Raw genomic sequence first — 71,536 nt, 5'->3', positions numbered from 1 at the left:
AACACAATAAACTGCCATCATAGCCACAAAAATGCAAGCACTGAAAAACCATTGAAACTCCTCTACACCACTAGCAGCGCTCACCTGTGTATCATCCTGTTGGTTCTCGGAGGGTTTCGATGTCAACACTGCAAACGTCACCTCTCCCACCATCTCCCCCTCTCTCTCTTTTCTCCTCTCTCTCTCTGTCGGCCTCCCTCCATCCTCTTTTTCCCTGTTTCTTTATCTTTTGTCTCTTTTCATTTTTTCTCAGGACGAGCGTGAACGTGCAGGACCCGTTCTCGGACGTGAGCGACCCGGCGGCGATGCACAAGCGCGGGCCGTCGCTGCCGCCTAGCGCCACGTACCAGCCGGGCCTGGGCATGCCCGACATGATGATGCGAATGCAGTACGAAGCCAAGGACCCCTTCGCCGGCATGCGCAAGAGTAAGTGGCACTTCCTGTCCACACTGAACTCAGAGCCGCCAGCCCCCTCACTGCCATCCCACATCCCCCCCCCCCGTCCCACTACTGTTACTGCTGTTTTGGAGATCTCTGGCCCGAAGCAATGAATGACTGTGGAGACATGTGAGTAAAACAGGGTCTCTGTGGTCGCCTTGGGCGTATAATCGATATGAGGAAATGCAATTGGAAACATTTCCACAGTTCTATTTAGTTGTTTTTACATTTCGCTCTCGATAATGATCTCTAATGGTTCTTTATTTTTTGGTGAAAAGAAAAAAGAAAGTGCCTTCTAAATATTGAAGCGCCAGACAAGGACCTTTCGGATAAGTGGTCGTCTGTGAATGAAGTAAAGACTGCATCTCCCTTTAGTTAATTGTGCCTTTCTGTAAAAAGCCACTTCAAATGAGCATTTATTTTCAAATAAATATTTGAAATATAGTCATAAAAAAACAAAGTGATTTGGTCTCATTAATTGTAGATATTAAATTCTTGCATTTCCACTCTGCGTTCTGTAAATTGCTTCATCAGAGTTTGCTGGGAATCCAGCCCTTTGGCAAGCATATTGAACGTTCAAAGTCATTATATAGAAATCGTCTTGCTAATGGACTCATTTCCTCGTGTTGACTGAATAGATGTGCAAAAAATGACAAATATAAAAACATAGTGACAAAATTCTAATTCCTGTCCATATTTATCCTGAGGCAATATCTAGGCCCGTTATAATCTTTTTAAGATGTCTTTATTTGATGTGAAATTATCTCAAGTGGTTATCGCTATTTCTTTGGATTGAAATGAAGCGCTTGACACTGTTTTCCTCAACTCCTTTATTCTTTCTCACCTCGACCAGAATCTTCACGAGCCTAGCTTCTTGTCGTAGAAGATTCACCTGCGGCCATTGTTCCTAGCGGTGGTGTGATTGACATGTCTAATCACGTTGTCATCTCAAATCAGAACAGATGTGCATGTTTTATTAAACATTTAATTTAATTTTCTCGCCCGACCTTAATCTGAAAAGCCAGCAGACTCTTTTATCTTCTTGTTGCATAGACATTGTCTCATCCTCACCTTTATATATTCTTTTCATCATATTCTTTCCTCAAACTTTCATCTTCTGTAACCCTGCTGAGTAGCACCTGTTTCAACCAAACTACCGCGGTTTACTTTTGAGAACAGACAGCCGAACCGCAGCGCTCACGAGAAATAAACAGACTGGAGTGTGAATGAGTAATGTGGCGGACGCTGGCTGCATGACAACAGTGGCCTCAGAACAATAGGCAGGAGCTTTATCAATAGCAATTATTTAAAGAAGACCACTGCCCCCTGGTGGTCATAATAATTGCAACACTTAAATTCTCATCAAATTCAAACTGAGCTACAATCGCCATGTTTCCCCAATGTTTATCAATTATCCACATTGGCAAATGTATATATATTAGTCTTATGTATCAATATTTTTATCTATATATATCTTGCTAATTTACTTTGTTATATGAGGCTATTTAACATTTAAAGGTTTCAGAGACAGAAAAATGCTTTTGAGACAGTGCCTTGGTATACATAGCATAATCCCTATACTGTCTAGAGGCAGGAGCAGGGATGTGGAAGCCAGTGGATCAGCAGTCTCCAGGGTAGAACAACCCATGTACCTACCATCACAGTGTGCCATGATGCTTACTGTGCGGATGATCCCACCTGTGTCTTCTAGTGGCGGGGGCTGACCCCTACATACCAAGCCAGATGTCCAGCGGGGGCATGCAGGACATGTACGGGCGCCCCCCCTCCGCCATGGGCATGGGCCAGCGCTCCCAGTACCCCTACGCACAGGGCTATGACAGAAGGTAGGTTCAAGTCCCACTCGTCCCAGACCCTCTTGGGATGTACAAAGTCCAATCAGGATTTCTTCAGCTGTTTGTGATCAGCTGCTGCTGACAATGGTTGCTCTGGACAATCTGTCAATGAATCCATTATTTACTGACAGCAGATATTGAAGTGATTATTTTGATTGATGGATGTTTTTTAGTGATTCGTCAGCAAAATACCGAGCTTGTGCTAGCTGTAGCTTTAGACTTTACCCACAAACTCAGTATAAAGATAACTCTCTTTTATTGGCTGCTCATCGGGCAAAAAATAGAGCAAATTAATCGGACACCACTTTGGTAATTTATTATGTGCTATTAAGCTATGTGATATCACACTGATTAATCCGCAATGAACACGATCGTTAGTTGCCGCCCTATAACCAACACATACTTTCACGTTTGACTCATGTAGGCCTGCTCCTTCAAGCTCAGATAGCTCAAAGCTGAGGACTAAAACGGGCGAACAGTCAGTTTATTTTCTGCATAGCCAGCCGCCTTGCAGCAGTCGATGCCTCGCCTTCCCCATGTAGATTAGAATAGAGCTTGATTAGCCCCAAGGGCAAACTCGCTACGCACATGCACGCACGGAGTCTTGCAAAAACAATAAAGGGTAATCAAAACCAAAAATCCATCAAAAACAGTTAACATACAAAACACAAAACAGGCGCTACAAAAACCTATTAGTGACACACAAAAGATAAACACCAACACTGTGCATAAATGACACCAAATCCCACAGTCCATGTCACGCTCTGATTGGCCATTCCTAATACCCGGTGTCCAGCCTGCGAGTGCTGGTGAGAAGGAAAGTTCTGGCTGTCCCCTAAAGAGGAACTGTGTATGTGTGTGTGATTGATTTGATCCAGACCCGACCATGTGATGGGCATGGACGGGGGAATGGGCCCTCCAGGGGGTCAGAACAACATGGTGGGCCCGGCTAACAACGATGGCAGCATCTACTCCCCCAACAGATACCCTTCACAGCAGAGGTTTGTGTGTGTGTGTGTGTGTGTGTGTGTGTGTGTGTGTGTGTGTGTGTGTGTGTGTGTGTGTGTGTGTGTGTGTGTGTGTGTGTGTGTGTGTGTGTGTGTGTGTGCATGTGTGCGCGTGCGTGCAAGCGTGGGCATGTGCGTACACGTGTGTGTACGCAGGTGCGGGAATAAACTGTGCTTAAATGTGTTCTTTTGAAAACAAAGACAGATGTCATTAATAGAAGGAATATTGTGTTTCCTGCTCAACATTGGTTGAATACATTTTGAATTTGGATGATTTTGTGCTCCCCCTCTCAGGCATGACGGCTATGGGCAGCAGTACCCGGGCATGCCCTATGGAATACACCCCTCTGGCATGTACCCACAGCAGCAGGTGAGAGACCCCAGCATGTTCGTGCGAGAGGTCAATTCCTTGTAATGTGATTTTAAAAATCCTATGATTGTAATGTCTCTCGATTATGCACTTAAAGATGCCATTAAAGGCCAAATTGGCTTTGGCTTAGTTCTCTAATTTCCACAGTCATATTTTTTCATCTATTCCACCAAGTACGCCAAGATATTGGAAAGTAATTTTGGTTAACAGCTATTACATCCAAATGAAATTAACATTCTTAATAATGTCGGGACATGACGTCAACATTAGGATGAGGTCGTTCACACTGGCAGGCTTCACCATTGAACATTTCCAACACATTATGTTGAATCAGTGTTACACGTCCTCCTCACTTTATCCCTTTCTCTTGGAACCATTTCGTGTTATGCAAGCAAAATACATTTTGAACGCCAGTTGGGATTACGTCTCTCACAGTGTGATTAATGTGTCATCCTGGCCCCAGCAGGGCTACAAGCGGCCCATGGAGGGCATGTACGGCCCCCCCAGCAAGAGGCACGAGGGGGACATGTACGCCATGCAGTACGCCAACCAGCAGCCCGACATCTACAACCACTACGCCGGTGGCTACTCGGGCCCCGAGCGCAGGCCCATCCAGGGCCAGTACCCCTACCCCTACCCCCGCGACCGCATGGGCCCCTCGGGGCCCGGGCCCCACGGCATGATGAGCGGGGGCCCCCCCGCCGGCAACCACCCCGCCGACGGCCCCAACATGTGGCCCTCCAGGACGGACATGGGCTACCCGTACGGCGGCCGGCACGCGGGCGCGTCCCCGCAGATGGCGGCCTACGGCGCCGTGGGGCGGGACGACCCGGAGCAGTGGCACCGGCAGTCCGCCTACATGCCGTCGTCGGGCCACATGCAGCAGCTCTCCTCGCGCCAGCCCCCCTCGCCGTACCCCAACTCCTCCTCCATGGCCAACCACCTGCCCAGGGCCCCCAGCCCGGGGGCCTTCCAGCGGTCCCTGGAGGCGCGGCTGTCGCCCAGCAAGGCGCCCTTCATGTCCGGCATGAAGATGCACAAGATGGGGATGGCGATGGGGCCCGGCATGCAGGGCGCGGGGCCCCTGGGGCAGTTCCCGCCCAACCTGCGGAGGGACCTGAACTACCCGCTGGGGTCGGTGGAGGCTACCATGCCGGTGCTGAAGCCCCGACGCAACGCCACCTCCAAAGACACCGGTGAGCCGGCGGCGCGACCCGCAGAGCCTTGGTTTCACTGTTTAGCGTTGTAGACAGGGCTGGAGCTACACTGACATAAGCGCTCACCTTGTCACATTAGCCCTTAATTAGCTGGTCATTTCTAGAAATGGTCCGCAATAGCCCCAATTATTTGCACAATATCCATAATTACGACAATTACTTTACCCAATTAGTGTCCTGCATTACAGCGCTGATTCCATTCTTATTCTCATCTCTCTCTCTCTCTCTCTCTCTCTCTCTCTCTCTCCCTCTCTCTCTCTCTCTCCTCAGGGACCCCTGAAGCCTGGCGCGTGATGATGTCGCTGAAGTCGGGTCTGCTGGCGGAGAGCACGTGGGCTCTGGACACGGTCAACATCCTGCTGTTTGACGACTCCACCGTGGCCTCCTTCAATCTGGCCCAGGTAGGCAGCGGGGGCTTCTTCCATCAACACCTTTGACAGATTTGTATTGCCTTGAGAACAGGGTTGAAAACGACCTGTTACATTTTATGTTGTTAGAGTTCTAGTGCTGAGCATAACCGGTTGTAAATTCTATTTTGATACATGAAATTGGGTGTTATTACATAGAAATAACCTATGCATAATATAATGCCAATAACAATTTGTGTATAGTTATTATATATTGTGATAAATAGATTAGTCATTTTGAGTACATAAGTATAGTAATTATGAATGAAATTCTGAATCTTCTTAATTTCTCATTTATTTTGTTTTCTCTCCAGTTGCCAGGTTTCCTGGAGCTCATCGTGGAACACTTCCGTCGGTGTCTTATCGAGATATTCGGCATTCTGGAGGAATACGAAGTCGGTACTGTGGCCCAAAAGAGCCTGCTGGAGCCCGTTCCAAACCAGGAAGCAGAGCCCAGCCCCGAACCAGAAGCAGAATGCAACAGCCAATCAGAAGCTGAGACCGCTACAGGGGCGGAGCCTATGGAGGAGCAAGCACCCGATAGGCCGGATGAGGATCTCCCTGTCGCCGTCGAGCCTCTGGCACCGGTGACTCCTGAAAAGCAGGAAGAAGTGGAGGAGGAGATCACGAAGGAGGAAGGGAAGGCAGAAGAGAAGGCAGAAGAAGTAGAGAAGGAGAAGGAGGAGGAGGAGAAGAGAGCCGGGGAGGCGAGTGAAAACAAGGCAGAGTGCAAACCGGAGACAGCCGAGCTGCCCGCCGCAGAGCAGGAGCCCAGGCCTAAACAGGCGAGCAAGTACGACAAGCTCCCGGTCAAGATCGTCCCCAAGGACGACCTGATGGTGGACCTGACGGAGACGCTGGGCCCCGTCACCTCCTTCACCAGCGGCCTGCTTCACTGGCAGGCCGGCGGCGGCGACTCCACCGCCCACATCCAGACGCACTTCGAGCCGCGCGGGGACCCCCCCTCCTCGGCCTCGAAGCCGGGGGCCGGCAAGCCCGACGGCGTCGGCGGCGAGACGGAGGAGGCGGGCGGCCCGGCGTCGAGGAAGCGCATCACGGCCACCATCGACGACGTCCTGTGCGCCCGGGTGGACGCCCTCTCCCACGCCCACCCCGCCCGCTCCCTGCCCTCCTACCCCTTCAGGGTGCACCCGGACGGGGAGCGCGACGGCATCACCCTGCTGGAGGACGAGCCGCGCTGCCTGGACGAGCCCTCGCTCTACACCACCTCGGCCTGGCAGGAGTCGCTGGCCAAGCGCTGCCTCTGCGTCTCCAACATCGTCCGCAGCCTCTCCTTCATCCCTGGCAACGACGGCGACATGTCCCGGCACCCGGCGCTGGTCCTGCTGCTGGGCCGGCTCCTCCTCCTCCACCACCAGCACCCCGAGCGGAAGCGGTCGCCCCCCGCCGCCGCCCACCCGCGGGAGGAGCCAAAGGAGCAGGGGCTGTCCTCGGGCCGGGAGGAGTGGTGGTGGGAGTGCCTGAGCTCCCTGCGCGAGAACGCCATGGTGACGCTGGCCAACGTCTCGGGCCAGCTGGACCTCTCCGCGTACCCGGACACCGTCTGCCTGCCCGTGCTGGACGGCCTGCTGCACTGGATGGTGTGCCCGTCGGCCGAGGCCCGGGACCCCTTCCCCTCGGCCCCGCCGAGCTCGCCCCTCACCCCGCAGCGGCTGGCGCTGGAGTGCCTGTGCAAGCTGAGCATCCAGGACGGCAACGTGGACCTGCTGCTGGCCACGCCGCCCTTCAGCCGCCAGGAGAAGCTCTACTCCACGCTGGTGCGCTACGTGGGCCAGAGGAAGCACCAGGTGTACAGGGAGATGGCGGTGGCCGTCCTGTCCCACCTGGCCCAGGGGGACCCCACGGCCGCGCGGGTCATCGCCGTGCAGAAGGGCAGCGTGGGGAACCTGGTGGGCTTCCTGGAGGACGGCGTGAGCATGGCCCAGTACCAGCAGAACCCCCACAGCCTGCTGCACATGGGCCACGCGCCGCTGGAGCCGCCGAGCGTCAACATGATGTGCCGGGCTGCCAAGGGGCTGCTGGCCATGGCCAAGGTGGAGGAGAACAAGGGGGAGTTTGCGCTGTACGAGAGCCGGCTGCTGGACATCTCCATCTCCGCCGTGCTCAACTCCGGCGTGGTGGCCATCGTCTGCCAAGTACTCTTCCACTACGGGAAATTATGACAGGAGGAAAGACGGGACTAGCGACTAGCGAGTCGGGATGTACGACAGACGTTGTTCTTTGTGTGGTCTTTTTCTATTTGTATTTAAACCAAATGGGAGAAAATGTCTGTTTGTTTTTTTAATAAAGTATCCTCGTATAAAAAAAAAATCTCTATATATGTACATACTGTGGGCCCCCAGAAGATTTGTTTTTTTGGGAATTGAAAACTAATTTTAATACAAATATTTAATACCTGCTGTCGTTGGATGAATTATTATTTAAGGTTTTATGTTTTGTTTTTGTTTGTTTACTTTTCTCAGCCAAAGCTGCCACCATAGTATTGGTGCTGATTCGTGTGGTTCGTTCAAGTCTTTCGAGATGTTATTGGGTTTTATAAACGCTACGATACACATCACTTTTTGTTATGGAGAATATTTAAATCGTGACATTGTAGAGTAGTAGGACATTTCCACCACCTCTTCTTGGGAAAAAAAACACTGACTTTTTTCAACCGAATTCTTTATGTCTCCATCGCTGGAAGATAACATCGTGCAATAGGACTCGTGTTAAAGTGGTTGCTTTCGAAGTGCAACCGGGTGTGGAACTGTGGCGAATATACGCAGTGTGCGCTTTAGGCCATGAGGTGGCAGTGTAACACCAGCCATTCGACATCATGGACCGTATGAAAAAATGTCTAATTGCTCCGTCACAGCCTCATTCAGCTTTTTCACAAATGAACTTTGCGTTTCCTCAGCACCTGTGTTTGTCTGCATTATTTCTTCACTATGTATATAGACCGTTGTACATTGGTCACACATTGTTCCTTTCAATCTTACAATCAAGAAAAGCGAGAGATGGGACTTTCTGACTATTATAACAAAAAGCTTTTATTATTGGTAAGATTTGTTATTGTTATACATATTTTGTAATTGGGGTCAAATATTTGAACATGGCTGATAGTAGAAGATGTTTCAATGTAAAACACAAAAAACGTAACTCTGAATGCATTGTATTATAGCTGAGAAAACAATCGCTTTGGTAAAATTAAATGTGGAAGTGCCAGGTTTGAGTCTGGGGAGATCACTAATGGAGGTGAAACATGGGAAACCTCAACACATTACTGTCTCAATGATGTCCTCCATTCATGTCAGTGGGCATATTTTTTAACTTAGACAATGCTCAAAAAAGAAAACGTGAAAAATGCTCATTGTAAAAAACAAAAAAAGCCTTTTTTTCATATGACTAAGTGTCTCTCTTTTATTCAAGATACATATTTATACTCTGTGCTGCACATGTCACAAAATAAATGTACGATGACCATCGTTAAGCACTGGGGGACGTTGCATTGTGTCCAGACAATCCTAGGCCAATAAAACATAATTTACTGCTGGCTGACCTGGCTCTTATTTCACAGAACCATTTATAAGTGCCACCTCAGTAAGTCACAGACAAGGTTGAGGTTGTTTGGTTATGCACTCCATGTGACGTGAGGCGCCTTAGAGTCCAGAGTAAAGAATACGATTATGTGAATAATCTCTTTTGGTCTGTGTACAAAAGGAAAGGAAGAAAGTAATTAAAACAATTGTATTTAGAAATCTCCTATAGCCATAGCAACAACATGTTGTAAAGTATTCTACAATTGGGCAATCATATAGTAGTTTTATGTCTTAAATTATTTGTAGTGCTACCATTGACTATGGATACGCAGTTGTGTATATTGTATTGAACTGTTGATACGCCAGAGCGTATCAACAGCTTCACACACTGCCAATAGCCTCTCTATGTAGCTTACTGTATAGCTGTAGTACTGTAATGCCTGTCATCATTCACCACCTGTTTGCAACAAGCACACTTAAAATGGCTGCAATTCAAACAATGCTTTCATTCTTGCTAGAATAGACTCGCTTTAATTGTATTTCTATTTCTCCTCTAGGTAGAATGTGCTCTCTCTTTCCCTCTCCCCATTCCAATGCCAGGGAAGTTTTGGCAGAGGAACTTCAAATCCTATTCAAAGGCAGTAGTTAACAGTACCCTTACTGGCAGTATACATGGTCTCATGTTTGGGATAGAAAATATGATTGTCTATTCCCTCATTCCAAATCTTATTTTCGAATGTTACGATTAACACAACCCATATGTACATACATACCGATACCTACCACACACAGGCGGTGGAAGCTGGTCCTGCTATTATCAGTTCTATCATTGTGCTTTCGTCATACCGCGACTCAGAAAGCTTTGCATTGAAGTGAGGTCGGCATTCTCACTGAAGGCCTACATTGTAGGCAGGGGGCATCATGATGTCTCTAGCCCTATATGTGTCTGCATGCATGCTTTTGTATCCGTACATGCAAGTGTTTGCCTGCCTTTTGTTTCGTTTGCAAATATGCAGACAAAGCACACATTCATAGCCCAAACTCCCCGGATTCCTCCACGCATGTGGGTTGTTGTTATGTGAATGAGAAAAGCAGGCGTGTTGCTGTGCATGTTTTCTCCCGCTGCACGGCTGGAGGTTGCAGTCATCGTCTCCCACACTCCTGCGGCTCCCACGAGCTGAGTCATCGAGCCCTTTCAAAGGATGGATGTGGTGGCTCTATGGAACCTGGCGCCCTGATTGGCTACCTCTGGCCACCCCACTTTCCGCCTCTCACCGTGGCTACGTAGGTGGATGAATGAGTACTGGTTAATGGCAATCTCTGCCTGTGAACCTTTCTGTGATGCATGTGTGCCCTGTCTGTGGGAGTTGTGTATTTATGCTGGTTTGTGTGCGTGTGTGTGTGTGTGTGTGTGTGTGTGTGTGTGTGTGTGTGTGTGTGTGCGTGCGTGTGCGTGTGTTCGGGTTTGTGAAGCTGCTTTCATTTTTCAATGACACAATTAATGTCAGCCAGTGTATTCATTTCAGACAGAGTACACGCAGACACTTAATGGTTTTTCATTTGTGCTCCCTTGGGCTTGCCAACCACCTCAACAGCATCAGTTTTGCCAACATTGGTTTCAGCTAGATTGGGTCCACTTTGTTCCTGCGTTGTGCAGATGTAGTGTGCCCTTAGTTTCAGGCATTACATCTCATGCAGAACAATTACACACATGCAGGAATTTCTAGATCCACGTAGTCCTAGGCTACTTCGGTGTAAAAAGAGTAAAAAACACATGACCCATTGCCTGGGATTTGTGACATGTTGTGGGAATTTTTTAAGCCCCATTCGTTGAGAAGGGTTATAATGGCTTTAGGGACTTTAGAGTGTCATGGACCAAAAGGCATGTGAGTGTTTAAGATGTGCGCCTTTGCGTGTGTGTGTGTGTGTGTGTGTGTGTGTGTGTGTGTGTGTGTGTGTGTGTGTGTGTGTGTGTGTGTGTGTGTGTGTGTGTGTGAGAAGCAAAGATCAGATGTTCAACATTATAGGGAGCCCTGGCAACGGCACCATTGAATTTAGGGATCAAGATCATTATTAATTATACTAATTATCAGGGGTGTAGGCTTGTAGCCACATGGGGGCCATGGCCACCCCTGGTCAGAGGTTGGCCACCCCGCTGACCCCCCAGAGTCTGAAAAAAATAAATAAAAAAATCCTGAACGGAAACGTTCTAAAGAAAGCTGAAATATATGCACTATTAGTTTGATCTAACTTTGAAAAATATTTTCGAAAAATATTTTCAATATTGCCCTTAAAATAATCAAATGCCCTTCCCCCCCCGTTGACATTCAAGTGCCACCCCAAATATAAGACTGGCCCGAGCTGGCCACCACAGTAATAATGTCCTGGCTACGCCCCTGGTAATTATACACCCATTGAATGATGCATATTCAATGGTCCTTGTTCACTCGATTATACTGAAAAGACTGATATCCTTCGAAAGACGTTTCGCAATACATGTGATTACCGAATGGTTATATTAATTATTATTAATAATAATTAATGATAACCTCAAACATGCCATGCTCTTGCATTCCCCCCCCCCCCCTCCACACCCACCTCCGATCACAGTGACTTCACCCTTTGGAGAAAAAAACCGGGGGAGGAGCTGGCAAGGAGGGGTCTGCGTGTGTGCCGATGTTGCCGTTTGTTGTTTGCACGTTCTGCAAGCTGTACTGTAAACGATTCGAACAATGTGATCGGAGGGCCTTCGTTTTTTAGGCTTCCTTTGGAAATGCTTTGACTTATCCGAGGAGATTGGTTGGAAATGTGGGGGGATGAAGACATTTCTACGTTTGTGATTGGGAAACACTTGTACACACATAGCTCCCGTTCCTTCGTATTGTGAGCTCCAGTACCTCGGCGACTACACGCCGGGATGGTCGAGCTCATCTAAGGAAGAGTCTGGGGTTTTTGGGTCGAACAAGCAACTATTTCTAAACAGTTTTCTCTTTCACTTCCCTGGAAATGGTGTTGTTCTTCATCTACTCCGTAACACGGAACAAACCTGGATAACGAAAGGAGTACATACGTGACAACATCGCTGCGTGACGACTACTTTGCTCTCGGTAAGGTCGGCGATTCAAGCGGGCGTACCGCCGCCGCGAGTCAGGAGCCGAGGCGGGATGTCGAAGGCGCGATGTGACACGCTGGCCTGTAGAGCTATGTGATTGACCCCACAGTTGAAGGCTTAAGAGCGTAATTTGCCATTTAATGTAGGTATTTCAGTGTGAATAGTACATTGAGCGAAACGCTGACAGTGTGTACGGCGGCTAGCCTTCCTCATGGACTCGAACAAGTGGTCCGCCGTGCTATTGCTAACTTAATTTAATGTGCCACTACTAGCCGTAGAATGACACCATAGCTAGTCTAGCGACACCCTTATCACGGGCATTAGCAAACAGACAAGCCTGTCATAACTAGCACAACATGTCACATTTGGGTACTTTCTTATAACTTTTGTCAAGTTAGCAAGGAGAAGCAAAACTTTCTTTTATAGTAGTTTGAACATCTGGCGAAGACTGCTTCCTTGTTAAGACAGGTCTCTTCTAACGCGGAGACGTCATAGTCGAAGTTGGATTTAGATGGAGAAAAACATATCGAGGTTGAACTAAACTACACCGAGCACATAAGTTGCACTATTCGGTATACATGTCTCAGGTGTCCATTGTTTGTTTCCCCCTCTTGATAGAGATACAACTGCTGCTGGACCCATTCCGCTCTGGGGGCTCGTGTTTGTTTTAATGCATCTCGGGCTTCCCGAGTCCATGCGAGACTGCGAGTACAGCCAGATAAACACTCGCACCTCCACCCCGATGGAGATCCCTTACAAGAAGAAGACCCCAAAGAAGAGGAAATGGGAGTCCTTTCCCGGGCGGAATAAATTTTATTGCAATGGGAGGATTATGATGGCCAGGCAGACGGGCGTTTTTTACCTCACCCTGGTCCTCATCCTGGTCACATGTGGACTCTTCTTCACGTTTGAGTGAGTATACTGTGCATGATATGTCTCGTTCCATTTTCCTTGACTTGTGTGTTTTGCTTTCTACTTTCCCGAATTGTATACGTTCTCTACATTCCATCCCCTTTGTGCCGAGGCTTATAGTCTATGCATCTCTAGCCTCCTCCACACATTGCCAGTATTTCACAACATTTGGTCAGATGGTAACTCAGAAGCTTCAGTGCTCTGAGAAAGTGATGACGTATAGCTGTACACTGTAGCTGTAACTCACAGTGCAATCCTTTGCGTGCCAAGTTCGGCTCTTGATTGATAGTCTGGTAACTTTTACATTTATTTTGCCGAGTTTCACTAGACTCGTACATTAAGGCATGTAGAGGAGATTGTTTGTTTACTTACTGCTCATTTTCAGGGTGACCTTGCGATTATGATGACACCATATATTAACCAGAAAGCCAATCATCCGTACCTAGGTATTTTCTAATCAAAATTATCTTAGGAAACTTCCTTCCATCAACCCTGTGCTACATTATGTCATATTCTGTTAACTGTCATTTCTATAAAATAACAGCTAGTGCCATCACATTTTCAGTTTAACAGGAGGTTAATACTGGAATATTCTTAACATGATATACATTACAAGAGGTAGTTCAGCAAGTAATTTAAAACCTTTTTGTGAAATATCAGATCACATTCAATTTAAGTTCCCCATCCTTTTCACAAGTTTGACCAGACTTTATTGGTCAGATGCTTGTGATTTAAGAAGCCAATATTGGCAACCTACACTGCGCATTTGTCTATCCACATGTGCTCTTTCTTAAATACTCTTCTAGGTTCCTCATATGGTTCCCCAAACACACACAAACACAGACATGGGACGAGGTTGATCATAACAGGGTGCTTTCCTCTCCTCGTGTGAACTCCAACCTGCAATTCGTCACTTTGGGACGTCGCTAATTGTCCCTTTGCGGTAAGAGCACATGATGGTACGTGTTGAAAGACAGACTGACCCGATTGTTAGTGCTGGATTGTATCACAAGAGATTGCACCTTTTGCTGTCACTCTGCATTAGCCCTGACTAATCACTCTGTCTCTGTGACTGTCTCTGAGAACCCCCATTCATTTGACAGATAAGACCCTCTTTGTAATACTATGTGTTGCCCAATACAACTGATATCCTGCTATTATCAGGGCAAAGCATGTGAGAGCCCAGAAAGCTCTTGACATGCAAAGACATGTCCAATCAGTGGCTGCATGTCTAATTAGGGATGGGGATCGAAACCTGGTTCAATCAAGGACCCGGTTCCACTTTTTTCAAAACCCAAAAATCATTAACGTTTGGGCTTATCGATACCACTATGGAGTCCCGTCGTTCATTTATTATTATTTTTGTAACGTAATGTTGTGTCCCTTGAGTCGCGTTACGGCATTTAAATCAAATCAATCCATCACTGCAGCGTGTCCACCAATGGAATTGTAAGCAAACAGGTCTTACAAGTAAAACAAGTGAAGTAAATTGTGAAATCAGATCAGCAGATCAGTGTTGTAATCAGCAGCATACAAGTTAGTAATCTTAAAAAGTAAATAAAGTTTCAGATGTGCTGCGTGATGATGTGTTATGGTTGACTCAGTAAAACGACTGTTAGGTTATCATGATGCCTTCAAATGTAACATAAAGAAACGGTAAATTGAGTTTTTGGTGAGAAACATGAGTAATACTGTATAACTCAAGTTTCTGTGTTACTAATAGAGTTGTATAGTGCTCTAATCATTTTAGTTTATATAAATAAAACTACTGCTGTCAATATTTATTAAGAATTCCATATTTAATTTAAATGCAATTATTTATTTCCTAAATATTTTCCTCATCGCTAAAAACACTTCGTATTTCGACCAATTAATAGAAAAGTATCGATAGTGGTATCGATAAAGACTCGGATTGTTAAGGATTATCGAAAATGGTATCTATAGCAATAAATACTAATGATCTCCATCCCTATGTCTAATGTCCGACATTATTCTCCTATCCCTGTAAATAGGAAGGGACAGCAGTACTGTACTCTGTACCAAACCACTATCAGTTAGTTGGCCGGTAAGCCTGTGTGCATTATTGATAACGGAGGTATTCTCCACTTTTCAATCAACACTGACGTGACCTCTGGACCACTTCAGCTTTCAATGCATTGTCCCTTAGGAGGAGATACTGACATAACCCGAGTCGAAGACCAGCCGGCTGTGCCAACCATCCACTAAGTCCCACACTGTGTGGATGAAAAGACAATTCCTAAATCGCCCCCAAACCCTTGCTGTAGCCTGTATAGCCAGCAGGGCTGGGGACTTGTGTGCTCTGTGCTCTGTTTTGACGACAGGGGACATTGCTTAGACATGGTGCTTTGGGAAACTCTTCCTCTCTTTGCTGTCCTGCACCCGTTTCAATCCCCTGCCCACCCTATCTCTGCAGGCCAGTGTGAAGACCTCCTGACTCCCCCCTACGGACTGTCTCCCTGGTTGCTAAGCACCCGTCTGCTGAGCAGAGACATTTAGTGGACAGGCTGATAGTCAGCAGACCTGCACACACTGTCTTCTATGGCCATTAACTGTAATGTGTTTCGATTAGACATGTTTTTTGGCTCACCCCTCCAGATGTCAGCCCAGTGGGAAATGGCTTCTCATCCGTTACTTAGACCATGTGTATGAGAGTGCATATTCTTATTTTGATGAATGAGTGCTTCTTCGGCAAACAAATGCAAAATGTAGTGTCCGGCACGTTTTCCCACATACATTAACATATTGTTTTTCCCGATTGGATGAATTTACAATTGAGTTATTGCTGCGACCTCTGTTGCGGAACTATGGTTTTCATATTGCCTTTGACTAATCATTGGCAACAGCTTTGGCTGTGCGTCCATGCAGGCCTGCCTAACTGCAGCAGTCCTATCTATCATTATGCTGTTAATGACTTCCCAGACACCCGTGCGTTGCACATTACCATGCTCCCCATGCGTGGTGAAAAGTTCAGTCTTGTAAATATGTGTAGTGCTTGTGATCTGAGGCACTGTGGAACTTTTAAGCTTCTGAATCCCTGAGACATAAATGCGTGAGGGAGATGAGTGGTTTTGGTCTGAGAAGCATCTGAAAATAATTTAACAGAAGTGCATTGTAGGGCCTTAGTCATCAATCCGAGGCTGTGACAGTTCTGCAAAGCTCAGAGTAGGGCTCACATGTGTCAATGTTGATGGACGACCAATTTGAATGGCCCATTGTTGTCAGACTGTCTTAATTGTGTGAAGAAATTGAAGATAAATAAATAGGCACGGAATCTGTCAGGACGTGCAGGAAATAACCAGGCCTTTTTTTTGCGCTACCGAGCAGTCACTGTTTTTTTTTTTTTGTTCAGACAAGTCGATTTTCCATATAACAAAATAGCTTTGCTTCCTTTCTTCAACAGCTATTCAACTAACATCATTTGTTCCCCTCCTTCCCCTCCGATCCAGCTCAAATGTGCAACTGAAGGAGGAAAATAAACGAGGCACATTCTTTCCATTCCTGTTTTCTTTGAATATGAAATGTTGAACATTGTTTAGTGTGTTTTGAAGGTGGTTAGCCACAACAGTCTCATTCATTATGCCAGCCATGGGAGAGAGACCAAATAATAATTCCTGCTGCAGAAGAGCAATGTTTCTCTCTGCCCTTGACACAGTTCATCTGGTGTTGTGCAATCCTCACATTTTCATCAAGGTTTACTCATAGGATGTAACCACTTTCTCGATGTTTGAGGGGTAGGTGGGGTTTTTGCAGTGGTTGTTATTTGCAGGCATGTGAGATTATCACTTCGGTATTCCTCCAACCCCACCCACTTTATACCCACACGTTTCCTGCAGTTGCTAAACCTCTAACTGTATCTTGAGTAGGACGATTCCCTGACTGTGTGCCTACTTGGCCACTACATCAGCTTTAGTTTTTAAACCTCTTTAATTCGATTCTAAGCATAAGATTAGAATCGACCAAAAGCTTAGCATTTTCTTTTTTTGAAAAAGTGATTTAAGCTTTGCAGTGAAAAAACACGTAAGGAATGACAAAGGAGAGGGCATCAGCAGCCAGTTGCTAGATGCTGTTAGATGATCAATACCAACGTGTATAACTTAATAGATAACATATTTTGGGACACGGTAGGCCAACATTTCCCAACCCCAGGGCACATCAGATTCATATCAGCACATGTCACTGCTCATTGTCATGACTTGTGACATCAATGGAACTCGAGGACTTGACTGCATGATTTGGACTCGGATGACAGATATTAAAAATCATATGTATTGTCCCTTGGCTATAAGCGATCACAACATTGACTCATGCTATGGTGACTAGACAACATTCTCGGACTTGAGATTTTGTGACTCGAGTACATGTTAGATATCTGATCTTCATTTATATTATTTAAATCACCTCTTGGCAGCCACTGGAAAGTCTGAAGGAAGATTTGCAATAAAAGGGAAAATCAGCCCTGAATTTATCTTTCAGATTGTGTTTTGATTCCATTTGCTTTGACTAAAATAAGCTATGACTCAAGGCCATAGCTTATTTTAGTCAGACAATTTCCTTGCCCAATTGATTGGGCAAAGAGTAACAGCTTACTCCTTGTTGTGCATTAGTTCTGCACAGTGCACCAAAACATTATTCCCTCCATGTGGAAGGGCTAAATACGTCTGGTTATTGTTTTCTTTGTTTCCTCTTTTGGAATGTCCAAAAAGCTAACTGTTGCGAAAGATCTTAGTGTTTCTCATTGTGTTTTCAACAGTGGCCACACCCATGGTACACGTTTCCCTTGGAGACAAACAGGACCAGTGGTCCAATACTTTCTTGTCTACAATAACAAACCTGCTTCCTGTATTGCTACAGTAATGACCTGGATTGTTCTTTAATTGTTCCCAAAAAGATTGTTAGGCTGGTGGTTTAAAAATGAACTAAACTGGTCTTGTGGAATTGCATGTTGTTTTCAGATGTCTTCTCTTTGAATAAAGAGTGACTGGGCCTAAAAAAAAAAAAGTTTGGTTCCTGTTGGTTGTCAGTTGAGGTCATGGGTAGGTAGGGAAATAATTGTATTTTTTCATTTTATTTTCTTCCAGCGGCAGCGAATGATAGTTAGGTTGTTTTCATTTAAAAACGAGATAATTTGCTCATCCATTTTTTATTTTTTATTTTTTTTTTATTTTATAAAGCTCATAAAATAATACGGGTCGCACATAAATAGACAGGGTCGGTCTGAAACCGGAACCAAACAAATTTCTTTTTAGGCCCTACCATTAATCCTCTTTTAAGAAAACAATGTCACTGGACAAACAGTGAGTGAATAACTGAGTCATAACAATTAACCTGATCTGTTACACATACCCTTGAACTCAGCCACAAGTATGTGGTTTGACTAGGGAGCTTACCATTTTCTGGCCATGATGTTGACTCCTCTCAGGTCGCTTTCCTGTTGCTGTCTGTTTTCCTGTGGTGGCAACAGGGTAGACCTGTCACCAGTCATCAGTCAAAGCAGGAATCAATTCCTACTATCTGCCTCTTCTACGGCTCCTCCTTTCCATGAATAGCCAACATCCTATTCTTCACCCTTGCATCACCTATGTTTGTCAAACAGCATTAGCACATCCCCACTGCCTGGGTCAGTGACTGTGTTGAAAGGTTATGTAGGTCGAGATTGAGGTACTTGAGGCTGCGGTAGAGGAGTTGGCAAGACTGGGCAAATATTTAGTAATAGGGCAGGGTATGGAAGATCACTTCTTGCAGTCCTATAAGTGCCAATTAACGTCTCGGTAGCAGAGGCAAACATTGTTTTTGAAGTTTCTAATGACTTCTAAAGAACTTTCATGTTATTTTGAGAGTCACTAAGTGCAATTCAATATGTTTGATCAAACCTGTTATGAAAGTGAGGTCTATTGTGAAATTTCACCGAGCCGATTCTGTTTTTAAGTTGGGCAAGTGAACATGACATTCGGCCAAGGCGAACATGACCTGTACTTGCCCTATGGGCAAGTGCTCTCAAAACCTTAGTGTCAACCCTTGCCATGCACCTGACATAGCACTCCTTATATTTGCTTCTTATCAACCCGCCTATGGACTCATTAGTCAGGTTCAGTGCACTTGTGCTGTCATCAATCTAGATTAAGTCCAACCTGTGTGCTACTCTCTTAAGATCTAATAGATTGACACTTGGTAATGGCCTACTATCTAAAATGTAATATTAGGTTATACAGGGTAGACTTGCATGAAACTCTATTCAGTGACGCAATCCAAAAATGAATTGGAGGAATTGCAGGATAAGATAGTGTGGATGGATGGGTGTTCAATGTTTGACATGTTCAATGACTTTGTTGTTGTAGATCAGAGGATATCGATCGCCTCTAAAGCTGCCCTGAGTGCAAGGCTAAAAGTAGGTAGCGTGATACAGCATGTAGCTCTGTTGGATTTCTAAGGGACAGCTATAGGGGGATTTTGCGCTATCGAACTGTTGGAAATGATTTGGTCAGAGTCAAACAAGTTCAAAACCTCTCCAAATATAATTCAATAGGTTTAAGTTATGGGGACTATAAGGTTATGAAATCAAGCTGATTTTGTTATGCAGTAAACTTTTGACTGTTCTATGAAGACAATCAGTGTTTCCCACAGAAATTTTGGAGACTATGGGGGGGGGGGGGAAGGGGGCTGGTATGGGGCGATTGTTGATTGTTGACGGGGTACGGGGGGTATGGAGCGATTGTTGACCGGGGGGGGGGGGGGGGGGGGGGTATGGAGCGATTGTTGACGGGGGGGGGGGGGGGGGGGGTATATAGCAATTGTTGACCGGGGGGGGGGGGGGGGGGGGGTATGGAGCGATTGTTGACGGGGGGGGGGGGGGGGGTATGGAGCGATTGTTGACGGGGGGGGGGGGGGGGGGGGGTGTATGTCTTCAAACTTCGCCTGAGCAAAAAAAAAAAAAAAAAAAATTTTTTTTTTTTTTTTTTTAATAATAATAATAATTCATGTGCACGCAGAGACTATGGCGGCCGAAATTAGACTATGGCGGGCCGCCATAGTCTCGTCAATGTGTGGGAAACACTGACAATCTATGCATGCTTTTCTCCAGGTTATTTCTCTTGATGGTATTTTCGATTGACTTAAGCTTTTCACTTTAGCTTCTCTCTAAGGGTTACAGCAGTGTAGATCAGAGTAGGAATTTAGCAGGTAAGCAGCAGGAAGTCAACTGCTTGTAAAGCGTGTTTGATGTCAATATGAATCATATGCCGTCGACTGTGTGTGGCAGAGTTGGATTGTTGAAAGGGAAAATGATCATAAACGTCAAATACCAAGTTCACATCTCCCCACATGGTCCATTGTAGTGTGTAAGATCTCATCCCATTTGAGATCTGAGGCTGTCTCCTTTTAATGTGCTGTAACTCACTGTTATTTTATGAAACATCTGCTATGAGTGCATTGTGAGAAAATCAGTTTCTCGTTGATTGCACCTGTACGAGCCAATTTAGATTTTGACCACAAGTTATATCTGACCAGGGCATCTCTTCCCTGATGGTTCAGAGAATTATTCTTGCATGTTCATCACAGGTGTGTCTAATGAACACGTATCAATGGTGGAGAAATGATTGGAGGGAGGGAGCACAAAAGGAGGGATTTTGTCTTTTGTGTTTTCTGTGCAGATGCAATCGTGTCAAAGTGAAACAACAAGGTCAACCGTTTTATTGATTGATTTACTGCAGTGATGATTGCAAAAGTCCCCTGAGTTCCCTATAGTAAGTAAGTAATAATCCAAGCATCCCAGGTAATCTGTGGGTAAATGTTCATAGTTATCCTCAAACACAAATCTATTAGTTGGATTATACATTTAATTAAAGAAAGCCAACAATATCTATCTATATCTAATATATCTACAAGTGTCTCCATCCGTAGCTGAGACAGCAATTTCAAAGCTGTTAAAAAATACGGCCGTTTTACAGTGTACAGTAATGTTTGAATTTCTTCTATACAGCAGGCTTTTTATTGATAAAAAAAAATGAATCTACCTGCCTCTGCCTCTTTGCCAAAATGTACAAAATGTGTTCTGTCTCTCTCTGTTCTCTTTTTATTAATTAATTCTAACTTTTGTTATAGTTGATTTATTAAGTTGAATTTTCATGCTGTTTAGAACAAAAAGGGTACTGATTTAATAATATATTTGAATCCCAATGCATCTTCAATTCATTAGAACTTTTGCCTAATGCTTAGTCTTATGTCTTTATTATTCTTTCTCTGAGTAGCAATAAGTTGTAAATGGACTAATATTCACGATGTTTAGACACTTGATGTCAGGGTTTTCCTATCCAGCCTTGACCTACTGCGGTCCTACTTTTTCACCTGGGACATGATTATCAGGCTAAGCAGGCTGGATCTCTACAGGCTGCTGCCTGGGTCACTATGTCCCCTGCTCACAAATGCTTTTTGGAAACCCCTTCAGACAACCCCATTTGATTTTTTACCAGGATACAAAAAAATAAATGAGGACCTTGGAAAATAATGTGGTTCTGTGCTTGCCCTGTTTCAGTTATCTCACTGAAGTTCAGCCAGCTGGCTCCAAGCATCCGTTTATCAGTCGGCCCATGCTGTGTTTATTTGCATGTTTTCTGCGTGGTCTATGTTGCATTCAAGGAGACTGAGGAATGTCCCATGGTATATGCATGATTTGTATGGGAGCTAAGACCAGGCTCAAGGGAGAGCTGCCCTCATATATGCATTCTTAATTGTGAACAGGCAAGTAGAGATTTTGTTGACAGATAACAGTCCCAATCATTACACATGAGTAATTGAAGACAATTTAATTTGGCATACATATAAGTCATTGTTTCCAAAAAGAAAACTACCATTAATCCTTATTTTTTTTATTTTATTTTTTTGTTTAGTCAAATGTATTTAAATATTTGTACTGTGTCTTCATTGACGGAAGGGTGGTGGGGGGGGGGGGGATAAATCACATGACATCATTATCCTGATGCATATCATCCGTCTTTCCTCACTTTCCCACCCTTTAAACCCTTTCACCGTGAATCGAATGGTTGTTTCCAAGGTAACCACATTTTCTTTCAAAATCCACCATGTCCGACATTGGATATAGTCAGTCTCCATGGAAACAAAGCCCCTCAAACTCCCCAATTAATATTAACTACGCTAAAGTGGAAATAACATTCTAATCTGGGACATATCCAGTTTCTCCTTAATGCCGCCTTACAGGCATGAAAAGAGAGGCTATTGGGTTTCTTCCGATCAGTTGTTCTTCAAACCAAGTGGCTGACGAAAATGGATGTGAATCTTGCACGCAGACTGGAGCTTGCCTTCCTCACAGAACACACCCCCATATCAATCAAAGCTAGTCTGTGGTTAAAATGGGTTCAGTGCAGCAACCTACTTCCCCCCGTCAGTATGTAATGCGTGCTCATCTCCACTGGATATTCTCTTCCAACACCTAACTGCCTTGGTAGTTGTGGTGGTAAACAGTCTCTCTTCTCAGAATTGATTAACGTCACCGCCTGTTGACATCTGTAAACAAACATCTGCCTGCTTCTGCATCCTTGAAGAGCTTGATGCGTCGGCAGTGTTAAATGTTTACCTAGATTACATGTTATAGAGGATGATCATTATCCGCTTATGCAGAACCAAATGGATTTTCTTTGGTGTGCTGCAAATAAACTGTGGTCACTCACAACCCTTGGAGACGGCAACATGTGGCAGTTTACTAAACTTTACATGGAGACTTGTCATCAGATTGACTCCTGTTTGTAACATCCAAATCAACGTCTTGGAGATAATGGTTAAATACGTTGTTTCAGGCAAAGCTTTGTTGTTGGCTGTTCACAACTCAATTATTGATGCAATTTAGTGTTCCTAGGACAGATTGAAGAGAAACAGATTGACGAAGCAGATAAAAGGAAGGTGTGTAATGTGGCTCAGTGGATTTCTTTATTCTGCTACTTTTGTAATGCCTTTCCTATATTATTATTTTATACAGCAGGGTGCGAGTAATAGTACTCAATACGCACAGAACACAACGATACTCTTTAATAGCATTTTGTTGATAATCATGATGGTTGGTGCATTCTTTTATAAAGGCAGGTAGGCCAGGTGTAGCCTGTCAAACCAGTTCCTTCTTGGTAAACTCAATATTAACTGGAGTGGGATGGTCAGGGATTGGGTCGTTTTTCCAAAGATATCACTGCCGAAGTCACTTTGAGAATTTTGAGCATTTTATGAAGGAATATAAACATGCTTTGTTTTTGACAAATGTGTCTATTCAAGCTTATTTTGCATTGTCGGAAGATGAGTCTCAACGGCAATATTTTGAAGGAGACAGAGTGCTCTTCTACGCGCTCTGTTTATAGAGTAAGTTCTCATAGTAAGTTAGTTAAAATCGCCCTATTATTGGCGCAGGAAAAACATATAGTTGATAATCGCTTCAATTGCCAATATACGATCCGATGGCAAAAGTTTGCACAAGCCTTAGTGAATATTTGGAGTCCCCTTTAGATCATAGAGGCTTAGAACATTCAGTGTCTTTTCTTACCCGGATTCGCCACATTTTTTGAAAGAAAGTAAGAGTTGAAGTTTATGTGTCTTCTATGCTATGTGGTCTGAGGGTATTCAAAGAAAATCCCCAGTATTCACCTTAAAAGGTGACTTTCTTATGTAGAGCATATTTTTATTTACCTTGCAGCCAGAACATTGCTGTCGACTAAGTCACCAAATAGGAAATAATAACAACTCTTGCTTCTGGCACCCAAAGCAAACAGAAATCGTTCTCAACATATACTATAGACCTTTTTTGCTTTTTAAAGCAAGGCAGATCATCAATAAACCTCTCAATAATTGCATGTTTTTGATGGTCTTTGGACGAACAAATTGCGCGCTGCTGCAGTTTGACACAGCTTGCATAGCTCTGCCGCTCTTGGAACACAGCTTGATATCGATAGCTGCCAATCTCTTTGCAGTCACTTAAATGGAATTCTGCCAATGTTTGTTACATCATTATCATGATATGAAAAGAGGGAATAATAAATGCGCTTGAAATAAGTGGCCAGGTGCTAGAGCAAAATGATGGACTTGTGTAAAGAGAAGTATCCGGTGCCGGGCTACATGACTTAATAATAATAATAAAAATAATAATAATGCATTTTATTTATGGGCAAGACTATCAAACATCCATAGTAGCAAAGACTTGTCCAGAATGCCTTTGTTAATCTTTGTCTAACCCAGTGATTAAGAAAGGCAGTAGGGCAGACATGTACCTCTAACAATTGGATGCCCAATTAGCCAATGTGCACCCGAGGAATGTGCACTTAGCTCCAGACCGAGTAGTGCACGCTGTTTAGGAAGAAACCCAACGACCTCAAGACCAGTGTCAACAATCACAGATGTGTCTTTGCTGCATTTATGCCGTGCTGCATGAATCCTCCTGCTGATGTCCCAGGCATCCCAGCGGTTTCCCCCCCCCCTCCCCTCTGTCCAGATGTGGACAGCAGGATTGGCTCCAATCCCTTGAATTGAACATATTGGAGACCCATTTATTGGCGTGAATGACTTAAGTTAAGTTTATTCCTGATTATGATGTACTCTCTCAACAAACTTTAAATTGCATTCATCATTTTTGATTGTTCAACCTAAAGAGAGTAAAAAAGAAAGCTAAATTAATTTAAATCCACATTCAGAATACATAAGCAGTCAGCAAGTGAGAATAAGAACTGCTTGTTTCATTCCTGCTCTGATGTGCACACTGTTTAATGGCAGCGTTATCAGACCAACAGCAGTGTTTCCCCTATAAGCATTCAGCAGCGCCGCACCTCCGCTGCTGGAAAGAATGGCCAAGTTCGAGGCATATTTGCAAAATGATCTGGTCTCAGCAGATACCTGGACTCTGTTGGTTGTTATGTCATATTTGGAAGCTCAATCTGTACATTTTTCCCCAAAATATCTGACCAGAAGTAATCATCTAAAGGGCTATTTATCAAAATGTTCTTCCGGGGGGGGCATGCCCCCAGACCCCCCTAGTGTGGCTTGCTTACCAACTCACAGCACCACTGCTAAAAAAAAATCGAGGGGAAACAGTGCCAACAGCGTTTAATAAGGTTTATTCGATTACTGCTATGTGTCTCACTGGAGTACAGGCACTCCAGCTCTGGAAGACATGCCAGCAAGGGCTGGACCATGGGTGACTGCCAGCAAGGCAGACACCCCGGGTCATCTGTTTATCCTCCGCAATACTCAGGCACTTTGAGAAACCCCTTCTTGAACCCTTGTGATGCCATCATATTTATAGTCTTTTTCCATCCTTTTGACGGTTCGCATCTCAGGTTAGAATGTTTGTGGCTAAACGGAGGCTCCAATCCCGCAAATGTGCTCTTCTAATAACTTCTCCTTTTCCCAAACCTATTTGCAATACATATTAGAATGGATCGATGTTTGCCGCCACAGTTGGCACAGTTTAAAATAGCAGTCCTATATATAACTTGGCGTGGTTGGTGAGAGAGTTTCAGGTCTTGGCACACAATAGCAGTTGTGAGCAGCCACCCAAGGTGCAACCATCTGGAGGGGATGTTGTGTTGCATCCATCAGCACCAAACAATCGCAAGGCTGGAAAAATGTTGTAATGTCATTGCGACCCATTACATTTGATTGACTGTGACTTTGTAGTTCACCTGCAAAACAGAACTGTTTGGTTTCCAAGTCGTCCAAAGTTCACCGGCTCTCTGTCGTCAAATCTAACCGTGATGAGGAGATGAGAAAGTTGCCCCCTTGAATGTGGTTCTGCTGTAGTTTTGTCCCCTTCGTCCACGGTCGATATCACAAAGATGGCGGTGCCGATTCAGCGCTCTATTCACAGGACTTGATACTTTACATTGATCACTGTATGGCCCAATGACAGATTGAGTCCGTAAGTGCTTTGTGATGGACAGTAGATGGCTTTCATCCCATCCCTGGCATTTCCCAGCTCACCGTTGAACATTATCATAATGGGAAAGGTTTCTTCCTCCTCCCCAGCCGTACACCCTCTCCCAGCTACCAGGCTCATCTTTTGTTCCATGTCATTAATCCTGTACATCCCCTCTGAGAAACAGTATTCTATACTGCAGGGGTGCCCAACCTTTTTTGACCCAAGATCTACTTTTCAAGTAGCCAACCTCCCGAGATCTACCAGCAAACCTACCTTCAAGCGGGGGGGGGGGGGGGGGGGGGTAGAGAACAATTGTTGACGGGGGGGGGGGGGTAGAGAACAATTGTTGACGGACGGACGGACGGACGGACGGACGGACGGGGGTTGTATCGTGAACCTACGGACTTCAGTGGGGGTTTCATTCCGTCTGCGCACGGCACCTTCTCAACGATAATCAATAATCTTCCTCCCACTCAGGGTGAAAATGGTAGGTCTTAGCTTGTTTCCCCTCAGCCATGCCAACGTTTAGGAGTGTGTAACTACTGTTGACGGCTTTCAACTGCTGTTAACAGCACATGCGCTACCGCACGTATATGTCCCGCGCAAATTTAATTTTATTAAAAAAAAAAAAAAAAAACTTTTTTTTTTTTTTTTTCTTCACCCCTCGCGATCGACTTGGGATCTGTCGGCGATCTACTGGTAGACCGCGATCGACTGGTTGGGCACCCCTGCTATACTGGATTGAATCACCTCTGTCGCTGCAGGGTTGAAGGGAAGCCTTAGTGGGTGCAATCCATTGTCTGAAGAATGAGCTTATGTTATGTTATTTAATGTACGCCACTATTTAATGGCGATTGTTTCGGTTTATTAGATTCTTTTGGATTTTTATTTTCCTACGGTTTGTGAAATGACGGCAAACCGGCAAAACCAAGATGTATTAAAGTTCTAGACGACCACACCAATTTGTTTGGCCTTGAAGACCAAGTGAACCTGCTGTCAACAGGCAAACAACGTGTTGTTTTTGGAGACTTGCAAACACGTATATTGGATTCGACTTCTGTTTACGCTAAATGAAGGTCTTATTTCAGTAACGGTGATAAAAAGCGGCAGCATTTTCAACCTTGTATCATTTCTGATGACTGGAAAGGGCCTGGGTGGCAGGTGATCCACGATGCGGTGTCATATTGCAATGCAAAAGATGTGGCCCCCATTTTTACAGTAGGAAATAGTGGTGAATTAAGATGGACCATATTTTTGGTATTTTCAGCTGTTTAGAGAGAATCAGAAAATTTGTTTAAACCAAAAAGTGTTGATTAGTTTGAAAAATTTAGTATTTTTTCAGGCCAAATCTCCCAGCCCTACTTAGGATAAAGCACTATAATTACGAAACCCAGGCAGATAATTATTAAAAATATATTTTTTGCTATTCTCTGAGTCATCGATGGAACCACATGGCTGCCATATGCTCAGTCAGTTCCCCCCTTTTCTCTCCAAGAATGCCACCACTTCCACTTTCCCCCACATACCATATCTCCTTCTCCGCTGTTGGACCAAAGTCTTCAGAGAAATAGTAGTGGTCCGGACTCCGGAGCCATTCCTATCATCCTATTTGTGATTACTGCAAATAAGCATCAGGATTGTTGGCCAGTTAACAGGATTAGCTGGATATTTTTTTTTATAAAATCAGATTAGAACACACGGCTTTGGCCCTGACCCCTGACACTGTGTGTGTGCGTGTGCGTGTGCGTGCGTGCGTGCGTTACGGTCTAAACATGTGTAAACACTGATTATTAACTACTAGTGATTTCATTACACCACTACCATAGCATTGAAGGTGTTCCTTTTAGTAGTGGATGTTGGTGTTGCTAATCGCTGGAGAGCTGTTTGTATGTGGGTAGATGGCTGGCTCTCTTTGTCCTTTGAATCCCTCTGGGCTTATGCTGTTTGAACACGTCGCTTTTTGTTGCCACTTAACCACCACAAGTCAAACAGAATAACCATGTGGATGGGATGTCTTTCATTCGCTCCACTCTTCCTGTCGATGTTGTTTGGGATGGCCAGTCTTGTTCGGGAACCACTTCTAAAGCATTGGCTGTTAGCTAGATAATTAATCTATTGTCCCCCCCCTCCTGTTCCTCTGTCCCCCATCTCCACCACCACCTCCATCCTCTCCTGCCTGCTCAGCTGTCCGTTCCTGGCTCTCCAGCTGAGCCCAGCCATCCCGGTGGTGGGCGGCGCTCTGTTTCTGTTTGTGCTGGGGACCCTGCTGAGGACCAGCTTCAGCGACCCGGGGGTGCTGCCCAGGGCCACGGCCGACGAGACCGCTGACCTGGAGCGACAGATAGGTAAGACCACTGCGGGTGCACCCCCCCCCCCCCTCCCTCCCCACCACCGGCTTAGGGGCTTCGGACACAGTTATGTTGAAGATACTGTTCTGAAGAACTAGTGTGACAGTTGATAAAAGCAGATATGAAAGTGCAAACGCACTTCAACTCCGCAACTGTCATTGCCCTTAAAATTGTCATCCATCTCCTTCCCATTTCTTGTGCTTGGTTGTGGCCTGTTAGATTTAGACTTTTCTACATCTGTTCTGTGTCTATTCCAGAACCTTGCACGTATTATTTGTTATAAATCTCGAGCCACCCTTTCTTTTACTGCCTTTATATTATTTTAGCTTCCAAAGAGTATAGTCTATCAGAGTCTAGTTGAGATGGAAGAAATGGCCACGGCAATGGTCAGGTGACAGGGAATACTGATCCACACGGCTGTAATTATTTCGCCCTCCTTATTTTGCTCCGGGCTGTAAGTAGTGCATGGTGATTGTGCCAAAAACAAAAATCGAGAATTTCTCTAAACTAACTATATACTAACATCTTAGCAGACCCCTTTCTTCTACTGTATAAAACGGGAATATATCTTTTGCAAGGACATATCAGTGAATCTGTGATCGCCTTCCACTAGACTAGGGCCTTTTCTTGTCATAAGGAATGAAAATAGTGCTGCCAAGGTTGCGTGCTTTCTTTGCAAGCACTTTGTGGCCTGAGCTGATCTGCTTCTCTTTGTACTCCACAAACCTGCCATTCCACTGCATGTGTCTATGTGAGGGGTTGGAATTAGTTGATTTGTGTTCCCCATAAACTTATAAATGTGTCTTATATAATAATTGATTGATTGATAGAAATTCTGTATTGACACATGCTCAAAGGTAAGCAAACAAATGTATATGAAGTCAAAAGGATAACACAAAAAAGCCCATGGGCTTATTTCCGTTGTGGTCCCTTGGTAGTGTAAGCATAGGTGTATGTAAGTGTGTGTGTGTTAAAGGTAAATGACAGAGCGGGAACCAATCAATCATCAATAAAGTAATCTGTGCCATTTGCTCACTGTTACTGTAAAAAGACCTTCATTTAGCGAAAACATCAATAAAAACCTTTGTTGTCTCCCCAAAACACAACTCACCGCTCCACGAGGGTAACAGTCTTTTGTGACGATTATAAAAAAATCGTGGCTATTGTAACAGAAAGTTGACCTGAGCTGTAACATGCCCCATCCTTCCTTGAACTCTTCGCCCAAACTGCATTTTTAAACTCCCAGCTGAAACAACGGGTTCACTTGGTCTCTTTAAGGCAAGACAAATCTGCAGAATGTCGTACTATAATAAATTGAGAATTTTGCGGCGCAGCAATTTTACAAACTGTAGGAAAGTAAAGATACTAATTACTTGATGATACTATCGGATAAATCACCCAGCCCTTGCAGTAAGGCATCCATGACCAGAGTTATGAAAATGATTTTATTTCCCATATCATTCAGGCTCTCGACGTTCTGTCCCCCTCCTACCCTTTACACAATGCTCAGAATCTGATTCTCTATTTGGTTGCTATGGGGAAATAAGGCTTCAACTGTAAAGGTTATCTTATCCAGGCTAGAATGTGACAAAGCAGCACTGTTCCCCAGGGTTGATCAACCATACATTTGGTCAGCCACTGAGTCGCCCTTATCTCACTCTAACAAGAGGAGTCTCGCTATGCATGTCTGTCCTTCGACAACCGTTCATCCGATCAACTTCCCTCTTCCAATCCGATTGACTTCTGCCCACTAGCAATTCAACCACATGGGAGAACTGCTGAGGACCCAAGAACGTGCATTGTCAAGTTGTTTGGACGAGTGGTACTCTAGAAAGCTGCAAGATGCAATACCGAAGGCCAAAGCAATCGGCCTGTTCCAAACAGGCAGGTTTTGAATTGGCACATTTTGAGTGCAGTTGAATTACGTCCATCACAACCTTGATTAAAGAAGGTTGTTGTTGTCGCTCTCTCTAGCCTTTGAATCACTCCGTTTATGATCAAAAAAATATTATATTAAAAACCTGCACTTGTTTGAATATATGGCAGTGTAAGCAAGCGGTCTCATGTCTTGCTCAACGGCACTGCGTATGCTGTACAAACATTCAACAAATGGGCTCGAGGGGTTAACTCTCAAAGATATGTACGATTCTCATTTTCCACAGAGATTCTTTCCATCCTGACGCCGGCAGGGCCTCATTAAACAAACTCTGAAGCAGCATAATTAATCTCAGTAGAGCACTTGGGAGGGGAGAACAAAGAAAGCCCCCCACTGCCGTCCCTCCAATCAACAAAGTGCTAGTCGGACAACAGTGGTTGAGGTGGATAAATGCCTTGAATATGTACAACGCTGACCAAAATACCATGCTCGACCCCTTTCTCTATCTTTTCCATCTCTTTTGGCTCTGCGGAGTGTATTCGCATAAGCAAAATGTTTTCACATAAGCAAAATGTTTTCGCATAAGCAAAATGTTTTTGCATATTCAAAATGAATAATTGGGGATTTTAAATGGAACCAGGATGGTTTCACTGAGCGCTCTGGCTGGCAGACCAAATGAATGAGACTAGCTCTTTCTGTCTAGCTTTTATCCCTCCCAACCATATGCTGTTGGTATTTTATCAGGTTTTTTTGAGATTCTAAAAGTCTGTTGTTTCATACCAAACATTATTTGCCTTGTTAACCCTAGTTCGCCTAATCTCTCCTGGTTCCATTGTTTCACCAAAGGATTTACTTGCATGTCGGCTATTTCTGGTTCTATGTGCAACGCCAATCCTTATTTCGAGGAAGTGGCACCTTGTTTTTCCTGTTAGATCTCTGTCCTTCATTTGTCTTGCCAGCAGATAAAGCTGACGAGCTAAATATGCAGGGAGCTCATCGCCTGCAGTAATAATGTAAACTACTGATCCTTAGGCAGAAATAGACCACTGTTGTTTATTCCAAGGGCTAAACCTTTTAAATATGAATGGGTAACTGGACTCCACATACGTGTTTTCTTTTGTGGTCTCTTACTTAAAGGGCAAAGAAAAATATACATACGTGCTTTACTAAAGAAATTCTAATCTTTCCATTCTGGTAAGGAATTTCATTCTATTTTATTCTTGAAACGATACAACACAAGCAATATTACGTATGACGTTTTTAAGAAGCCGACTTTAGTGTTGTAATGAGACTATTAAATAGTGAGAAATCCACAGGCGTGCAGTGCTTCTAAGGGGTGTGCATTAACACGGAGGGGATTTTATGTTTGATATGCACAGCATCTCGTAACAAGTTTACGCATGGCCACTTTGAAAGTGGTGTGTGTGTGTGTGTGTGTGTGTGTGTGTGTGTGTGTGTGTGTGTGTGTGTGTGTGTGTGTGTGTGTGTGTGTGTGTGTGTGTGTGTGTGTGTGTGTGTGTGTGTGTGTGTGTGTGTGTGTCTACCCGCCCATGCGGAAGTAAATATATCACAAGCACAAGGACAGATCCACTGTGAGGGAATGACTAAATAAAGGCATATATTGACTGGGAGACCTGATGGCTATATAAACAGTGGGCCAGTGGGTCAAAGAGCTGCAGACTGAAGGAAGGACGGGAGCGGTGAAGGGGACAGAGGGAGATTGATTCTGCCAGAGAGCGTGTAATCATGGGAATGGACGGTTTTAGTAGAGCTGTCTGTTGCCGTTATTTGTTGTGCGTGCGCAGAAGCCGGAATGCCGATCTTTAGCTGTGTGATGCTTTTGGCTCCGCTTATGGTAACATGTCGGGGTCACATTTAATCTGAACAGACACAACTCGGCTATGGGAAGACGTTACTGAAAAGAGAAGTCATTCCAGGCTTTCTGTGGACCTCAGTATTTCAACAGGAGCCTAATTAATAATTAACGTTCTTGTCGAGTGCCACACAGCTCAGGTTGCCATATTGACCCGTTGGCTAAACTGTAAGTGAGGGACATAATTTCTGTACACCAGATACACCCTTCCGGTTTGGTGGGGGGGTGGTTGAGCAGGTTGTTCTGTTATGAGTAAACAAATCTTCCACTTGCTGGTTTATCTTGTCTACATGACTTGAGTTCACCATCCCCCCCCCATCATGCCCAGAAACTGAAAGTTAAATCAAAGTCTTCAGGGGTCACATGCAGTATCCAAGCCCGCTGATCCTAGCTGTAAACCCCAAACAAGTGTTCATCTGGACGGCGTTTCTCTCTGATGTCTCTGCGTGCATGCCTCCCTTGCTCAGTCCGTCAGAACTAAACTGTCTGGCATCCCTATGGATGCCACGTGCCAAACACCAGACCTCTCTGAAGCTCTAATGCCGAGGGCGGCTGAGGGAGGCATCTCTTCTCTTCAGGTCAGCTCTGAGCTGCATTCTCTCACACTATCCGTTCCATAGCCGTCAGCCGGGCTTGGGGCATAGGAGGAGACACTTTTGTGACTGGGCAAACTATACAAATTAATTCTTCCTTACCCCTTTGGATTGTAAATAATCAATGTTTACTTTCTCTTTTTAACTTCCAGATGCGTGTTCACTTTCAGTGCACTGCTGGCCACTCCTAAATGCAGGTTGTAATGACTACACAGACGAAAGCATAACAAGTCGAGTGTAAGGGGAGATTGTGTCGACTTGAATTACTCTTTCAGCTTTCTGATGATGAGACTCAAAAAACCTGAGTCTAAAGTATTTTTTGCTTTATTTTCTGATATTGTTATTTCCAGGTCAGACGTCATCATTTTGAGTTATGAGGGAGAAAAAGAGAGTGCTCATGCTAACATTTTTTATCATTGTTGACGTTATTATAGTTTTTTAATGTACTGCACTATATCCAGTACTGAGTATTTGTGCATGCATGCTCCATCTCTTGTTTGTAGTCATGGGGCTGGTAAGCTCAGATGGCTAGAGCGTGTGGCTCATTAGGCCAAGGTTACGCGTTCTGTCTCCGTACAGGCTGGTGCCTTTTTTAGAAAAGCTAAAATGCATCACCCATTTGAGATTTAACACCTTAATATAGACTGTTGCAAGCGTCTGCTGTTTTTCAGACATACTGCATGATGTATTGCCTTATGTAATGTGTTGTTCATGTATTTTTTGCCCAATCATACGAATTCGGCGGTCTATTCTTTGTATAGAGAAGGTGTCCTTGGTCTTGCCTCCACTTCAAGAAGATGGCTAGGTTTCTCCGCAGATTTCTACTGAATTTGGATAAACAATTACTCAGAGTCCAACACATGGCACAAACATGCATCTCGTAATATTGAAATGTTTATTCCTTGCTTGTTACTCTGTCCTGTGTCCCTGGAGAGGCAATTTTCTTCCCTGCCATCGGCTCTCTGTTGCTCTCTGCTCTACTATTCCTCAAGCCCCATAGTGTGGGTGTCTCAGTGATGTACCGAGAGTGCGTGGAAGATGGAGTGATTTAAGAAAGTGATGAGGAGGAGGATAGAGAAACTGTAGGGAATGAACAGGAATGATATGTGAATAAAGCAGATGAGATGGTCAGGAAGCCAAAATAAAACTGAAGATAATCCACTCTGGGCTGATAACTATGAATATGCTCAGACCCTTCTCACCTTTTCACTCCTCTGCCTCCTCTTCCATTCTGTCTACACCCCATCTCTGGGTTTCCCTGTCTTCTCACCAGGCTTGTTATCCAGCTCAAGCTCCATGTGGTGAGCAGAAGCCAGGCTGTGCGTTCCCCTACTGTCACGATTGTACCGTAATCTACCCTTGCTCCCCGTTACAGTCCCCTCCAGATTGGTAAAGAGCTTCCACAGTTCAGTGAATACAAACAGAATGCAGTACAAAACGAGTGACGTCTGTTGTTAAGGATTTTTTTTTTTTTTTGTATTACTAGTGCTGCTCACTGTCTAAGATTGGATCATGAAATAGTATTATTATATGGTCTGGGATAAAGTAATCAGGCCTGATGTAGAACTGCTGGAGTCACAGGATGGGTCTCTGGCAGACAAGGAGAGGGGCGAACGAACCGGTAACCTTGGGGAAAATCACATTGCTAGATAGTGACAGGCACTGCAGGAGAGATTCTGATTTGTGGGAGGATGTTTGTGCGAGCTTGCACCTTGAATGAGAGCCCGCATGCAGAGCGATGCATGCACACATAATCGTAACTTCATAGTGTTTTTGATGAGACAGCTAGTTGTAGTTATAAAATGCCCCATCGTAAAACGATGTTCCCTTTCATAGATAGTATTACAAACAACTTCAACACAGCGTATTCCATTTCCACAATATTCCGTTTTACTTCAACCGATTTAAAATACCAGAACTCAAGAAAGCCAATATGCTCTGCTAATGTATAATATTTTCGGGTAATGTAAAAAGGCATGAACTATGTACTGTGAGCAATGTTCTCTAACACAAAGACATGTCAAAATAAATGAACGGCCTCAGTGCCAAGTACAACCCTAATCCCAATCGATTAAGCATATATGGGCAAACCACTGCTGCCAGGTGATGAGGAAGTCCAAGGTACATGATATTAGAGAATTAATGTTGTTGATTATGAGATCATTAAGACGGATTGGTGCCGTCAAAAATTGTTGGATGATTTGAATACTATAATTGTTGCGGAGACACGATGCAGGCGTGGCCCCAGCTGGGTTATCTCATTGGTGCACCATGTCAACAGGAAGTGGTGAGAGAGTGCCCCTAAGCTGGCTCTATTTATAGCCCATCCCCGCCTCACTACATCTCCACTCAGTTGCCCTTTCCGATATTTCCCTTGTAATTGAGTGAAGCTCTTAGACCGCCAGTGACCACGTGTCGAGGTTCCCAGGCGGTATGCAGGGTTCATACACATCAACCACTGTAGCGGCAGGTGCAGGGAGGATGTGGACAGTAATGTTATCTGGTTGGCTGACGTTAAAACCGCTATACACTTTTCGTGTGTTCTTGAGTTGGTATGTCCGATACATTAACATTATGATAAATAAAAGATGAATGTGGGATGAAACTGTTTGACAATTTGACACATTTCATGCATTCATAGTTGACAGCTGAACTCTGTATTTGTCTTATATTGGTTTCAACAATCCTTTGCCATTTTAACAATAAAGTTCTGTTAAAGCTTCTTAGCCCGGTATTACTGAAATCCAAAGCATGGCAGAATTATTATTTCAACAGCTGAATGATTCATGACTGCTAAGTGATTGTTGTATAATTAATCACGACATAACCGTCAATGGGTCGAAGTTGTCATGCCAGTAAGTGCAGTTAGAGCAGCTGAAAGCTTTTCATTTCTAGCATTTCATTCACACACTTCCTTGTTCTGTCTTAATGCTTAGAACCGTAGGAGGGCAGGAAGCCTGTGTCTTCCAAGGCCTCGTCAGCTGCAATCAGCTCTAGGAGGCCTTAGCACTCATTACATTACCAAACCTGAATCCTCCACCTTAGAGCCTGAGTGTTATGTTCCCCCTCCATCCACTGTCGCGGCAGGGTAGCAATTACAATCCTTTCATGGCCCGCCAGGCAACACATTACACTTTTTGGCTGGCATTGAACCCCTTATTTAGCATGGTTGGTGTCTGTTTGTGTGTCTGTTTGGGAGATTTGTGTCTGTACACCATCAGGGTTCATTTTCACGCAGGCGGTGTAATCTCAGTGTTCCTTGGCTTTTATCTTCTCTAGCGTGAGGCTCTTTTCTCATGGCCAGGCTATCTCTCTCGGGGTATCTCTCGTTATGTTATGGAAGAAATCTCTGGCAACAAGGCAGCTAAATATACATATATCTTGGCTCAGCAGAAAGGTTACGTTGTTCTCTGCTGGATGTGTCTTAATGCATGCGTACAAACACAGTGGACAGTGAGTCTAGTATTCCTCACCCTGGTCCTAGTCGGCTTTGATTTTTCTTTAAATAGAACAGAGGAGGAAGTTGCGAACGTGGTTGATAGAGTCGTGATTGTCGGTGCTGACGGTTAGCACCTAACTGAACCCTAGCGTGGATTTATGGTGGCAGTTTTGATATCCTTCGTAGTCCCTAAAGTTTAATCGTAATGTTAGTTATTGCCATCATAAATTACACTCGCCAAGAAGGTAAAACAGATTTGTAACTGATATTAGGTATTTGGCCTTCTTAGCCCTCTAACAAAGATAAGTAGGCTCAGTCACGTAACACTCCTGGTGCTTTAACACGTCATTAACACGTTGATTCATTTATCATTTTATTTTATTAGCTTTTAGTAGTAAGTAATTATAATTTAGATGTTCACTTCTGCCGTTTGCATTTTGTTATGATAGTGTTAGCATGCTGTATTGCTTAAAACATGGATTTTTACTGATCTCTATGCAATTTTTTTAACTATTACTATACTACTACTACTTTGAAACTGATTATTGGAAATGTACGGTGGCCAAGATGAGTTGGACGAACTGTATATCCAAAACACTTTAGAACTTCTCAAAACACAAGCAAATAATGGAAAACACAAACCCATAACACACAACACAACTGCAGAAGCCAAAACACAAATGCAATAGTCACAACACAAATGCAAAAGCTACATGTTGGAGTAATAATATTTGGTCCTTTTCATTGTCAACTTCCGTTGATGCTCCCTTCCGTTAACTCCCGGCTATTTCATTTGTGTTGTGACCATTGCGTTTATGTTATGGCTCTTGCTTTTGGGATGTGGCCAATTGGTTTGGGGTGTTGGCTTTTGCTTTTTCGGTAATTCGGCTTGTGTTTGCGAAATTGAAAAGCTTTTTTTTGTTCGACACATCTCTGCCGATGCAGATATGGCATATACCCGGCTTAAATAAAAAAAAGAAACATATTAATTCAGTAGGACACATGATTAAAAGTCTGCAAGTTTTCCGAGTCATAATTAGTCTGCTTAATCAACTAGTTGTGACAGCCCTGTAATGGATTTCCAAGCAGTGGTGGCAGTTGATTTTAGGTGATTTATGTTTGATGTGTGTGTGGGGAGGGGGGGGGGGGGTCTAGCTAAAATACGGAAGATAAAACCACAATAACCTCCGGAATGAAAGTTGATGACATTGACGGTCCTTATGCTGCTCAACGAAAAAGTAATCTCCGGAGTGATTTCATGCCACCAGGTGCGAGTCAGATTAGCCATTAAAATTCTCTGTGTTTAAATGACATCAGAAGTGAGTGTGTCATTCTAGATGTATGATGCATAGAAAGCAACATTTGCTACAGTACACTGGGTTGGCTAGTTGGACATCTAGTTGGACACGCATAATATCACCCTTTAATGTTTGCCTCCGATGATATGACAGTTGAATGGTTAAATTTATATATGACATTAATATTTTATCATTAAATTATATAAATAAGTAATTGTTCCAAATCTCACCTCATTCACTATTGGGCTCAGTGGTAGCTGCTGAAAGGGCAGTGGAGCAGGATGAAAGAGGAAGAGGCGGCATATTACCGAGCACGCATCTCTAAGACACAGCAGTTACTTCCAGAATGTACCCTTTCACAAAATGCCAAACAACTGCCTGTTGGCTGTTAATTCACTCTTTATCCCTGTTATTGTTTACACACACACACACACACACACACACACACACACACACACACACACACACACACACACACACACACACACACACACACACACACACACACACACACACACACACACACACACACACACACACACACACATACACACCCAACAACTGTTTGTGCATGATCATCCCACTCATGTGCGAATTCATTCCCACTCTCAAATGCCTCAGCAGAGAAGCCTCAAAGCCAGGCCTTGTAATAGTGGGACGCAGACTCACCTTTTTATGCTATGAAAGCCTCACCTTTCACCCGTCCCATACTGGTTGTTATGGTTCACACGACGGTTCACATGACTTGTGAGGCAATGTTGTTTTTTTGGTTGTTTTTTTCACAGCCTATTTTACCCAATAAAGCATTCATTTTATCCTCTGATGACAGCAACGTTTATTAATTTTGAGCTCACGGACACAAGCACAGAAGCAGTATTAATTCTTTGTCCCCCTTTCCTTCCCTCCCCTTCCTCTCTACCCACCCTCCCTGCGTCCCCGCAGACGGGGCGAACGGCAGCACCAGCTACCGACCGCCCCCCAGGACCAGAGAGGTGGTCATCAACGGGCAGACGGTGAAGCTCAAGTACTGCTTCACCTGCAAGATCTTCCGGCCGCCGCGGACCTCTCACTGCAGCCTCTGTGACAACTGTGTGGGTGAGTGCCGGAGGTCTCTTAAGGTGTGCATGCGGACACGTCTGGGACGCGTGCGTGCAGAGCACATGTGATGCTGTGTTCAGGCATGGGGTTGATAAGAACTGGCAGGACATGACCACGTGCGTGGAGTTATCCTTAGTGTTGGGCTTGCGATTGCAGTAGGCTGATAAGCTTGAATCCTTGTTTGGGAAACAAATCCAGGATTGCCAAAGATGTGTGCCTTGGGTACTTTTTTTTTAATTCCTCTGGAAGGCACACAGGGGAGGAAATCAATGAGGTGGCTTGAGGAAAAGATGAACTGTACAGATAAGTCAACAAAGGGAGCAGTAGAAATGCTCTACAAAGTTTGGCTGCTGTTCGTTTCCCTACACACTCCTCTGGGACTGTGAGAGGAGAGGGCAGATGGGGAGAGAAAGGGAGAGTGACACCATGCTAGTGGAGCTGCATGGAAGGAGACATGTTATGTCATAGCCCCCAGGGTACGTAAACGCATTTAGTATGTATTGCCTGGCATTGATAGGTATCATGGTTTAAAAACAAACAAAATAAAAAACATTGCGCTTTGGCCTGCAGTGCAACCAGACATCTTTCATTAAAGTGTGATTGCATAAGTCGTGGGCCTATATTGACAGCCTCATCTCTTTATTCCTAATATTGTCCACACCAGTGGGGTGACAAGCTCATTAATATCTTACCAGCCAGTCTGGTATCTTGAATACGATAGACTTATAATGATGGGCCCCAAGCCAAATTAATGGTAGCATCCCTTTATCCTGCCTCACGGTCCTGCCGCACTCCCACAGAGTTGAACTGATTGGAATCTTAGCGAGCACATGTTTTTTCACACGCTTCCTACTTGGCAGAGCCCAGTGCCAAAGCACCGATGGACATTTGAACAATGCGGGCACGAAAAACATGTTTGCTGTGTGGTTAATTGACCTCTTCACTGGGATTACACACAATCAAAAATGAATCGGATATCATTTTGTTAGCTTGTTGGTAGCTCTTGATAGAACCAGCATCTTCTGCCATTAGTCTCCCATTAACGAAGGGAGAGGCCAGTCACTTATGCGCAGCGTATAACAACTCTCAGTTAAGTATTTGCATGCCGTGCACAGAGAGGCTGCAATGGGTCAATGGGTTTTTAGTCAGTATAATGATAGATCTATCATATGAGCTGCTCTCATGTATTATAATGTAGCTATGTCATTCTTAAAGCATTCTGCCCCTTTCTACTTCTATCCAATAATAAATAGTTGATTTTGTAGTATCAACATCTCTGGAGGTTACTTATATTAGATTAATGTCTAAATATCCTCAGATTGTGTTGGCACATGGACGTTCCAAATTTAACATTCCCAGAAACATTATCTCTATGAAAGGAAAACTTTAAAAATATATTTGATGTAACCCGTCCCGAGCCCACATAGGTTTAATTTTCAATCCCCTCAAGATTCCCCAGAGGGGCCTTGATTAAATTCTCCCGAATTATTGGCCAGGCTATTGTTGACCCAGCCAAATGCATCTTCCAACATGTGGACTGCACCGCTCAATAATAAAAAAGGCTTGAAGCCGCTCAAACCCAGCTGGGGCAGTCCGTCTTGTAGCTGTTTGCCATTAGCAGTGAGGGAGCACTGTGTATACGTCTGTTCAGACTGCTAGGCGGCAGTTTGAGCAGAATTTAGTGTTCTCCTGTCTCTGTGTTTGTCTGTGCATGTTGGTGTTGTTTGAGTTTGCTGCACTAGCTCATTGAATGTGCATGCACTTGTAAAACAGATTAACAATTAGGGCAGTACAATGTGTGTGTGTGTGTGTGTGTGTGTGTGTGTGTGTGTGTGTGTGTGTGTGTGTGTGTGTGTGTGTGTGTGTGTGTGTGTGTGTGTGTGTGTGTGTGTGTGTGTGTGTGTGTGTGTGAGAGAGAGATGCCTACGTCTGGCTTGCTGTAAAATGATCCCAGGTGTTTCCCACACCCTAGGTAAAGGGAGTTCAATGTTATTGATTTTTTTTTGTACTTTGCTCCTTACCTCATTGGAGACTGGAACAAAGAGCTGCACTGCTCTCTATTGATATGCAGTTAATGTTATTCTCTGTCTCTCTCTCCCCCTCCCTCTGTTCTCCTCTCCCTCCCTCGCAGAGCGCTTTGACCATCACTGTCCTTGGGTGGGGAACTGCGTGGGAAGAAGGAACTACCGTTTCTTCTACATGTTCATCCTCTCCCTCTCCTTCCTCACCATCTTCATATTCTCCTTCGTCATCACACACGTCATCATACGTAAGTAGGCTGAGGGAAAGCCGGTTGGTGGATACAGACACACCATACACAGGCCCCGATCCACAAAGAAAACATACAATGCTCTGGCAATCAGTCATTTCCTCTGTCTCCGTCTCTCTAAATGTCACCTTCTTTGTCTCTCAATTTAAATGGGTACGGGCGCACACTCACACACACACAGCCGTTGTAAGTGGAAGCATTGAGGAACAGGAGCTTGTCGACATTATGTATGTTGGCAGCTGTCTCAGCGGCGTTATGTTTTATAACGTGTGTTTTGTTCACTTATGGGCTGCATGTGTGATTTGTCGCCGTGGCAGAATGACACTTCCATACTACATATGGGACAACCGGCTCAAAATCAATGGTTTGACGTTGCCACCTTATGTTGAAATGGTGATCAATGCCGGTCATCATCACGTTCTATACATTACTACTTGCGGAGCGATACGAAAGATGTGAATCAGAGGCAAAAAATCCACTTTCCTTGACATCGGTCCATTATGCTTAGCACGATCAATTATGCAAAGATTATTGACCGCCAAACGTTGGGAATGTCCATTCAAGTGAATGGAGCATTCTAAAGCATGAAGAAGAGCAGTGTAATAATTAAGGGATAATGTACAGCAAGCTAGAGATTTTAGCAAAAATCAACCATGACCGTGTGATGCTGGGCTTGTATTACCCTGAATGGGTTTATTTTTCGATATTTACCGGCTCACTGCACATTAGCCCGCTTATTACCTGACTACTTACTAAAGAAACCTGTATTTTGACAAAAAATATATACATACAGTGAAAATATCTTTTGTATTGTAGTGATATTGAAAATGAATTTGTTACTGCTAATTAAAAATGGTCTGTTAGATTTTGACAGATGGCAACCGCCTCCATAGCAACGGCCTGTTATTCACAGCAGAGGTCTGCTATACAGAAACAACTGCTGTTTTCCATTTCAAATCTGAATCGTATTCATCAAAGCCGGATAATGATGATGTATATTAACGGTGTAGATGATTCGTGATACAGAGGTCATGGGGGGTAAGTTCTGCTCAGACAGATTGTATTCGAGCTGTCTGTGTCTCTATGTCTCTCCATTCCACACAATCAGAGATGGCAGTTAAATTAAACCAGGAGCCGACAGCTCCTACAAAGGACCTGGACCGAGCAACACACCCCAGACAGTGACTAGATCGAGCATTACTAGACACCACCATCTGAAACGGGGACTGTGTATTTTGAGCCCCATTGCTGCTCTGGGTGCACGTTGTGGTTTCGGTCTGGAAGGCATGTTGAACTCTAATCTGAAACTCCCATCCCTTCTGTCTGCAGGGTCTCATCGGACCGGGTTCCTCAACGCACTCAAAGACAGTCCTGCCAGATATCCTTTCCATATATTCCCTTTTCTGCTTTGTGCTTTGCTTGGCCGTATCTCTGAGACGATGTGGGTCTGTGCGTCCAGCCTGCTTTGTCTCATGCCTTCATCGACTCTCGTCGAGCTCTCTGCGCTACTCGCGTGTCCGGGTTTAGTCAAGGGCACCGTCTCTGCGGTTTGACACAGACGGGTGTTGACAGACCTAACTCGCCGTCTGCGGCCCATGGGTCACCTTGCGCTGAACCTTGCTCTGAACCGTTCTCCAGTGCTGCAGGTTTTAAATTATTTCTGACAACTCGGCCGGTTTGTCTCTCTTTCTCCCCCTATCCAAATACTACGCTCTCAAGACACGCGAGACACGAAGCAACACGTGTGACACATAAACTGCATTTTCCTGACTGCAAGGAAATCATTGGAACTCAGACAGCGATGACATGCTGTTCGATGCATTTATATTGTTGACATTTCACGCACAGCCACCCACGTCACGTCGTCGAACGTTGAGACACCAGCTCTGAAGTCGGGCAAACTGCCCCGCATCAACACGTCTCTCTCCGCTGAATAAATGGAGAGATAGATGGGAGATGAGCCTGAATGCAGCGTGCCGTGTCTGTCACCTTCTCACCGAGTGCTCGGCTCTCATAAATCAGGTGGAGAGCCTAGAAACCCCCTTGCACCAACCCCCCACTCACGGTGTGGATCCATTGTTCTTTAAAAGACCAAGGAATTTCTCTTGCTTTTCATCGGATTCTTTCTCTCCGACTGTCTCCCTGTCTCTGTCCCTCGAAGTATGACACAAGTGCCACCATGGTGTGTAAGTAAATAAAAATGAAATGCCCTGCCAGTTGTTGAGCCGGTTGAGTCATCCACCAGTGTGGTGAAATAGAGAGAGCTCGAGACTGGCAGAAAGATCTGGATGTTGCAGTAAGATAAATGGAGTTGGATGCCTAATTATTGCAATGTCAGCATCCAGCATTTCTTGGCTTCAGCCGCTGTGGTCAGTCATTGACGCTGCACTGGCAGCGGACCGGAAGCTAGTTGGACCGGTCGATAACAGCATACATTCTCAGGCAATTGGTCACCACACAAGCGGACAAGAGTGCTATAACCCTGATATCAAACCGTGTGTGTGTGTGTGTGTGTGTGTGTGTGTGTGTGTGAGAAAGAGAGAACATGTTGAGATGGATGGATATGAAAGAGAATGTGAGCCCCGTTGTCCTTAACTCCTGGTGCCACTGTGCTGGAGGTGGTGGTGTGTTTCTTCTCCGTCTGGTCCATAGTGGGCCTCTCAGGCTTTCACACCTATCTGATCAGCTCCAACCAGACCACAAACGAAGACGTGAGTATTGACGTTGAACACATACACACACACACACACACCAGGCATAATGAAATGAACATAAGGAAGTGTAAACAGCAGCCCCATTTTATATAATTGGTTCTATTTTATATTTTACACTATTCATTACACAGATGCTACTTTCATTTCTGAGATATTCACTACCGGAATATTATGTGTTGTTTAATGACGTTTGTTAATGTGTGTCTGGCAGATAAAAGGCTCGTGGTCGTCTAAAAGAGGAAAGGACAACTATAACCCTTACAGCCATGGCAATATATTCACCAACTGCTGCGTAGCGCTCTGTGGACCCCTGCCACCCAGGTAGGGAATGTTTTGGAGTGACCGACGGGGTTCGACCATGACCCATCTGAGGCAATAGAAGTCCGCTGTGAGCCAATTTAATTTCTGTCGTACTGTGTTGAAATCTCGGACTGATTTCGATTTTATTTTTAGCTTGATTTTTCAACCCAATTGTAACACTGTGGTTTGGTCACACAAGCTCAAATAAAAGTGTTGTCCCAGACTCATTTCGATGCGACCAGCCCATTTTAAAATAATGCCGCCTACGGCCGCCAATTTCTTCACATAGCGACCAAGATGCGTCGGGCGCCAAATGGATTTCAAGCCTATTTCCGCCACATCCAAGATCAAAGTACTATTTTCGGTTACTATTTTTTGAATCCTATGATTTCACGGTCGTGTTAGCCATGTAATATCAGAGACGGAACACACTCCAGACATCAGGGCGCGTATCCATGTGACTCACACGCTCGCACGTCATATCAGTCAAACGCTGTGATGTGATCAGCGGGGAGATGTGCATGTCCTGTGCTACCAGCAGATAGGCCCTATCACTAGGTTAACTTTGACTGCAACTCGGCAGCTCGCCTTGGCCACGGGGCGTCGTGTCAAGACGTCCTGTAATCTAAAACCATGAAAAGGGGAGCGGTGCAACAACATGACCACAAAGAGGGAAATTACACGCATACACATTGCCCTGTCAGTGTTTTTGGTGTAGGGATTAACGACATAGGTAATGACGCTTTTAACTACGCTTTACGAGCCACAGGGCACACTTGAGGACTGGTTGTCATTAAAAAACCAAAGGGACAAGTAGCACCCGCAGTGGTTGCTGAGTGTGAACTCGTGGCGCTGGCCAGTCTGGCTGGTCATAAGGAAGTGCACATATTGGCAGCGGTGGTGGAAGCTAGGTGCCTAAATATAGGCAGCAGATTGGCTGCAGCGCAGGCAACTAGTCGTTATGGAAACCCAGTCCTCCTCCCTCTTTGGTTAGTAGTAGGCAGGGCAGGGACGACCATTTGCCTAGGACGAGTGGTGATTCCTGGATGGTCTCAGCATTCTGGTCGCTCGCTGCCGCCTGACTTGAGCTCTGTCCTTACGGAGCAAGCTGTCAACAGCCACTATGTTACTGATTATCCTGCTCACGCTTTTGCATCTCTGCTGGGTCTGTGCACGTGCCTGTGGTGTGTGGTTGCGGCTATTCGTTATCTAGGTGATGAATGGCTACTATCAGAAATGGTTAGCTGTGATCACACACACACACACTCACACATACATTCAAATGCATGCACGTCCGTTTGCATGTGCCTGTCCGTAGACAGGCACACAAACATGTGCGCACACTAAACCTCGGTTGTTACCTAACCAGCTGTATCAGAGTCCTGCAACATAAATGATTGGACAGAGATAATTATTCACCCCAATGCTCGGCCACATGACCCCAGTGATTGAGTAGCTGAGGTGCGTGCGTGCGTGCGTGCATGCGTGTGTGCGTGCTTGCGTGCAGGTGTGCACGAGAGAGAAAAGATTAAGAGAGAATGGAATGTTTGTATGATTTATCTTATGCATGTGCAATGGCTAGGGATTTATTAAGCCTAAACTCACACGCATTGTATAGAAATGTGCAGATACTCGCACAAACTAAATTTCATTTGTAAAACGTCATGGGCCTTTTTCACACGTGATAAATATCTAGAACCCACAACCAAACACAATCTAGATTCAGCCTGTTCACATGTGGCAGTTTACAAGAGATACTCACTTCAGAAGTGCACTGCACTGATTTCCGATTTGTACCACACAATCTCATGGCTTCAAAACAAAAGCTTGAAGCGCAGTCGTTTGTTCTTTTAGTGAAAACATACCGTCCAGTTAGTTTAATACTGTCTCATGGCAGAATCAACAGACCGTTGAGCACATCAGTGGCAGTCATCTTTGTTGTTGTTGAACATGCCTCTACGGCTCTCCTCTGCACCGTCATCGTATTCATCACGCCTCAGATTGGATCAACGGTTGTGATTGGTCGGTCTGTCTCCTACCGGGCAGAAATCTTTTTGCATGGGAGGGGACACAGACCTTAACGGCAGAGCAAGTAAAACATGAGCTAGCCAGATCCGTCTGGTTCCCAGGCTGGCGTTCCACCCCTCTGGAGCTTGTTTTAACAACAATGTCTCCGTCTCTATTACAATCGCTCCCGCCTGTTCCACGTAGAATACATCTCTTTGCATCATAAACCTAGAATTGTTTTCAATCAGCGATTTTATTCAAAACACTAAACCCTAATTGAGGCACTGAATGATCTGACTAACATTTTTTATTAAGTGACCCTCTGGTTGGCAGGCCCATGTTTTTTCTGACACACCCTCACACTATTTTCTTTTTGTCTTCCATCTAGTCTCATTGATAGGCGAGGCTTCTTCCAATCAGACACACCACAGCTGGCGCCGCCAACCAATGGCATTGCAATGTACGGAGCCACCCAATCCCAGCAGAGCCATATGGTAAGACAGTGTATACTTTTATTATATAGGATCCTATTGGGTTTTCTACTTGGATGAACAAGCTACCGGTAGTTGAGTTTTGGAGTTAGCAGGCAATTCCTTGTAGTATTCAACAAACCAGCTCTCAAGACCATGTTGACTCTAGACATGATGTCTACAGATTTTGAACAATAACACAGCATACTTCTTTTTAGGAATACAAGGAGATGTTTCACATATTATTTATCATTAAACATAACAATGTTCATCCTGTATATTGAGTGCAACAAGAGGCAGTGACAGTCCTGTCATTCTAGACACCTCTAGATGCCTAGGGCCCTTGTTTCCAGTACCGCTTCCCTTCGACATCAGTCTCCGCTAGCTGACTGCAGGGTAAACCCGGAATACAGTAGGAACTCTCAGTGCTCCAAGACCCTAGTTAGCACCGCAGGCGAGGAGGACAGACAGAGGGCCCTCTCTCCGACCGCCAGCCTGTACCACGGAGTGCTCTGCCAGCTGCTGGCTCCTTCTTTCATGTGCAAACAACAGCTCCCCTGTCTGCCACTCAAGTAGGCCAGAGCAGATCAACTTGATGTCAGACTGGGGGATCGGTGTTAGGGTTATCACCTAGCCTTGAGGGTTGAGGGTTGTCCCAGTGGTCAGGGGGGGACGGGGGGGGGACTCTCAGCAGCCCAATGCATTTACTTTAACTTTCACTTTACTCTTGCTCACAGTTTTCCGTCTCATGTTTGGGGTTGCCTCTCTTAAGTAAACACAGTGCCAATTCGAGACAATTCGAGGGAACAGTAGCGCACACACACGCACACGCACACACACGCACAACAAAAACCCGAGCTTGCTCATGCATTTAAATCGGGTTGATTAAATCCAGTTGGTGTTTTCGTCTTTCCTAGATTCTCAAAATCAAGTTTCTGAGGATGTTAAATTGCAATTTAATGATGTTGCTTTCAGCCTCATATGCCATGCTCAACGTTATTATTATTTAATCAGTCTTCGGCAGGGAGGAATATCCGTGTGTGTGTGCGTGCCGTTGTTCTTCTGCGTGTGCTCTCATGTGCTGGAGGGTTGCTGCTATTCCTTCTTTCTTTCCTCATCCATAGTTTATATACTACACAAACATTTCCTTGTTTTCACCAAAACAAGAGGAGAAAAGGGCTCGGGGAGATTAGATGGACTGCTTGCAATGCCAGGCCAGGTCCTGAGGAGATGTTCAAGTGAGCCCCCCCCCCCCCCCCCCCCCTACCGCCTGCTGCTCCACCAAATAACCATTTGAGTCATAGTAATACTTTGGCATTGAACAGCTAGATCCAGCGTGTCACCAAAGACCCTTTTCAAATCAAACGGCATCCAATCACACCAGTGTGGATCCAAACAGGCATCCAAGGGCGTCGCCAATGAGTTATTTTATTACCTCTTATTGTACAAGTACTCAACAGTCAACGAGCAGCAACAATACAAGATGGGATAAGTACAAATAGATGGCAGCATCAATATATCACAATCATAAATAATAATAATAATAATAATAATGATAAAACAAATTAGTAAGTAATATTAGGTAGAGAAACTAAAACAGTGGTAATAAGTATGAGGAGTAGTGAAGTGTAAAGTGGTCGTGGTAGCACGTTGATAGCACGTTGGTCCTGAAGTCTGGCTCCGTCTGATGTCAGTGAGTTGTCTGTAAGATGACTCCTCTGTCGACAGGTCCTAAACCGCCGCGTGTCTTCCCAGGTCCCACAATTAGCACACGGTGAAATACCAGCCATCTGTTCAGCAGAGTCGCTCGCCGTGATTAGTAAGCAGGGCCAGGCGCTGTGATTAATGGCCGTTGTTGCGCCGTTTTGAATTGTTCCTTGTACTCGTTACACTCTTAATTGGCAACACATGGGCTAATGCGGTGGGCTGACTGAACGTAACCAGTGTGTTTTTAAAATCACAAACACCCCTAGTTTACTCGCAGCACAACATGTTTGCTGCTGTAAGGATGAATTCTGAGTTTTTTTCTATTTTCTAAGAAGGGGGCCCTGAATTACCGGTTTGCATTTTTTATATTGACGTATTGTGCGTTCCCTGAAAGGGGCCGTTTTCGAGGAACATTCACTTGCAGTCGCCATGGTAACGGCACATGCATGTCCTCTCTTGAGATGGATGTCAAACTGTGCCCTTTTATAACATTAAGAGTGCATTAATGTGCCCGCTAACAAAGGGAGCAGCGCTAACCCTCTTGAGTTGAACCCGGGCGACTCCACTGACAGAAACCCAGGAAAAAAGGAATGGAAGCGCTGTCTTTGTTATTTTAAGCTATGGAAATCCTCCAGCGGGATAGCTCTTACTCCCTTCCTTATTCCCTTACTTCCTTTCTGTCTCTTCCGTTGCGTCTCTTCCGTCGCTGTGTTTAGCGTGAGCTGCTGCTGTCCCTGTTTTCAGATCAGACAGGCAGGGTGGAATAGAGGTTAGGACTGCTATTCGTTGCAGTCGGTTCCACAACACTCTCCACACTCCACCGTGTGGGGTTGGGTGATGTGTGTGTGGGGGGGGGGGGGATTGGCTCTCACCACCTCAGTGTCAGTCAGCTCACCCAATGTCCACCTCGGTCAGTTGTCCGCAAAGCAAACAACGGTCGATGTCTAATCCTTCCATAATCACATATTGACAGAAGTATTACATTGACAGATGAATAGGACAAGGTAGGGCTAGGCCTTTCTCTACTTGAGTAAATCCAGTCCCCGGTTTAGTTGGTCTGGGAAATGTGGAGGTGCATAAAGGAGCACGTGATGATTTGATCATCTCTCTCTGTCTTATCAACACTTATCAACACACAATGCAGCCTGGATAAACATGCTTATGTAATTACCTTGGTTGTAGTGTCACTGTTGCAGTGCATTTTGTATTGGACGTGATGCAAAAATCTTTTTGTGTATAAGGAGGTATAGTTGACCATGCTGTAGCGTACTGGCTTGTATATTGGCCAGTGACTAGCAGCACATTGTGTATTGATTATTGTAGTGGAAAACATTCAGATTAGAAATTGGAATAGTGTTGCCTCGTAATTGACAGTCTATGTATATTGATCTCCACTGATTGATTTCAGTACTAATCGTATTGTGTATGTGCACACAAAACCACGCACACATATGCACTCTCTACTGTCAACAATTGAGCAATGCCCCAAGCTCTCAAGCACTAGCTGGTCTAACCCAATAGAGCTGACAGGTGGCGTTTGCTGCTCTCATTACTTTTATTTAGAATTGTTCATTAGACCACATTCGGCACATGGCTGCTTACTGTGGGAGTCGGTGCTGAGTCAGCCGCAGAACTACTGCTCAGACAACAGGAGTCTTGGGAATGGGCTTTGTTCTGTAGTCGGGTCACTTAGTTCAGACACTGTTTCTTCAAGAGATCTTTTGTCTGCCTTGCCTACATCGGTGATCAGTAGGCAGTAGCCAGGCTGTCCTATGAAGAAGGCAGGCAAGTGGAAATAGCAGTACAAATACCAGGGAGATACATGTAACCAAATACCAGGTGGGTGTGCATAGGCAGTTTGTTTTAATTAAGCAAGCTGTTCAAATTTGCTTAGCTACAGAAATGGAGAACCCTGAATAATCTCGTTTTTCACCGGTCAATTCATGACCGGCATCTGATGTGCTAGAAAACAGTGTGACCTCGTTGAGTGTTGATGAGACCCGGCCTGCTCTGGTCGGGGCTGAGGCTGTGGTGAAAAGCTAATAGTGCTGAGATAACATCCCTCCAGCTAACACATAGTATTGATGGCTTCTTTTGTCGTAGCCTTGTTTCTGCCCTCCATTTTGGACACAGTCCATTTCAAACTCCAGCCAATAGAGATCAATAGGCTTGGATTCAGTGACTTAATGGCTCTGTTTTTATCTTGTGGACTCCAACATTGTTTTAAGAGGGGACAGGGTGTGTGTGTCTTTGTGTCTGGGTGGGGCGTCTTTTAACATGTGGCTCGAAGAACTAACCCAGTTACTAATGCCCCTCTTTCCTTTCCCCTCTCCCATCTATTCTGTTTGTTCCCCTTTCCCCACCTCATGCCTGCCTTCCTCATTTGCGTTGCACCACTCTGCTCTGTCAACTCATTTGTCCGTCTGTCTTTCCCTTCTGCCTCATCCCATCACTGTGCTTCCCATTTAAACCGCTCAAACCACTCCCAATCCCTCCTGCCCCAGTGTGACCAAGACCAGTGCATTCAGAGCACCAAATTCGTTTTGCAGGCGGCAGCCAGCCCCCTCCTCCAGCAGAGCGTGGAGCCCATCATCCCGGCCTCCTGCCCCGACGACGGCGGCTCCCTGCCCGGCCGCACCTCCCTCACCCCGGGGGAGCCCTTCAGCTCGCTGCCCCTGGTCGGGCAGCCCACGCCGCCCACCTCCAACCCCAACCTCAGCTGCCACGAGCCCGCCGACATGCTGCCCGTCCACGGCCACGGACACCCCCACGGCCACGGACACCCGCTCCAGCAGCAGGACCCGGGGCTCCACCACCACCACCACCACCACCACCACTTCCTCACCCCGGAGGAGGTGCCCTCGCCCCCGGGGATCCTGCCCTGCGGCAGCCCCATGGGCCATGCCCACGGCATGCCGGCAAGCTTCTACAACCCCGCCAGTCAGGACTCCCTCCACGAGGACTCTGTCCGGGGACTGGTTAAACTCAGCTCTGTGTGAGGACAGCGCGATCTCCTCCCATCCGCACCCATCCAAACATCCGTCCGTGTCCCCCATAAGCGCTGCTGCTCTTTCACTTCCTTCCTGCCCCCCCCCCCTCCTCCCCCGACAGACTCTGTGTCAGATTCGGCGCTGCCTTTTCCCCCCAGCCCGACCTCTCGGGGCTTAAGGGGAACCTGAACTCTCAAAAGAAGGGTTTTAATTCAGCTGCCGGGAACCAAACTGAATTAAAATGAAACCAAGCCAAAACTGTTCTGAGCGGTGAGCGCCCCCACCAAAAGTCCCCCAGCCAGGGGGAGCTTTTCCTGTCCTGGACTAATTGCCATTTTTTGACGATGCCAACAGACAGGACACTCTGTTGTCCGTTATGTACAAGCCCCCCACCCCCGCCCGGCGCAGCCCGCAGGTGACCAGGGGTGGGACATGGGCGCGCCGTGCGCCTCATCAAGGAAAAGAACGAGGAAGTGTCTCTTTGGACAGCACATTGTTTGTTTGGGGTTGCATCAAGCTGCTTTTTTCTTCTCATGAATCACGGGTCTGGCCTTTTTTTTGTCAAACAAAAGTTAAGCCTATTTGTCCTTTGCTGGTTGGACAACGTCTTATGCCTTTCTCACTCTTGACATTCTTGTTGGCAGTCAACAGTGCAATCAGAGACAATGATTGAGGTCACCATGTTATGCATATCACTCTGCTTTTTTCCCCCAAGGTTTTTATTTTAATTTTATATATAAATAAATGTATATAAAAACAACAGATAAAGACAGTATTGTGCCTCACCATTGTTATTTTCTTGTGTTCTTCAAAGTTCTATTTGTTGTGGGTCATAATAAAAAAACAACTTTATATGAGACCAGAGCATGTCCTCATTGGGGTCACCCAGCAGTGGTGAGATGCTGTGAGAGTCATGTGACACAATCTGACAAAGCACTGCTTTAAAGTCAGGCCTGTGACCCAGGCCAGCGTTCATTGGACACTAACATAATATATACATGTGTTCAGTTCACGGTTGTCTTGACAGTCTTTGACATTCTGCTACCATCTTGTGGACAAATACGAAAGATGCACCTTTTCAATAATGGATCCATCTATCATAACAGGATTTAGTTTATATCTGCCCCAAAGATCAATACATTAAATTTTTTGCAATCACATAAAAAAAACCTATGGGATATAGAAATCCAATTAACCTTTTATATATTTTTGTACTTATGATGTATTGTTGTACTGCTTAATATTCCATTTGATTTGTCTGTAAAGACATCAAGACTGTCGGACACATTTATAATATGATGGTGATACATTTATTTGAAATAAAACAATTTCATAGTGCATACATTAGTTAAATAATACCTCCAATTAGACAACATAATAGGTAACGCTGCGCAGTATAAAAGTGGGCAGAGACCGGAGCACATTGATTCATCAGAAGGATAAAAAAAACAATAAGTAGCAGGCTAACTTTAAAAACTAAAGAGCGCATAATAAGTTGCACAATCTTGTTTGTATTTAACTGAGTTGGAATATTTCAAGCAGTCCTGCACTGTGCTTCAGGCCATCACCATCATATGGGAATAACCTGTTTCATGTTGAACATTGGAGTGTTTTTTGTTTCTTTACATACATTAATGTACGGCAACCTTTGCCCAAGTACCAAGATTTCATTTTATTAGTGGCTCATGTTATTGAGGATGTACATTTTAATGAGGATAGCAAATTGTTACTTGTTATATTACAGTATAAGTACTATTATAGACAGAAATTAACCTAGGAAGCGGTTAGCTGTAAACAGTAGTGGTACATCATATAAGAGCTTGCAGCCGGCCGACCCTAGTTTGCTCATGCACTTAATTTCCTTCAAGAAGAGGCAGGGGACTCGTACATTGGCCTTAAAATTCATGTTTAAACCTAGAGCTCCTCATTATCAGTGGTAAGTAAATGCTGGATTCGCCTGAAATCAGTGAGATGTTGGCACCAACGGACCCATCTAGCCTTGATGTTAATCAGCACAAGACCGCTCTTGTTTTCTTAGCATCCACTGTCATTGCTGAGACGGTCTTCAGCACCAGCGACCAAAACAAAGGGATATGCTGGACTAGGCTGGCCTGACCTAGCGACCATACCCTGGGAACCCTCCTAAAGAAGAGCTGCATTGACCTCGCCCGTCGTCTCGCTCGGGCCCGGGTTCACCACAGCTTGACGTCGCTGAGCTCCAGGTCTCCCATGATCTCCAGCTGGTCGATGCTGCTCAGGTCTTGCACCCGGTGCCGGAACTCTAGCAGGTGGCAGCCGTTGACCGCCAGCTTGAACTGGTGGGGCTGGCAGAGCATCAGGATCTGAGCAGAGCCGCCAGCCGCCATTGGCAGAGGGGGTTTGTCAGAACAGAAGGATAAAAGCAGTACGAAATGATTGGCTGAAATTAATAGATTATGACGTGTTAAAGCAGACGAATCCAACTGATGGGCGACGTCTTTGTGGGTGAAGGGTGCGCCTACCATTGTGTAGTGTCTTTCACTGGCTATCTTATTGTACAGGGAACGGGTTAACCCGGATCATTGTAAATGGTTAGCGCATGTTTCTATCAATATCTTTATCGTACCGACAGCAATGTATTGTTTCTGTTTTCTTCTGAGAAATAAGTACTCATTGTAAGTCACTTTGGATAAAGCGTCTGCTGAATGTAAACGTAAATGCCTACCTCAAAGTACTCCCCCGGGGAGAAGGGGAAGAAGGGCAGCTCCCTCTCCTCGTAGCCCCACGCCTCGCCCAGGTACGAGTTCCTGATGAACACGCCCGACTTGATGCGCGGGTTCAGGTGGAGAGCGATGTTCTCTGTCCTGCTATTGCGAAGGTTCACCGTGAAACTGGGGCGGAAGTGGGGGAAATAAATCAGACCCATGGCACATTGGCTGAGGTCAGCGGCCAGGTTGTCCATTTGGCTGTTTGTAGAAGTCAAAGTATATTAAGAGTCTACCTCAGAAGAATAGGTACATACCTTCTTGTCAATAACTTAAAACTCCTATGTACCACGAAGAGATTGACTCATTTGAACCTCTTATCTTACCTGTGAGGGTACATGCTGACTTGTCCCTTGATTGTGATGTGTTGCCCTGGTTTCAGCCCCTTGAGTATACTGCCTTTGTAAGGTAAACTCTGAAATACAACCAAATATGTGTTTGTAGAAGGATCAGATATTAAGGGAAAGCTTTGTTAAAATTTTGAAAAAGAAAGCAACTCACCAAGTCACCTGATTCTGAATATATTGCCTTTTAAAAAGGGAGAAGCTCTGATTTAGAATCCTTCAAATGTGTGGTTTCATTTTTAAATGATATTGTCGCAATTGAGAAATATGTCTAGACATGTAGGCCTACTCACTGAGTTTGGTATGTAACCAATCATATTCACCCTCACTTTCCCAGAAAATAACTAACCAAGTTATTAATGCCCCTCTTTCCTTTCCCCTCTCCCATCTATTCTGTTTGTTCCCCTTTCCCCACCTCATGCCTGCCTTCCTCATTTGCACTGCTCTGCTCTGTCAACTCATTTGTCTTTCTCCTTCTTTCCCTTTTGCCTCATCCCATCACTGTGCTTCCAACTCACCAAGTCACCTGATTCTTAATATATTGCCTTTTAAAAATGAGAAAGCTCTGATTTAGAAACCTTCAAATGTGTGTTTTCGTTTTTTTATTATACAGTCGCAATAGAGAAATATGTCTAGACATGTGGTACTCACCGAGTTTGGTATGTAACCAATCGCATTCACCCTCACTTTCCCAGAAAGGGAAAATGTATCGACCCTGTCCAGTGGAATTCTGTGCTTGTATTCCAGCAAGTGAGTGCCATTCACTGCCACCTAGTGGTGAGAAAGAAGTTTACCACAACATCAAGTATTTTCCATCCCATTATCCCACCTCTCCTCACATCCTGCTTTTATTTTCATGGCATTTCAATTTCCTAAGCCCTAGATGCAGCCATCAAAAGACCTCAAAGGCTGAACCTTGAAACCTAAACATTAGCCAACAGCCCATGTCACTCTTCCCATGCATGACTCCACTAGCCTTGAAGACGTCTTCGTGCACTAGTATGATGGTCTCGAAGGGCGCTCCCTGTTTGTAGGGGAGCTGCTGGAGCGTCTGTTCCTGGCCCCAGCGCTCCTGCGTGAGGGAGTTGCAGGTGACGCTAGGTGTGCCCTCGAAGCAGGCGTTGAATCGCATGGCGATGTCGGAGCATGGCTTAGTACTGCATCCGCTTGACAGATCGATGTGGAACCTGTCACCGTGGGACACACAGCACCGTGGACGGATATATGACGAGAGAGAGAGTTTAGATAAGAGTTTAGCCGTGTAAAGTGCAGAATTGTAGTGAAATTGAATCTCATTCATTCACATATCTGTGTCCTCCTGAAGCTTCAATTATTTTTTGTTGATGATGATGATGATGACCTATTTACCTGTCAGCGTCTGGCGGGACGGTGCCCTGGACGATGATGATCTCCCCGGTGTGCAGCCCACCAGGTATGGATCCGGTGTACGGGATCACCTGCGGTTAATGGGACAGGGAGGGTCCAAGTGTGGGTGCATGCAAAGGCTCAGCCGAAGCCGTTACAGCCTCCTAATGACAGACACTGATTTAGCAAAGCGTCACAGAAACTTGCTAGCGTTGCATAAACATGGAAGCCTTGCCTGTTTGAATGTTTGCAGAACATAGATAAACAGAAAGCCGCTTGCAGTTATGCCCACGGCTAGTCGGCTGTCCTATATTACAAACGACCTGGACAGCGATGTTTGACAGCCCGTCGCAGGGTTAAAGAATATATTCATATACATATATATGAATAAATACATGTCAACATATTGTACAGCTCATCATTAAATATGAAAGACCCTTACCGGATTCAGTACAGTGTGTTTAGCATTTGCCACAGACATTATTGGACTACTTGTGCGAGACCACAAGGTGTGGCTATGGTAAAAAAAAAAAGAAGCAACAACTTAGCAAACAGCGATAATAAAAGCTCTAGGTGCTACAATAGCCTAGACACGTTGGAAGATCGTTAGCTCTATTTTGATGTCAGTGGGCATCTTCATCATCATCATCCCCGAAACCGCTACACCACGCATGCGTCAAGGACACTCATGTGATCAGGATTTGAATTCGTACAGGTTTGTTATAGTTGAATAGGCTTTTTTTAGAATGTAATTATAATTCGATTTTTCCTTTGACCCAATCGCAAAAAATATATATATATACATTTTTGTTTGTGTGTCTGTTGTATCGTGGCAAAGATTGTGCACTGCACTGTTGTGTGCGCTTAAAATAAAATCAACATAGACCCTACAACCCGTTAAGCCACGCTCAAGTTTGTGCGTTTACATGAACATCTTCCGCACGGCCGCACCGACCCTTGCAGTCGACCTTCCTCCGACCAGCCACATGGACCGCCTCCGATACCTCCTCTTGTCAACCCGACCCCGGATGGAGGCTGTGGATAGAGGATTGCCGCCTCATTCTTTCTCAAGAATATGTTAATTATGGGCTTTCACATGACTTTCGGCGTAAGTAGCCTTTGAACGTATTCCAATTGGAATTCCAATTCCAATTCAAAAACATGCGAGTAACTTTTTTTAACATTACACTAATAATAAAATGATAATAACCATTTCCCTCCTAAGCTTTTCCCAAATACAGCATATCTGTACTTCTTAAAACAAAAGTCTAAATCCATTTTATCATCAATACCATGCTACACCATGAGCTATGGCTTCATGATGATCTGCGGGCCCCGGTCAGGGATGTTGATGGTCGAGTATGGAGCCAGAGTGGTTTCCATAGGGCTCCCCCATCATCATGCTCTCTGTGATATGCTCCTCACATGGGAGTGTTCCAACCTCATGCTGGCTCTGGGCTGCAGCAGCATGCTCAGCTGCATCGCTTTCGGACAGATCTGTGACCACATGAGGATGAACTGACTGTCCTTGGCTTCAACCAGGGCTCAGTCCTACTCGCTGGTGCGGTAACCATGTGGCCTTGCCGAAGTTGTACTTTTTATGTCCCAAAAAATAAATGCCGGTTGCGTCACCTCAGGAGGCAAAACCATAAGGGGATATAAAAAATTGGCTTAAGAAATGCCTCTAATAACAACACCCTATTCCACGTAAATGTTTTTGGTGGAATTAAAACAAATAAATCTAGCATTACCTCTACCCTATCAATTTAAGGGTTTATATTCTTTGTTGAAATTCACATGCCAATTTGTGAGTCTTAATGCTGTGATTCCAAGGCCTGCTGAACCTGCTCATCCCAGTCCTCACCCCTACGGCTCCCACATCGTCTTCGGAGTGCTCCTGGGAATCACTGACGCATGCATCTGCATCCTGCGGGCCGTGCTGACCTTTGACCTGACGGGGGCGGATGGCGAATGCCAGTACCCTATTGTGCTTCCTCCAAACTGTCAACGCCATCAGCTGCCAGACCGGCCTTTGCATAGGGGGTGTCCATACAATAAGGACAATGAAAACCAAACTTCCTGTACCAGTCATTTGGGGAGTGTGTGTGGATGATGGTGGGTTTAACCAGCCTCACCTGGCCAGGGTCAGACTGATTGGTCTCTGGTGCTGGGTGAGGCTGCACACCTGTTGCACATTGAGTAATCAGTGAAGGGGTTACATGTTGTTGGTTTATGAGATAGCTCAAGAAAAGGTTTGACTTTGGATCTGTAGATGTTGGATAATCCACTTTTCAGCTAAATAAGATGAAAAAAGCAGTTGCATACCTTAAAAGTGTGATTGACAAGGATGTGCCGCAGCGTCCCTAGAGTTTACACTCGTGGACCACTTGATGGCAGCAGACCATTCACAGGTGTAGCGCAATGGTAAAACTGCACTATGTAACTTTTGAACTGCAGTTATTTACTCATTTTTTTTAAATATATAGCTGAACTAGAATGTTTATAAAAGATCCATGATACAATCAATTGAGGGATTTTATTCTCTATTAATGGTGTTATTCTTGGCACCTCTTGCTTTTTTTGTAAAGCATTTCACTATGGCCTAACATAACTCCCACTGATATGAGTCTATTGCAATAGTAGATTTTATAACAGATTTTGCCAGACGTCCACATGTGATTCAATTGTGTATTGGGTTCGGGCATGAATAGAATAAAAACCCATCCTAAGGTAAGAATCTTGTAATAGTTAGCACCTTAGAGTTTACCTGAAACAGGTACCTGTGAGCCATACCATAGCTATAGAAATGTTAAAATCGCAAGCTATTTTTGTTTGCCTTGTGCCAAGGAATTATATTTAATCTGACTATTACATCTGTAGAAATTTTCACGAATATAGCAAAACATGTGCAGGATTATTTGCTTAGAATCATGTTAGCGCATTATTCTTTGGACCAAAATGTTGTTTGCCAATTGGAAGAGATTGGAGAAATTGGACAGAAATGGTGAAAAGAAAAGTTGGTGATCACGTATGTTACGTATGCTATACATGCTGTTTGTATACTAGTATTAAAGATATTCTCTAATGCATGAGATATTGTATTAAGTATAAGTAAACACATGTTAGTATACTGTTTGGAAGTTTTTCTATGATGTATTAGCAGTATAATATATTGTATTTGTAATGTGTTATGGTGTATACATTATGTAATTAAACACATGTTACGTGTGACATGTGTTAGATTAATTGGCTCCCTGTTTGTAGCTGCTGACCAATTATGGGTCATTCAGGGCCGGATGGCGTTGCCCACTGCAAGGCTTTTAAGGTAAGATGACACTTTAGATAAGGGGACTCAGAACTGAAAAGCAACAGCTCTCAAATTGGCTTTGATTTGTTCGGAAGTGACAATTCCCATGACATTGTAACGTTTCCTACATTACATGAGGTTTCCATGGAGACCGCCCCTGCATGGGTTGTACTGTTCTCCCAGGGTCTTAATTTGACCACTTCAAAGCATCATGGGTTTAAGCAAGAGATAATAAGTAGTCGAGATACATTTTAGCATTTTTGAAGGGAAATTAGTCTACCTTTCATCAAATGTTCAACCACAAAATGGTTTATTTGAAGCACTTAGTTTGGACGGCATCCAACAGTTAGTTAACTTTAAGCTTGATAAAAATGACTTGGACAGAAAGCTTTTCAACTAGCATCGCATCATTGTACCATCATCACAAAAAGCTGCATTCAGTCAAAAAATATTCAAAAAATATTGATTCCAGGGAGATACTAAAGAAGCATTCCAAACACATACATTTTCACAGTGAATGCTCTGAAACATTGTAAAGCATAACTAAAAGCATTTCTTTCCTGATGGGGAAAATCCAAACTCACACTGATAGTTTATTGCAATGGCAACAAATATTGTCAGAACTCAACATGATATGCAGTTAATTGTGTTGTGGCATATATAGAAAATAAAATATTTCTTAGGAATTATCTTATCTTGTCATTACTGTGACATGTGATCTTCCATGGATCAATTGATTCACAAGACGGTCAGAAGTGCCTTTGTGCATAGGTTATTTTGAACTTCCCTCATAGTGCTTTTAGGGCAGATAGGATGCCCTCCTATTGGAAACCAAAGCTTTTGCTTGATTCTGGATGGGATTATAGTGTGTAAGTCACAGGAGTGCTTTTCATATGCTATCTGATAAACACAATGCATATCAAAAATATCTGTAAGATACATAGTGCTCTTTTAATCTCATTTAAGTCCTATTTTATTCTTTGGAGAACGTGGCAAACATAATCACTTTAAACCAAGTTTGTAGTAACAACCCAAATAGTGTCTGAAATCCATATACACACACGTTTCCCTTTGTAATAAGCCAATCATTTGTTCACAGTTTTCCAATCACAACAAATATCCAAATGGCAAATGCTTATTTTGCTTCTTCGTGTTAAGCTTTACATCACAACAATGGTGACCTCAAGTCAAGAGGGTTTCTAACATGAACATTAAGCAGAATCAATGTTCTGGAAATCTACATGGGTAGCATCATGTGTTTATTAACATCTGTAGTAGCCGTTTAATAGACACTGTGATAGCAGTTCAAAGGCAGTCGAGATGAGGCTTCTGGGTTCCCACCAACTGTTGCAGTCAGTGGTTTATACTGTGGCCTTATCACCAATTGATTTGGATTGGAATAAAAAACTTGTTACAAGTCTAGATAAGAGCTTTGTCCAGGCGTGATGGAGCCAACACGTTTAAAATAGTTCTTCATTATCAACAATTAAATACGTCCTTGACAATATCTCTGCTAACTGAATTTTAAAAAGTGCGCAAAAACAAAGGTGAACATAGAAAATCCACAACCACCTAAGGTCAGTTCCATCATGTAATTATCTACAGCTGTGTTGCTGTGTCCATTCATTCAACACTGAAAGTTAACTTTTGTCCCTTTTCTTAAGGCTGGCCCCTGTAGACACATGACTTTGCCATGCAAATACACACATTCCACTTCAAGCAGGTACATTGGACACAATGAAATATATAACGCTGATACTGAATCAAAGGGGTTGGCCGTCGCCCTTTTCCAGTCCTGCTCCGAGACACGCCATTGTTCTGGAGCCCGTGCCCCCACTACGCCACCGCCTCGTGCTTCTCAGGCAAACTAAGCACGAAGGGAAACAGTACCCCTTTAGCCTCCAGCGGGGGCCGCAGCGCCTCCTCCACAAAGTGGGCGCCCTCCTCCTCCACCACGAACTGCAGCGTCTGGCTCTTGTTGACGCAGTAGATGCAGTTCCCGATCACCGCGCAGCGGAAGGGCGAGACGCCGCCCAGACTCTGGGACGCGCAGTCCTGCCACATCTTGACGATGGTGTTGTACTTGAACACGTCGACGCCCTGCTCGCGGTGCACGTCGAAGCGGTAGATAAAGCTCTTCAGGGCCACCATGTCGGAGGACCTCTTGCGGCTGCTGTTGTAGGGGCACTCCTGCCACTCGTCCCGCTTGGGCTCGTACTTGAGCAGGCGGTAGAAGAGGGAGCCCCCGGAGACGTACAGCTCCCCGTTGCACGTGGTGGCCTCGTGCGCCACGGCGAACGCCCCCTTGGGCAGGGGCGCCACGGTGGTCCAGCGGTCGGTGCGCGGGTCGTATCGCTCCACGGTGAACAGGCACTCCCCTCCGATGGCGTACAGGTGGCCGTCCATGGACACCAGCTTGAGCTGGGCACGGGCCTGGTTCAGGGGGCGCACCTCCGTCCAGCGGTCGTCGACGGGGTTGTAGTAGAAGACCCGGTCGGACACTTTCCCCCGCTCTCCGTAGCCCTTGATCCCGCCGGCCACAAACAGGTAGTTGTACATGGTGCACATCCCGCAGCCCTTGGTGTTGATGTCCTCGGGCATGGCGGTCAGGGCCCGCCAGTCGCCGGCCGTCTCGTTGTAGTAGTACATCGCGTGGCCCTCCTCGAACGACGCCGTCGACAGGGGGCTCTGCGGACGGCTGCTGCAACGGCTGGCCGGCCTGCTGCCCCCCACGCGGTCGAACACGTCGTTGACCTCGGCCACCATCAGCGTCGGCCGGCCCTCGGTCCTCTTCCTCAGGATGAGGTCCCTCTCGGAGCCCGTCAGGCGGCCGTACACGGAGGGGTCCCGCAGGACCCGCAGGAAGTGGTCGCTCATGAAGCGGTAGGCGGTCTCCTTGAGCTCGCTGAGGCGCTGCTTCTTGGCGATGCTCAGCACCTCGTAGCAGTTCTCGGCGGTGAGCTGCTCCGACATGGAGTCCACGGCCGCCTGCACGGCGCAGGGCACCTGCAGGATCTTGGCGCCCGTGATGACGTCCACCACGGTGTCCTTGCTCACGCTCATCCGGGAGGTGTAGATGTAGTCTATCAGCACGGACAGCGTCTTGTAGCTCAGCCCCTTCACTTTGAGGATGTCCCGCGAGAGCCTGGCTTTGAAGTAGTCACTCTTCTCCGCCAGGATCTCCTTGTGAGCGTTTATTTTCTGCCCGCCGACTTCAATGACCAAATCGGGTTCCTTCGCAGCCAGGGGATTCTCTGCCCCTGGGCCGCTTTCCCGGTGCCCGAGGCTCCAACTGTCCCCGGAACATCCCCCCGGATTGTCTTCGCCGGGTAGGTGAGACGCACTGGATCCGGGAATGGAAGAGCGTACCGGCTCCGCTAGCCCTGGCTGGCTGCCAGTGGTAATACAATGAGTGTCAGGCACAGCCTGTCCCTGGCCTGTGTCTATCTCACACTGTCCTCTTTGAGAAGCCTCTGCACTCGCTGATGCACTTCCATCTGCTTCCTCTCGGGCTTCGGGGTCCAGGAAGCACACAGAGGAATCCCCAGCGTGGGAAATGTCTGCCTTGACGACGTCACCGTGGTTGTCACCATTGCCCATTTTACCATTGAGGTTCTTCACTATAACGGCATCCCTCATTTCAAGACCCGCCTTATGGTTTGACATCTGGAACTGTTGATCCTTTGCAACGTTCAAGCTGTCCCCCGTCTGATCGTCGAAGGTCATTTTGCCGTCCAATAGGTACTCTCTCTCGAATGTGGCCGGAGCATCTGAATCGAGAGGCTGATTGCACTGCAGGAATTCCCCGATAACAGGGACGGCGTTGTCCTTCTTCATCAGAGCCGGACATGTTTTCCTATCTATGCCTGAGAGGGAGGCAAGGTCAGAGTTTACAGTGTGAAGAATGACGTCAGCCTCCACCATGAAGGTCTCGCCTCCCAGCCTCTGGCTCCCATTCATCTTCACCTTTTCACTGGTGCCAGGAATCAGTGGATTGGCGAATCATATTAGCTAGTATAGCTTAATGTTGGTCTTTTTTTTTTTACCTACATGAAGTAAAAAAAAGAGTAGCATGAGCGTACATTTTTTAAGTAAAACAAGGACTTTGCAAAATGACTTGCGGGCAAACACTGGATGGCGCTGTATCTCTGATAATGTTTGAAAGTGTGAACCGGAGTCAAAAAGTACATTCTGCCCACCGCTGAGAAAAATTATAAAAAGTGGTAAACGATGCAAAGGTACAATAGCATTGCCCCACTACATTTCATACTTCTTGCCATTATAGACCCTTTTCAGAAAGAAAGAGAAAACACAAACAGGTGTAGCTCCTTACAGGAATTATGATTTAAATGGTAGTGCACCATTATGTACACAACTAGTTAGGTAACTATACATTGACCATGCTGGTGCTGCGACAGCAATAAACGATACCTTTCTAATCTAAAAAGTTACTTTACCCTGCTATTGATTAATTAAAAAGAGTCCATTCCTAGTTGCCTCGACTAGACGGTCACGAAGGGCGCATGCCCAGTGGGTGATGCGCTCCCCTGTGAGAGACCGTATTGGTAATCCATGAATACGATGACATGGGAACAACAGATAGGCTTATGAGAATCCAATGTGACCGACGAAACACCGTAGCATTTCATAGCGAAGCAGAACAGAAAGGACATGATACGACACATCACGAGAAATGTCTCAGCTTTCTTATTTTGACCTACTTGCGTTTCCCTTGCTGCCACAAATCAGCCAAGCGCAGCAGTTTCTTCGGGATCCCCCACCAAGCCTCGTTATGTAAGGCAGTCGCAATAATAATGCATCAAGTGGTCCGGCTGCATAGTTTCCTAGATGAGTGACCGATGGACCTATTCATCGGAGGATCTGGAGGTTGTTCCGTATGTGACTCCACAGCCACCCGACGAGATGCAACGTCTCCTTATATTCCGCTCAGAATGAGACGCAGAAACGACGAATTATTATGCAGGTCACGCATCTGTGGACCAAGCTGTGAACGTCCCCTAGAGTAGCCGGTTTTCCTTCTGAGATGATGTGTTAGAGCTGTGGAGAGCTTCACACATCCAATGTCTCTCCACCCCAAATGACGAGTGCACGTTTAAGCCGAGCTGCACTCTCCGGCTGCCTTACTGCGGTCACGCCATCAGCACTTCGGAGAAGCGCGCGCGGTCACGCAGTCTACACTTAAAAAAGAGAGGGCGCAGCTACGTTGCTTTGTACGGTAAAGCGCTTTTGCGCCTGCAGGGATTTCGTTGTGCATTCCAGTGAACCTCGTAAACTCAGAAATATCTACTCGAATGGCCACGAAAGTTTTTTAGAAGGGAAATTATTAAAAATTGTCTTCATAATTTAGCTTTTAATACATGCATTGCTATGCAGGCAGATGTAGAAAATTCATACAATATTCATATAAAATTGTTCCTACAAACTTAGATGTTAAAGTTATCCCAAATAAGAATGTATTATGATTGGCAGATATTAAAAATATCCAAACAAATATCGGATAAAAAGTCATTGGCATGAGATGTACGGCTAACCAATGGCATGGAGGCACTGGGCGTGTCGGATAATCATAATTAAATTCCAATAACACCCCTTCCCCCCAAATCCAGAATTTGCAACAGAAGTCGTCAAACTATTATTTGAACAACCCAATTAAAACTCAAACTATAGCACATTTCAGCAAATAGCAACTTAACTGTAGTCATGGCTTGATAAGGACTTAAACATATAGTGGGGAACTGCACCACTGAAGCGATGACAATACACAATAATCAATCATCAATAAAGAGGATATACATGACATTAAAATGTATGTGTGTATTTCCCTTATGTTTTTTTTTAATGACGACCAATAAAAAACAACAGTGTTACCCCTTATATTTTATTTGACAAAGTCATGAAAAAAAACATAAGGGGTAACACTGTTGTTTTTTATTGGTCGTCATGAAAAAAAACATAAGGGGTAACACTGTGGTTTTTTACTGGTCGTCATGAAAATAAACATAAGGGGTAACACTGTTGTTTTTTATTGGTCGTCAAGAAAAAAAACATAAAGGGTAACACTGTTGCCTTTGTCAAATAAAATATAAGGGGTAACACTGTCGTTTTTTATCGGTCGTCATGAAAAAAACATAAGGGGTAACACTGTCGATATTTATCAATTAAAACATAGGGGGTAACACTGTCATTTTTATCAAATGAAACATGAGGGGTGACACTGTCGTTTTTCTTTGGTTGTCATGAAAAAAAACATAAGGGGTAACACTGTTGTTTTTTATTGGTCGTCATGAAAAAAAACATGACGACCAAAAACGACAGTGTTACCCCCACTGTTGTTTTTTATTGGTCGTCAAGAAAAAAAACAAGGGTAACACTGTTGCCTTTGTCAAATCAAATATAAGGGGTAACACTGTCGTTTTTGATTGGTCGTCATTAAAAAGAACATAAGGGAAATAATAGAAATACACACATTTTAATGTCATGTATATCCTCTTTATTGATGATTGATTTTTGTGTACTATCATTGCCTCAGTGGTGCAGTGGAGTGCACTCTGCCTAACCCCCTGGAGACTGGGGTTCAAGTCTGTTGATGACCAACAGTCTTCTGTTGGTAGACTCGTATCTCTATTTCATGCGAATTATGAAGTCAAGTATAACCTTTGTTATGACTTTATACGGTGTCTTCATGGTGCATTGTTATGTTCGGAGGTTAACAATCTAAACAGCTCATGTTCGGATCCCTGCAAAAACGTTGACAGTGGTGCTACTGTTGTTATTTATTGGTCAACATGGAAAAAACATGAGGGGTAACTGTCGTTTTTTATCGGCCGTCATGAAATAAATATAAGGGGTAACACTGTCGATATTTATCAAATAAAACATAGGGGGTCACACTGTTGTTTTTCTTTGGTCGTCATGAAAATAAACACAAGGGGTAACACTGTCGTTTTTATCAAATAAAAAATAAGGGGTAACACTGTCGTTTTTTATCGGTCGTCATGAAAAAAAACATAAGGGGTAACACTGTTGTTTTTTATTGGTCGTTATGAAAAAAAACACAAGGGGTAACACTGTTGTTTTTTATTGGTCGTCATGAAAAAAAACATAAGGGGTAACACTGTTGTTTTTTATTGGTCGTCATGAAAAAAAACATAAAGGGTAACACTGTTGCCTTTGTCAAATAAAATATAAGGGGTAACACTGTTGTTTTTTATTGGTCGTCATGAAAAAAAACAAAGGGTAACACTGTTGCCTTTGTCAAATAAAATATAAGGGGTAACACTGTTGTTTTTTATTGGTCGTCATGAAAAAAAACATAAGGGGTAACACTGTTGTTTTTTATTGGTCGTCATGAAAAAAAACATAAGGGAAATAATAGAAATACACACATTTTAATGTCATGTATATCCTCTTTATTGATGATTGATTTTTGTGTACTATCATTGCCTCAGTGGTGCAGTGGAGTGCACTCTGCCTAACCCCCTGGAGACTGGGGTTCAAGTCTGTTGATGACCAACAGTCTTCTGTTGGTAGACTCGTATCTCTATTTCATGCGAATTATAAAGTCAAGTATAACCTTTGTTATGACTTTATACGGTGTCTTCATGGTGCATTGTTATGTTCGGAGGTTAACAATCTAAACAGCTCATGTTCGGATCCCTGCAAAAACGTTGACAGTGGTGCTACTGTTGTTATTTATTGGTCAACATGGAAAAAACATGAGGGGTAACTGTCGTTTTTTATCGGCCGTCATGAAATAAATATAAGGGGTAACACTGTTGATATTTATCAAATAAAACATAGGGGGTGACACTGTTGTTTTTCTTTGGTCGTCATGAAAATAAACACTGTCGTTTTTATCAAATAAAAAATAAGGGGTAACACTGTCGTTTTTTATCGGTCGTCATGAAAAAAAACATAAGGGGTAACACTGTTGTTTTTTATTGGTCGTCATGAAAAAAAACATAAGGGGTAACACTGTTGTTTTTTATTGGTCGTCATGAAAAAAAACACAAGGGGTAACACTGTTGTTTTTTATTGGTCGTCATGAAAAAAAACATAAAGGGTAACACTGTTGCGTTTGTCAAATAAAATATAAGGGGTAACACTGTTGTTTTTTATTGGTCGTCATGAAAAAAAACATAAGGGGTAACACTGTTGTTTTTTATTGGTCGTCAAGAAAAAAAACATAAGGGGTAACACTGTTGTTTTTTATTGGTCGTCATGAAAAAAAACATAAGGGGTAACACTGTTGTTTTTTATTGGTCGTCATGAAAAAAAACATAAGGGGTAACACTGTTATTTTTTATTGGTCGACATGAAAAAAAACATAAGGGGTAACACTGTTGTTTTTTATTGGTCGACATTAAAAAAAACATAAGGGGTAACACTGTTGTTTTTTGTCGATATTTATCAAATAAAACATAGGGGGTGACACTGTTGTTTTTCTTTGGTCGTCATGAAAATAAACACAAGGGGTAACACTGTCGTTTTTATCAAATGAAACATAAGGGGTAACACTGTCGTTATTTATCGGTCGTCATGAAAAAAACATAAGGGGTAACACTGTCGATATTTATCAATTAAAACATAGGGGGTAACACTGTCGTTTTTATCAAATGAAACATGAGGGGTGACACTGTTGTTTTTATTGGTCGTCAAAAAAAACAACATAAGGGGTAACACTGTTGTTTTTTATTGGTCGTCATGAAAAAAAACATAAGGGGTAACACTGTTGTTTTTTATTGGTCGTCATGAAAAAAAACATAAGGGGTAACACTGTTATTTTTTATTGGTCGACATGAAAAAAAACATAAGGGGTAACACTGTTGTTTTTTATTGGTCGTCATTAAAAAAAACATAAAGGGTAACACTGTTGCCTTTGTCAAATAAAATATAAGGGGTAACACTGTCGTTTTTTATTGGTCGTCATTAAAAAAAACATAAGGGAAATAATAGAAATACACACATACATTTTAATGTCATGTATATCCTCTTTATTGATGATTGATTTTTGATATTTGTCATCGCCTCAGTGGTGCAGTGGAGTGCACTCTGCCTAACCCACTGGAGACCGGGGTTCAAGTCAGCTTGATGTCTTCTGTTGGAAGGCTTGTGTCTTTATTTCATGCAAATTAAATGGAGGGGTAACACTGTCAATATTTTTCAAATAAAACATATTCAAAAACTATTTTCTCATCACAAAAACTGTTGTTTTTCTTTGGTCGTCATGAAAATAAACACAAGGGGTAACACTGTTGTTTTTATCAAATGAAATATAAGGGGTAACACTGTCGTTTTTTATTGGTCGTCATGAAAAAAACATAAGGGGTAACACTGTCGATATTTATCAATTAAAACATAGGGGGTAACACTGTCGTTTCTATCAAATGAAACATGAGGGGTGACACTGTCGTTTTTCTTTGGTCGTCATGAAAAAAAACATAAGGGGTAACACTGTTGTTTTTTATTGGTCGTCATGAAAAAAAAATAAGGGGTAACACTGTTGTTTTTTATTGGTCGTCATGAAAAAAAAAAAAGGGGTAACACTGTTGTTTTTTATTGGTTGTCATGAAAATAAACATAAGGGGTAACACTGTTGTTTTTTATTGGTCGTCATGAAAAAAAACATAAGGGGTAACACTGTTGTTTTTTATTGGTCGACATGAAAAAAAACACAAGGGGTAACACTGTCGTTTTTATCAAATGAAACATAAGGGGTAACACTGTTGTTTTTTATTGGTCGTCATGAAAAAATAAATAAGGGGTAACACTGTTGTTTTTTATTGGTTGTCATGAAAATAAACATAAGGGGTAACACTTTTGTTTTTTATTGGTCGTCATGAAAAAAAACATAAGGGGTAACACTGTTGTTTTTTATTGGTCGTCATGAAAAAAAACATAAGGGGTAACACTGTTGTTTTTTATTGGTCGACATGAAAAAAAACATAAGGGGTAACACTGTTGTTTTTTGTCGATATTTATCAAATAAAACATAGGGGGTGACACTGTTGTTTTTCTTTGGTCGTCATGAAAATAAACACAAGGGGTAACACTGTCGTTTTTATCAAATGAAACATAAGGGGTAACACTGTCGTTTTTTATCGGTCGTCATGAAAAAAACATAAGGGGTAACACTGTCGATATTTATCAATAAAAACATAGGGGGTAACACTGTCGTTTTTATCAAATGAAACATGAGGGGTGACACTGTTGTTTTTTACTGGTCGTCATGAAAAAAAACATAAGGGGTAACACTGTTGTTTTTTATTGGTCGTCATGAAAAAAAACATAAGGGGTTACACTGTTGTTTTTTATTGGTCGTCAAGAAAAAAAACATAAGGGGTAACACTGTTGTTTTTTATTGGTCGTCATGAAAAAAACCATAAGGGGCAACACTGTTGATTTTTATTGGTCGTCATGAAAAAAAAAAAAGGGGTAACACTGTTGTTTTTTATTGGTTGTAATGAAAATAAACGTAAGGGGTAACACTGTTGTTTTTTATTGGTCGTCATGAAAAAAAACATAAGGGGTAACACTGTTGTTTTTTATTGGTCGACATGCAAAAAAACATAAGGGGTAACACTGTTGTTTTTTATTGGTCGTCATGAAAAAAAACATAAAGGGTAACACTGTTGCCTTTGTCAAATAAAATATAAGGGGTAACACTGTCGTTTTTTATTGGTCGTCATTAAAAAAAACATAAGGGAAATAATAGAAATACACACATACATTTTAATGTCATGTATATCCTCTTTATTGATGATTGATTTTTGTTATTTGTCATCGCCTCAGTGGTGCAGTGGAGTGCACTCTGCCTAACCCACTGGAGACCGGGGTTCAAGTCCGCTTGATGTCTTCTGTTGGAAGGCTTGTGTCTTTATTTCATGCAAATTAAATGGAGGGGTAACACTGTCAATATTTATCAAATAAAACGTATTCAAAAACTATTTTCTCATCACAAAAACTGTTGTTTTTCTTTGGTCGTCATGAAAATAAACACAAGGGGTAACACTGTCGTTTTTATCAAATGAAACATAAGGGGTAACACTGTCGTTTTTTATCGGTCGTCATGAAAAAAACATAAGGGGTAACACTGTCGATATTTATCAATTAAAACATAGGGGGTAACACTGTCGTTTCTATCAAATGAAACATGAGGGGTGACACTGTCGTTTTTCTTTGGTCGTCATGAAAAAAAACATAAGGGGTAACATTGTTGTTTTTTATTAGTCGTCATGAAAAAAAACATAAGGGGTAACACTGTTGTTTTTTATTGGTCGTCATGAAAAAAAAATAAGGTGTAACACTCTTGTTTTTTATTGGTTGTCATGAAAATAAACATAAGGGGTAACACTATTGTTTTTTATTGGTCGTCATGAAAAAAAACATAAGGGGTAACACTGTTGTTTTTTATTGGTCGTCATGAAAAAAAACATAAAGGGTAACACTGTTGCCTTTGTCAAATAAAATATAAGGGGTAACACTGTCGTTTTTTATTGGTCGTCATTAAAAAAAACATAAGGGAAATAATAGAAATACACACATACATTTTAATGTCATGTATATCCTCTTTATTGATGATTGATTTTTATGTATTGTCATCGCCTCAGTGGTGCAGTGGAGTGCACTCTGCCTAACCCACTGGAGACCGGGGTTCAAGTCCGCTTGATGTATTCTGTTGGAAGGCTTGTGACTCTATTTCATGCGAATTTTAAATTCAAGTATAACCTTTGTGATGACTTTATCCGGTGTCTTGATGGTGCATCTTTAAGTTTGGAGGTTAACACTCTAAACAGCTCATGTTCGGATCCCTGCAAAAACGTCGACAAGGGTGCCACTGTTGTTATTTATTGGTCAACATGGAAAAAACATGAGGGGTAACACTGTCGATATTTATCAAATAAAACATAGGGGGTGACACTGTTGTTTTTCTTTGGTCGTCATGAAAATAAACATAAGGGGTACACTGTCGTTTTTTATCGGTCGTCATGAAAAAAACATAAGGGGTAACACTGTCGTTTTTTATTGGTCGTCATGAGAAAAAACATAAGGGGTAACACTGTTGTTTTTTATTGGTCGTCATGAAAAAAAACATAAGGGGTAACACTGTTGTTTTTTATTGGTCGTCATGAAAAAAAACATAAGGGGTAACACTGTTGCTTTTTATTGGTCGTCATGAAAAAAAACATAAGGGGTAACACTGTTGTTTTTTATTGGTCGTCATGAAAAAAAACATAAAGGGTAACACTGTTGCCTTTGTCAAATAAAATATAAGGGGTAACACTGTCGTTTTTTATTGGTCGTCATTAAAAAAAACATAAGGAAAATAATAGAAATACACGCATACATTTTAATGTCATGTATATCCTCTTTATTGATGATTGATTTTTGTGTATTGTCATTGCCTCAGTGGTGCAGTGGAGTGCACTCGGCCTAACCCACTGGAGACCGGGGTTCAAGTCCGCTTGATGTTGTCTTTTGGAAGGGTTGTGTCTCTATTTCATGCGAATTATAAAGTCAAGTATAACTTTTGTAAAGACTTTATTCGGTGTCTTGATGGTGCATTGTTAAGTTCAGGGGTTAACACTCTAAACAGCTCATGTTCGGATCCCCGCAAAAACGTTGACAAGGGTGCCACTGTTATTTATTGGTCAACATGGAAAAAACATGAGGGGTAACACTGTCGATATTTATCAAATAAAACATAGGGGGTGACACTGTTGTTTTTCTTTGGTCGTCATGAAAATAAACATAAGGGGTAACACTGTCGTTTTTTATCGGTCGTCATGAAAAAAACATAAGGGGTAACACTGTCGTTTTTTATTGGTCGTCAAGAAAAAAAACATCAGGGGTACCACTTGTTTTTTATTGGTCGTCATGAGAAAAAACATAAGGGGTAACACTGTTGTTTTTTATTGGTCGTCGCTCTTGAAAGCGTTTAAGAGCACTGATGCCTACCAATATGCTGTGGCTGGATGGGTGAAGGACGCTAAAGTG

General features: G+C 44.0%; 4 protein-coding genes across 6 annotated transcripts in view; 2 read left to right on the top strand and 2 right to left on the bottom strand.

The window, feature by feature from the left end:
* The window catches only part of LOC130382769 (AT-rich interactive domain-containing protein 1B-like), a 71,155-nt gene extending 62,289 nt beyond the window's left edge, over positions 1-8,866 (top strand). Inside the window, exons 9-15 of the mRNA XM_056590658.1 lie at positions 254-426; positions 2,150-2,282; positions 3,170-3,292; positions 3,593-3,668; positions 4,132-4,864; positions 5,156-5,286; positions 5,607-8,866. Coding sequence (XP_056446633.1) covers positions 254-426; positions 2,150-2,282; positions 3,170-3,292; positions 3,593-3,668; positions 4,132-4,864; positions 5,156-5,286; positions 5,607-7,475 — 3,238 coding nt within the window. The 3' untranslated portion in view covers positions 7,476-8,866. The remainder of the gene's footprint in view (positions 1-253; positions 427-2,149; positions 2,283-3,169; positions 3,293-3,592; positions 3,669-4,131; positions 4,865-5,155; positions 5,287-5,606) is intronic.
* Positions 8,867-11,496: 2,630 nt separating this feature from the next.
* Positions 11,497-52,384, top strand: LOC130382775 (palmitoyltransferase ZDHHC14-like). Of its 2 annotated transcripts, none has more exons than XM_056590668.1 (10): positions 11,497-11,938; positions 12,562-12,855; positions 27,962-28,122; positions 38,147-38,299; positions 40,434-40,571; positions 41,901-41,949; positions 43,180-43,282; positions 43,497-43,606; positions 45,981-46,086; positions 50,319-52,384. In XM_056590668.1, exons 2-10 carry the CDS (start codon positions 12,614-12,616, stop codon positions 50,766-50,768), a joined length of 1,512 nt encoding a protein of 503 aa, XP_056446643.1. In that variant the 5' UTR covers positions 11,497-11,938; positions 12,562-12,613; the 3' UTR covers positions 50,769-52,384. The 2 variants fall into 2 exon arrangements, with proteins under 2 accessions (XP_056446643.1, XP_056446642.1); XM_056590667.1 differs by having other exon boundaries at positions 50,274-52,384.
* Positions 52,385-52,951: 567 nt separating this feature from the next.
* On the bottom strand, positions 52,952-56,694 carry lgals8b (galectin 8b). The gene is made up of 6 exons (XM_056590656.1): positions 56,638-56,694; positions 55,216-55,304; positions 54,824-55,034; positions 53,830-53,918; positions 53,464-53,629; positions 52,952-53,101 (listed from the first exon to the last, which is right to left on the bottom strand). The coding sequence occupies exons 1-6, from the start codon at positions 56,692-56,694 to the stop codon at positions 52,952-52,954; spliced, it is 762 nt and encodes a 253-aa protein (XP_056446631.1).
* Positions 55,216-63,706, bottom strand: LOC130382774 (kelch repeat and BTB domain-containing protein 11). Of its 2 annotated transcripts, none has more exons than XM_056590664.1 (3): positions 63,241-63,706; positions 57,157-62,565; positions 55,216-55,304 (listed from the first exon to the last, which is right to left on the bottom strand). In XM_056590664.1, the coding sequence occupies exon 2, from the start codon at positions 62,477-62,479 to the stop codon at positions 60,356-60,358; it is 2,124 nt and encodes a 707-aa protein (XP_056446639.1). In that variant the 5' UTR covers positions 62,480-62,565; positions 63,241-63,706; the 3' UTR covers positions 55,216-55,304; positions 57,157-60,355. The 2 variants fall into 2 exon arrangements, with proteins under 2 accessions (XP_056446639.1, XP_056446641.1); XM_056590666.1 differs by lacking the exon at positions 55,216-55,304 and adding an exon at positions 56,166-56,247 and having other exon boundaries at positions 57,077-62,565.
* Positions 63,707-71,536: the final 7,830 nt, after the last annotated feature.

Source organism: Gadus chalcogrammus, chromosome 5 (assembly GCF_026213295.1).
Source record: "Gadus chalcogrammus isolate NIFS_2021 chromosome 5, NIFS_Gcha_1.0, whole genome shotgun sequence".
Lineage (NCBI taxonomy): Eukaryota > Metazoa > Chordata > Actinopteri > Gadiformes > Gadidae > Gadus > Gadus chalcogrammus.
This window is presented reverse-complemented; position numbering and strand designations above follow the sequence as displayed.

Coding starts and splice junctions, on each gene's coding strand:
- LOC130382775 (XM_056590667.1), top strand. CDS start 12,614: ATGCATCTCGGGCTTCCCGAGTCCATGCGAGACTGCGAGTACAGCCAG. Junction 38,300..40,433: donor CCTCTGTGACAACTGTGTGG/GTGAGTGCCGGA, acceptor CCTCCCTCGCAG/AGCGCTTTGACCATCACTGT. Junction 43,607..45,980: donor TGTGGACCCCTGCCACCCAG/GTAGGGAATGTT, acceptor TCTTCCATCTAG/TCTCATTGATAGGCGAGGCT.
- lgals8b (XM_056590656.1), bottom strand. CDS start 56,694: ATGCAGCTGAGCATGCTGCTGCAGCCCAGAGCCAGCATGAGGTTGGAA. Junction 55,035..55,215: donor GTCCCGCCAGACGCTGACAG/GTAAATAGGTCA, acceptor CCACGGTGACAG/GTTCCACATCGATCTGTCAA. Junction 53,919..54,823: donor TGCACGAAGACGTCTTCAAG/GCTAGTGGAGTC, acceptor GTTGTATTTCAG/AGTTTACCTTACAAAGGCAG.
- LOC130382774 (XM_056590664.1), bottom strand. CDS start 62,479: ATGAATGGGAGCCAGAGGCTGGGAGGCGAGACCTTCATGGTGGAGGCT.